Source organism: Solanum dulcamara, chromosome 11 (assembly GCF_947179165.1).
Source record: "Solanum dulcamara chromosome 11, daSolDulc1.2, whole genome shotgun sequence".
Taxonomy (NCBI): Eukaryota; Viridiplantae; Streptophyta; class Magnoliopsida; order Solanales; family Solanaceae; genus Solanum; species Solanum dulcamara.
Window position 1 is genome coordinate 36102023 of NC_077247.1, and position 72089 is coordinate 36174111.

The following is a 72089-nucleotide window of genomic DNA, read 5'->3' on the forward strand; positions in this document are numbered from 1 at the left end:
TGTAGCCATCAAATAAGTGTTATCTAAGGGACATTATTTCTCATTTTTTTTATGTCTACGTAGATTCATTGATCAAATCAATTTAATATATTATGAGCTTTTTTAGAATTTTTCTTTGTCATCGCTGTTCAACTTTTTAAAATTAATTTTCACACGACCCAACAACATGCTCATAATTTGAAATCAATGATATTCTACTTTCTTATGCTAGGTAATTTTCTTTTATCTCTCAAATCATTTCTATTACAACAACACTTCGTTTGGATGATTGTTATGTATTATATCGTCGTATATTATATTGTGTTGTATTGTATTATATTATTTTAATAAATACTGTTTGAATATATTAAATTATTCTTCGTCGTTACATAATGTCACATATCAATAATTTGAATGACCTACAAAAAAAATAAGGTATAAGGTAAAGTTACTATGAAAAATTAAGATAAAAAATGAAATATAATTATTAAATAATACACAAAAATAAAATAAAAAATATTATAATAACAATGTGATTATTAGACAAAATGAGACTTTTCATATAACAACCATCCAAACAAGGTGTTAGGGGGTCAATGGTTATTTAGAAAAAACCCGACTAAACCTACCAGCCCTTCTTCTTCTCAATTTTCTGAAATTCTAGAAAAGAAGACCTAAAAATTTTTGATAGACATACAGAGGAGAGCAAAAGAGAGATCGAAGAGAGGAAAAATATGGAGACTTAGCAATTTTCTTTACTTTATGGGACAGAGATAGAGAGCAAGGATAGGAGAGACACAGAGTTCACGTGCACGCCGGAGTTTGACGACGGCACCACCACAGCTCCGCTGCTGCTCTACCACGGTTCATCCATTAACGCCTGTGAACTCTTCACCTGAAAATCGAAAGACCAACCCCAAATACACCATCTCTCTCAATCTCATAATATCCCCTCCCAGTGCTTCACAGACCATCTTTTTTCATTGATTACTCTGTTTCATTGACAAAAACACGAGCTGGATTATTCTAGATCCGCAAGATTTTCAGTCAGAACAAGTGGGCTTTCGTTAAAAAAAATTCGGAATCTTGTCGAGGTCATTGGGGACGTTAAGGTCCCTGTTTTCAGCTCAAAAATTCATTTGTGAGGTTCATTTCTTTATATTACCGCTTATTTTGGCGCTGATTTTTCTTCTGATATGTTAAATGCAGTTTTTTTTGCGATTTGTATGTTTTTCTTGTTCAAGGGTTGATTAAGTTGAATGTTTCATATTACTACTGTTTGTGATACCACTTGCTTCTATACTTATGAATGTTCGAAGAAAATTAGTGAGCTACCCAGATTAAAGATTATAGACATGAATTCCTGACTAGATCGTGGATTCTGGTTTTAGACTAAAAATTAATTGGAATACATGTTAATCAATAAAAAGACTGCATAATTTTGTTATTTCCTTACTGTTTATGAGCTAACATAGAAGTTAAGTTTATCTACAATTTAGTAATATAAGGATAAAATAATGGGTCTAAGACTTCAAGATTTTAGAAGCTTTAAAAGCTAACGTTGGAGGTCTTTTTGTGCTTTCGGTATTCAATGAGTATGGTTAGCAATTGAGCAGATTACATGTTATTTGGAAATAAGTTTGAGTAAATAGTTGTGTAAAAACATTGAGTATTTAAATTATCTTTGTAATTATTCTTGTTGAATGTTTAATTATGGGAAATTGTGAAATATTGGATCGCCTCCGGGGGCTTTATCCTCCAAGTATGACATGGTGAAGGCTCTATTAACTGCGAGCTTGATGAGTTGCGGATTAATCCAAGGCTTGTTCTGAATAAAAAATGAAAGAGTGAAAAAATGGATAAGTTTAGTTGTCTCAAATTACAAGAGACGAACAAATGCCTCAAAAACTAGATGAGCGTTAGGCACGTTTTAAAATGTTTGTTTCGATTAAGAATGCGGTTACACATTTTTTTTGAGATACTTAAAAGAAATTCAAGGATGCGGTGACACACCTTGGCCAAAATTGTTCTAATAATTAACTTCATTAACTCTAACCAAGACGTGTAGACAAAGGTTATTAGGTCCGATGTACTCGAGCGAAGAAAACAATTATGCTTCTAAGTTGGTGTATGTCAAGACTATGAATGCGGTTACGCATCTATGTTGAGACCAATAAAAGTGCGACCACATCATGGCTTGTAAAACAATTTATCCAAAATTCTTGTAAGCAAGTATAAGTCCATAAAAGCGATCGTGCTAAAACCACGAGACTCGGGGATTCCTCATACCTTCCCCGGGTCAACAAAATTCCTTATTTGGTCTTTTGTTTTCGCAGACAAAAAATAAAGAGTTATTTCCTTTTGATTAGGGATTCAATAAGACTTGGAGCACTACAACTCAATTTCAAGTGATTGAATCTGTTAAATAAAAAATCTCTATTCAAAACCATCACTTCGGTTGGACATTGCTTGTGGTTTTTTAATGGTTTCTCTTTGTTTTGTGGTCTCTTCTCTATTCAAGTCCACTCAGCTCCCAGGAACTTCTTAACCTTGTCAGCTCTTCTTTGTTTTATTTTTGTATCCAAGCAGCTAGGAGATCTATCTTATTCTTAAGCAGGAAGGATTTCAATTCCTTCTGCTTATAGGGCTGGTTCAGCCCTCTTATATTCCAGGAACAAAAGATCATGGTGGAGGCTCTGAGGGCTGATCAGGACCCTTTTCTTCTGCATACTCACCCACAAACCCCAGTAAGCTGAGGTCAGTATGTTCATCAGTCCTGGAGGTCATCTCCCCCCTGTGAAGTCTCAGCTACCAGTTCTCCTTGCTTCTGTCTTGTATCTGTGCTCAGGACCTTATCCTGTAGTATAGCTGGTGATTCAGCTTTCCCAAAGGTATGACTGTCTCTGGCTGGACTAATGACTATAGTTTTGCTTGCCACTGAGTAGGTGCCTGTATCTTCTCCTTTCCATTGTCTTGTATAACTACTTTGGGAGGTGGAACTTTAGTGTTCAGAGGGCAATACTCAGTTTCATGGCCTATGATCATATACTCATTGCAATATTCAGTCCACCAGTCACAGTCCGCCTCTTTTTTTTTTTTTTTTTTGAAACTGACAGTCCACCTTTTGTTCTCTAGTAGTTCCATTAGACTTCTCAATAAACATTACTTCAGGCAGGGGTTGGGTCACATCCAATTCAATCAGTATTTGAGCATATGAGATCCTTCCTTCTTCAGCATTCAACCTATCAATACACACTGGTTTCCCCAAATAGCTTGCAATTCTACTTAGGCTTTCAGTGGACTAGTCATGAATTGGTAGGTTGGGGAAGGTAACTCACAATGACATTTGTCGAATTGACTCCTTACCCATATCCATACGAAAGTCGGGCTTCCACTGTTTAAGAACTACCAGTTGAGAATCAAAAGTGTATGGGCCATTTTGAAGGACCTTTTGCTTATAATGTTCATCCTCAAACCTGAATATGTAGTATCCTTTGTCATGGAGGACCCTAGGTGCTGTGACAAAATTCCAGATAGCATACATAAATTTGAGCATTTGTTTAAATGGGGTGTTCTTCCCTACTACATACCCTTCATTGCACAGTCCCATTTCTTAGTTTGTTGTTCCAATGCTTCTGGATTTAGCTTTACGAACTTAACCCCCTCTTTTAAAACTGGAGGAAAGTAGCTAACTTGTGTACCTTTGTTCGGAGCTCGATTGGCAGTAGCAAACGTTGTAGGTATGCTCCACGTAGAAAGCGTGAGTTCCCCTGCCGCATGTATACCCCCAACGCCTTCTTGAGCTGGGTCTGGTGTTGTAGCCACACTGGAAGCTTCATTTTCAACAGTAATCCCTTTGTCGGAGCTTGATGTGCCTTAGATCCACTACTTGCACCTTCCACCCATTGAGAGAGTTGGATGGGTGGTAGTGGTTTATTAATCCCATTCTCCGGTGTAACTATCTTCTCTGTATCTACTGGTGTTGCTGCCGTTGGGCCAGGTTGGCAGCCTTTGCCGGTGGAAAAGTACGTTTACGGGCCATAGGTGTACGTGTGCCTATGGAGCCTCTTCGGTGTGAGAGAGCTTGCCACTGTTTCATAGAAGATTCAAATACATTCATATTGTGATAGTAAAGAGAAATTTGTTGATTCCTAGTGCTTATTTGAAATAGTTGTCTCGTGTATGTGTTGTTTTACTATTATCAATTTAATTATAGTTAGTCATCAGCTGAAAACTTGAACCAAACCGATGGTTTTTATTTTATTTTATTTTTAAATTTTTAAAACCAATCAAATTAATTTGATTTTGGTTTAATCAAAAACCAAACCTTGGACACCCCGAGCTGTAGTATTCTCACGAAAAAGAAGAAAAAGTCATACTAACAAAATGATTTAAAGAAAATATAAGTAAAACTAATGGCAACGAGGCAGAAATTCTGAGTTAACTTCGTTTCAGGCAAGAAGCCAAAAGTAACAAAGAAGACAGAAAAGGGGGAAAGACAGATAAATCCCACATGCCTCCACACCCTCACTAGACTAACCCGCACCCACCAAACCACCATTTTCAAGTCTTCTTCTTCTTTTCCTGTATCTATTTACGTATTCTGCCATTTCAATCAACTTTATTTTCCCCTACTTCTCATGTCTATATCGATGTATTCAATTGGGAACTGAGGTAATTATCCTTATTTTAAAGTTTCTTTTTATTATGTTATTTATTTATATGGCTTTTGGAGTTCTGTTTCGTTTCTGCCATTTTCTTTGATTTTTGTTTTGTTTTATTTTAACTATGGGGAAATACATGAGTCAAAATTGTAGCTGTCATGGTTTATTACACCATTTTCTGATAGAGATTGGGATTTTTATGCCTCTTTTGAATTTTCTTGTAGTAAAGCAGACAATTGTTGGAAGGTTGAAGGCAGAGAGCTGAGGGAGCAGAGAGAGAGGGGGGGAGATGGAAAATGGAGGGGATAGTTTGGTGCCTAAACTTGCGGGATGGAATTTGAATGATTCAAATAATCCCAAGAACAATGATGGATTGTATCAGGTTCTGAAAGCAGTTGAAGCCGCTGAAGCCACCATTAAGCAACAGGTTTGCTAATCCTTCCCCACGTGGATGTCTGTATGTGTTCATAGAATGGTTGTAGTGACTGTGATGATCAGTCTATTGGGAACAATTTCTATTTTTGTTTCATCTGTTCACAGAATGGTTTTACTGACTGTGATGATGAGTCTACTTTCTTTTTTGTTTCAAGTAGAAGCTATGGAAACTGCAAATGGACTTCAAACCAATAGGATCAATGTTGAATGTCTCTTGGTCATATGTTAGATAAAACTGTTGCCGTGGACCTATATCTTTGTCCTGTCCAAGATGGATTATTCTACGCCTTCCTTTTAACAAGCTGTTGTGAAAACTGAATTGCAAATGGTAGTCTAGAGATAGATAAATGATACATCAGTCACTGTCCGGTCCAAGAGTCAAAGATTGCATATAGGCCTTTTCTGCAAAGATAATTAAATAGAAGCTAAAACTGTAAATTGACTTCAATCATTCCAATAGGATCAATGTTGAATCATATGTTAGATAAAACTGTTGCGCTGGACCTATATCTTTGTCCTGTCCAAGATGGATTACTTTAGGCCTTCCTTTTAACAAGCTATGCCATGTTGTGCAAACTGAATTGTAAAACGTAGTTGAGAGATAGATAAATGATACATCAGTCACTGTCCGGTCCAATAGTCAAAGATAATTTGCATGTAGGCCTTTTCTTTCACCAGCAATGCCCGCTCAAATTGTATCAAAGTAGAACCCATTGGGTTTCATGTAGCAGTCCTTTTATTGACTGAAAAAGGAAAAAAGTTGAAAGAAGAAAGAAGGTATGAGAACTAATCTCTTCTTTACCTGTTTGAATTGCTCTTGCTTTTTTCAATCATCTTCTCAAGGCTCCTTCTCCTGTTGGCAACATGAATACATTGTTAATGACTCGAATAGCCAAAGGTTCTCTTGGGAACCGGAAGTCTAGAATCAGTCTTCCTTAGTTGCATTTATTTACAACAATCTTTGTTAAGTGTGAAAAAGGCCATGGTTGTGTCGAGCAATGCATTATTATGGTTGTAATGATAGTTTTTTGGTTTCTGGTCTTGCTCAAGGTAGGTCTCTTAGTAGGTGTTTGTCCATAGGATTTGAGACCCTAATTTCAAATTTTGATTTGAAATCAGCGTGCACAAAATTTTAACTTCAGTTTCAAATCTCAAATTCTCCAAAAAAGGTAGAACTTCAAATTTCAAATCTTTTAAAATGTAAAACTTGATCCATAACTTCTTATTTTGTAAAAAAAGACCCATGCTCGCTGTGGATAGATTGTTCGTACCATGTGGAAGGATTATATTAAAGAAAAGCTAGTTACGATTATTGGTGATTTTTTGGACCAGTGAATCTTGTAAAATTATTTATATTTGAAAGCTTGTAATAGTAAGTAATCATAAACATTTATTTATTAAAAGAACATGGAGATGCGCGATTTATTTAGAGTCTGTTTGGATAGGCTTGTTGCTTTTGACAAAAAAGCCAAAAGTCATAAGTTAGAATTACTAACTTATGGCTTTTGGCTTTTTTGTCCTTTAGGCTTAAAAACAAGTACTTATAAACACCTTTTAATTTATCCTTAAAAGATATTTTGGCTTAAAAGCACTTCAAATAAGCCAATCCAAACAGGCTCTTAATGCATCGCCTTAGGATGTTTCGATATCCTACTCAATTTTATTTTTAAAACGGAAAAAATGCTCGACAAATGAAGGTGGAGTACAATGGTTCCTTTGTACAAGAACAAGGGTGATATTCAAAACTGTAATAATTACATGGGTATCAAATTGCTAAGCCACACTAAGAAGGTTTGGGAGAAAGTGGTGGAGATGAGGGTGAGAGGGGTGTCCATTTCCGAGAATCAATTTGGGTTCATGTCGGGACAATCGACTACTGAAGCCATCCATCTTGTGCGGAGACGGGTGGAGAAATATAGGGAAAGGAAGAGGGAACTACATGTGGTGTTCATTGACCTTTAAAAAGGCCTCTTATGAACATTTGCCATTTTATGAAAGACTAAGTATTCTTATCACCAACTTTAAGCCATAAACTCAATCTCTTTATTCTCGACAAGTTCCTCCTGCTCCATATAAAATAGCAGTCTTTGTTATTATTTCCTTCTCTGTCAAAGCTCTATGATCAAGTACTGAGTCCATATCTTCCATCTGCCCCAATAATTTCTTCCTTTGAGACTTCAAATTCCCTTTCTCACTCTTGCTCCATTCCTTCAGCTTTATTTTAAGAGATTTCAGTTTAATGTAGTCAGGTCTCCCCATAAATTAAAAGAGTTCCACCATTCACTAATTCTACCAATAAATCCTTCACTACCCAACCACCAATTTTCGAACTTGAAATAATGTTTATTCTGAGACAAGTACCACATGTAAAGCTACTTGGAAGTGGTCAGAAGTTAATCTCTGAAGAAGGAGCTGTTTGATGTTGCTGAAGCTATCATCCCATTTGTTAAAAATAAGGATCCTATCGATTCTTGAAGCTATCTTATGATTATCCCCTTTGAACCATGTGAAATTACCACCCTCAAGCTGGTTGTCTATTAGGCTCATATCTTCTATGAAATTAGAGAACGCCACCATACCCCTATTTCTCCTATTACAATTCCTCTTCTCTGAGCTAAATCTAGTGGCATTAAGGCCTCATTTGTTTGCACTTAATGGAGGTCTGAATCTGAATGGTTCAAACATTAGACCATTAAGTGCATTTGTTTTCATTAAGATTTGAAGCACTTAATTGATCTAAATAAGTCTACATCATTAAGATTTAGAACAAAGTTTTAATATCACTAAGAGGTATTCTTGTGTGGATAATATTAACCATCAATCTATCCACAGCCACAGGCCACCAACACTACCTCCCTCTGCCATCACAACCACCACCCCCACCATTACTGTCGTCAACCACCAACTACCTCTGCCATCACAACCACCACCGTTGGTAACCACTACTGTCAGTTGCTACCGCACTAATATCCTTCATCATTATAATTATATATCCATTACCACCCCCACCCCTATCTCTGTAGCTGACGCCACCTCCACCACTACTATCACCACTACAGTAAATTACCACTACTAACATACTCAACCATCACAATTAGCATCGCCTCCAGCTACCACCACACATTCTTCGATCGCCACCACCATTGCAGCCATCTCCACCACTATTATCAGTCACTACTCACTACCATCACTGCGGTCAATTTCTACTACCACCACTTCCATCATCATAACTAGCACCGTCGCCAACTACCACAATAACATCATTAGCCACCACACATTTTTTCAATCACCACCAACTACTAACAACAACCAACTTCACCATTACAACCACCAACACCACTACCAATCGCCACCATTATGACAGTCATCACAACACCAATCACCTCCATCCTCACAACTATCACCATCATCATTACTAGGCACTAACAACAACTATTACCATCACCACCACCATTACAAACTATCTCCACCATCACTAGCAAGCACCAATGTTTCATTTTTCTTTGTCAAATGATGATTTTTTAAAAATATTTAACTAATTTTTATTCGAATTGTATATTTATTATGTACATATAAATAAAATATGTACATTCAGATGTTGAAAAACAAACAGTTTTAATCATTTAATGTTCATATCTTGAGACAACATTTTAATCATTTAGATGTCTAAATCTTTATTAAAACAAATGAGGCCTATGAAATCTAGTGAAAAAAAGTACAACTTAAGAAATTCAAATGTATGTCAAAACAAAATTTCAACTTCATATCAATTTGATTTCAAATCACTGGTTTAAAATCATGTCCAAACAGGCCCTTGGTATATTTTTCTTTTTCTCAGAGTTTATAGTAATTGGTCTTCTTAGAAATTATCAGCATGTGTATCAATCAAAAAACTGACAATTTCTGAAAGGTTCTTCCAATTTTCAAAAACTGGAAAAAATTCCAGATCCCCCCCCCCCCCCCCCCCCCCCGGCATTCTGTCATCTCAAGTTAAGCTTGTGTGCATAAGAAAGTAGTACTCAAGGCTGACTGCTGAACTATTTACCAATTACTGTTATTAGTACACACATGTATCCTTCCAGGATGTTTGGAAGGAGCTGGAGCTGACCATGAATCAGACAGAACAGTGCTTTACTATTTTGAAAATTTATATGAGAATGTTTTAATCCTCTTGTTTTCTCCTTTGTTCTTCTCTTGGTTGGTTAGCTGAATTTTTAGTAACTTGCAGTGTGGATAAACGGAGATCTTTCATTCTTATGTTCCTAATAACTTGGTCATATGTGGATCCTTTATGCCTTGTGACCCCCCCCCCCCCCCCAAATTTTTCTTGAGACTGCTTCAGTTATGAGATCAGGTCTCTTTATAAGATTTAAGGCTGTTTATTTGGAGGCAGAAATCTAGGGCGTTGTGGTTAAAAGAAGGGGATGCTAATACTAAATTTTTCCACATGGTAGGCAGTAGCGAATAAGAGGAGGAGTTGTTTTGAGTCAATAGAAGTATGCAGTTGTGTCTGACGGGGTGTTACAAGAATCGAGTTACTTGAAAGGAAAACAAGAAAATAATGCGGAAGCGAAAATACGAAGATTAAAGACAAGAAATTATTGATAGACAAAATTCGAGAACAAAATTCCCAAACTTTGAATATAAAGTGCTAGGAATCCTAATTGAATTTAGTAATTAAAATTAGTGGGTTTAGACTAATTATGTTACTACTAGTAGAATCAATTCAAGAACTTAGATACGAATTGATCTGGACCCCTAATTGAATAATGAAAAACAATAATCGTATAAGACTAGTTACATTCTCCAATTAGTTCGAATAAGAACCGTAGATATCAAACACAAAATTAATCTTACCTCTTAAAAGAAATCATTCTGTTAAGCTTGTATGATAAATTTCAAGTAGCCAACATGCAAAGGTGTAAAGAAGAGAAACTCGCAAATAATATTAATAATAATGTTGCCTAAAAAGAACAAAATCCAACCTTATATATAGGGGAAGTTTCGAACACCCTGTCCCAAATAGCATGGGATTCAAATTCTACTCTTATGAAAATAGTAAATAGTAAAACTTAACTAGGAAACTTTAAACTAGGAAAACAAGTAAAAATTTATGTCGCACTTCTTCTCTAAACTACATAACAGTATAAGGAAAAAAGTATCTAAAATTTGCACCAAAACACAAGCCTAAAGTAACACTTTTGGGCGTGCAATTCAACCCTACTTTGGGTGTGATGTTCTGCCCATCTTGGGCTTGATTTCAGCCATTTTAATCATGCAAATCAACCCTTGTCTTTAATGCAAATAAGCTCCTTTGGGCGCTCCATGTGGCCCCAGACTTTCTCCTCTTGGGCTCGGACTTGGACCATGAAATATGCGTTGCACTTAGCCCACTCGTTGCTGCAATTATTGGGATCATTCTTGGGCTTTTCTTCCACGATAAGTACCTTCTTGATCTCCTTAGTATCTAATGCTTCACCCAAGTCCATTAATGAAAGTATGCCACCATGGATGCTATCAGGGAGGAGGAAGTGAACGAAACTATTGTGGGGTTTTATTTACATTTTTTTAGAGAAGATGTTAGTTAGAGACCTAAGTGTGGGGATGGTGTTTAACCAGATAGGATAGAAAATGAGGGAGATATAGCCGAATTTATTTTAGCTTTCTTTCAACAGTGTTGGAGGACCATTAAAGGAGATTTTATGGAGACCATTGAGGCATTCCAAGAAGTTGGAGAGTTTGATAGAAGCCTTAATGCTTCCTTTATTACTATTGTGCCAAAGAAAGAGGACCAACGAGCCAGATACTACATGCCCACTAATCTGGTGGGAAGCATCCATAAAGTTATATCTAAGGGGCTTTCTAAGAGATTAAAGAAAGTTTTGGACGAGGTAGTGTTTACCCCTCAGAATGCATTTATGGAAGGGAGATAGATTCTGGATTCAGAGTTAGTGGCCAATAGAGTGGTTGACTTTAGAAAGAACAAGGGAGAACCGGGAATGTTATGAAAGCTGGATCTCTAGAAGACTTATGATCATGTGAACTGAGAATTTTTGGATTTCATTATGATGAGGATGGGCTTTGGGGAAATGGCGGAGGTGGATCAAATTTTTAATTTCTACTACTGGATTCTCTATTATAGTAAACGGGAGTACATATGGTTTCTTTGACAATTCGAGGGGGTTGAGATGGGGGATCCATTATCTCACTTGTTATTTATCTTGGTAATGAGAACTTTGAGTAAGATGATGAGCATGGCTGTTGCAGGAGTTCTATTAAGGGGTTTCACTGCCTTATTTGAGGGAAAATCGACGTAGGAGTCTCCCATTTCTTGCTCGCTGATGATTCATTGGTTTTATTTGATGAGATGTCTCTCTGCAAACCCTTATTTGGTTTAAGATTGTTTCAGACCTCAAGGTCAATTTCAGTAAATGTGAGATCATATCACTGGTGAGGTGTGGAACATTGAAGAGCTAGCGTAGGGATTGAGTCATAGAGTAGGTGCTCTACCTACTACCTAATTGGGGTTGCTGCTAGGTGCTTCAAACAAGGATCTTACAGTGTGGAATCCGGTTGTTAAGATAGTTGAGAAACAGCTAGCAGGATGGCAAAAGAAATACCTCTCGAAATGAGGGAAGGAACTGTTGATAAAAAACTCTTTGTCTAGCATTTCTATGTACTTCATGTGATTATTACAAGTCCAGCCACCATGACTGATAAGTTGAAAAATCATCTGTGGAATTTTTGATGGAAAGCATCTGACGGCACAAGCAAGTTTCATTTAGTGAATTAGAAAATTGTCACATTCACAAAGAAATGGGAAGATCTTAAGGTATTCGACAAGGCTCTACTTGGAAAATAGATATGGAGGTTTGGAGTGGAGGAAAATGCTATATGGAGGGAAGTGGTAGTGAAGAAATATGGAACTATGGAAAGGGGTGGAGGACTAGAAACATAACATCTCCGTTGGATGTGGTCTTTGGAGGGGAATTATGAAGGGTGGGAAGAATTCATTGGTCATATTCTATTCAAGGTGGGGATGGACGTTGGATCAGTTTTTGGGGGTACAAGTGGCGTGGGAAAGTAAGTTGAAGCTTGTTTTCCCCAACATATATAGTATCTCGTGCCAAAAAGAACAAATTGCACAACAAATGCGTGGGATACATGTTGGGGAAGGTCACTGGATTTGAGATTTAGGAGGAACCTCCAGGATTGGGAGATGGAAAAATTTCAAAGTTTGGTTGATCTATTATATAGGCAAAATGCACCGTATGACATTTCTGACTTGTGGAGATAGCGTGAAAGTAGGAATGGCATATTTACTGTCAAATCATATTATCAGAGCCTGCTAGTGAGAGGGGAATCAGATTTTGCACACCGGTCTATTTGGATTCCTAAGGCGCCTAGGAAGGTTCGTTTCTTCACGTGGTTGGCTCCAAGGGGAATGATCTTGACAACAGTGACCTGGAGGAAGGGGAGGATTACCTATGTTAGATGGTGCTGCATGTGTAGATGTTTGGGAGAAGATCATGTCTTGTTGCATTGCCACCTCGCTACGTGGTTATGGTCGCTGGTCCTAAATTGGTTCCGGGATAATATGGGTGGTGCCGTGTATGTTGAAGGAGGTGTTGTATGGTTAGGCCTTCAGGAGGAGGAAGAGAAGATGGCGGTTTGGATGTTGCTCTGTCAACCATTATGTGGGTTCTTTGGAGATAGAAGCATGAGAGCATTTGAAGAAGTTGCTAGTGTCTTTTTAGTTGCAAAATAGTCTCTTATTTCTAATTTCTTTTTGGTGCACCTATGAGGTGCAATGTGAATAGAGGATTGGTGTTCTTGTGTAGAGAAACATATTTTGTTGTAGGTTCTCTGTTTTGGTAGATGACTTGGCTTGTATATGTGATTTTCCCATCATTTATAAAATAATTTACCTTATAAAAAAAAAGAAAAAAAAGAAGAAGAGATTGTCTGCTGATTCTATATGTATTTTTTCTTTTACAGGTTGATGAGAATAATCGATTAAGAACAGAACTTCAAAAGAAGATTCTGGAAGTTGAAAAATATGTAAGTAAAATTCAGATTTGTTGTTACTTCATGGTCCAGAGTTGTCTTATACGTTACATCTTATGGTTCCGAAACATGGTACATTCTGAATATCATTGTTTTGACTATCTATTATCTTCTATTGCCCTTTTGCTTGTAGCCTTCACCAGAATCCATTTTTTTGTTTGTTGCTAATGCAAGTCATTTCTTTTGTATCACTTCTACATTATTATATATGTAGGTCTGATGGTTGAAAAATATATACCCTTTTCTAGACTCGCACATGTTTAATGACATTATCTATGTTCCATACCTAAATTTGATCGTTGGTGGATAGCAGCTGATATAGAGGTGCCAGCTATTGCTAGCTACTCTGTACTTTTACTTTAAGGTAGCAGTTCATTAAGTGGACTGATATGAATCTTTAGGGGAGGATTGATTCACAAGGCGATAGATAAGTTCAGCTCGTTAAAGGGAGGCTGAAACATTAGAGTTCAATGGAAGAGAGAACTCCGATCTCTTCAACTCATTAAAGGGAGACTGAAACCTAGAGTTCAATGGAAAAAAGAACTCTAATCTCTTGTTTTCTTGTTGAAATATGACTTTCTTTTTTATTCATCAAAACCCCCTTTAAATAGGAGTCTTATTACATCAATAGAAAGTCTAATTCTTATGAAAGTAGGAAACCTAAATCCTATTCCAAACTAATAACTATAGCTTAACCTAATCCTTATGGCTATGAAACATAAAACCTATTCTAGAATAACAAAGAAAGCTATTAAAATATAATTAACTAATTATAATTAAATACTTAATTAATTTGACTAACTCGCGTCCACAACATGGACCATCTAGCTTTACTTTAAGTTGAATAATTCTTCAACTGTGAAAATGTAGAAGGTAGTATGATTATATAGTCAGGCATACATGGTTGTACCAACAATTTGGAGACTATAAATTGAAGCTTGTGACCTCAGCTTTTGCTTGAGCTTGAGGCATAGTGGTTGTGATGTTGTAAAATTGACGTTAATAGCATATTGTGTGTACCGATTAGGTTTCCGCTGCCACTTAAATATGCTCAGTTTACCCTTAGGAATTGTTAAAAGTGAAAATGGTCAAACTTACCCCTCAATTACTGAAAATAGAACTATACCCTCTGTTTGGTTTTGGTCTAAAAAATCCTTCACTATGAGTTTATTGGCTCGCTCATTTATGCCCCAAAAAACTAACAAACGTCCATGTGATTTTAATCCAGTAAAAAATATTTCAATGCTTCCAAAATGAATGGGGAAGAATATTTTTTATTTTAGCAAAAGCCACATGGAAACCAAATAAAAAGATTGTTGTTGAAGCTGGTTCTTCCTTCACCAGTTCCGTCGTTGCTGGTGTCTCAGCCGGTGCAGCTGAAACTTTGCTAACAATTTTTTGACATAACTTGAGCACAAACACCAAACTGCTTTCTTAGATCTATGCCAACACATAAAACAAATTCATATACAAGCTTGACAGAATTTTCTAAATATAATATTAATTAACTTTAGATGGTACTGGAAACACAGAACAATAAACAATTTCACATTGGCACAACTTTCACCATTTTATTCAGTGTTTTGGACGGCAAAAGGCGACAAGGGTCTGCTACAAGGCGAGGCGCTCACCTTTTTGAAGTGCGGCACCAATTAATACCAAAAAATTGAAATATTTAATTTCATATATAAATAATCAAAATCTCAATAGCAATAACATATTAGCAAATATTTCAATTCAAAAACTGATAATAGATAATACATACTAAAAGTCTAGAACCTGAATGAGAAAAAAAAGTACAAAAGTCAACAGTGAGAAAAAAAACAGAGGTAGAAGTAACTCTGAACTGAAGTATGAAGAAGAAGAAGGAAAAAGAAACAGAGGAAGAAACGAAGAAATATGTATTTGTGGGACTTTGGAGTCATTGGAAAAGTCTAGCTGGTCGCCGGAGAAGTCTAGTTGAGTCGACTGGTTGGAGTCGAAGTCTAAGAGTGCAACTGTGCAAATTTGGAAAGAAAACCCTAAAATTGCCTTTAAACTTTAAAACCCTAAATTGATCGCCTTTTTTTAAGAAAATACAAAAGGCAACGCCTTTCTTTCCTTTGTCGCCATTGTCGTCATTGTAGCCATGGCGTCGCCTTTTGAAGATTGCCTCGTCACAAAGCTAATTGTCGCGGGTCGCCTCGCCTCTCGCCATTGGCGACGAGGCGATCGCCTTTCACAACACTGATTTTATCAACAACTTAATCTTCATTCTTCAAATAAGACATTGTCAACATTAAAATTTGGATTCTTAAAAGAAGATTGAGCCTTAGTTCACATAACTAGTCAGCACTTGCAAGTACATCTTGAGGAAACCACTCTTCTTTGAACTACTGGAATGTCAATTCATCAATTTATTTCTCATAAATTTTCCAGCATTACTTAGTCAACTGCCAATAGCTCCAAGACCTGTTCCAATTATCCCTATATCGGCACCTAACCTGGTTCCAACAAGCCTTACTCCTGTCCCAAACCAAGTTCCCGCTGCAACCTTAGCCATCTATTCTGAGATCTTCTTATTTGGTTCCATGTGGCATTTTGCTAAAATATAAATATTCCTCCCCATTAATTTTGGGTGTCCACGTCAGCATGGAAAGTTTTTTCATTGGATTAAAATCACACATGGAAGTTTGTTAGGTTTTAGGAGCATAACTGAGCCAATAAATTAACTGCTAGGGTATTTTTGTTACCAAAGCCAAACGGAGGGCATAATAGTTCTATTTTCAATAGTTGAGGGTATGTTCGACCCTTTTCCCTTGTTAAAATTTAACTACCATGCATTGAAGTACATGCTGCTAGTCCATTATTAATTTGTTTAAGGTTTTAAGCAGCGTCCTTTAGAATAATTTTGTTGACTTGGATAATTACCACATAAAAAGTACGGTGACGGAAAGGATCCACTGAAGTGAAAAAAAAGTATCCTATATTTCCTCAGAACTGAAGCAGATAATGGTTAAGACTAAATGGATGTAGTGTTTCAGTATCTTTTTGCAGTTATGCTTTTATTAATTTAGTACCCAGCATAAAGGCAATGCTAGCTGGGGAAATTACCAAGACCAAGAGAGCACATTACAAGCTATGCGATGACTGAATGAAGTGAATCATGGCAGGTGACACTATTTTCAGTCACATTTACAACAGCAATGTTACACCAAAAATTAAGCAAAAAAATGCAACATAACAGCGTGCTTCTTGTCCTTGAACAGCCATCCATTTCTTTCTTTCCAGATGCACCACCACACTCTGGCTGTAAAATTCTTCCATATGTTGTTCGACGACTTATGTATACATTTTCTTCGCCATTCTTGCAATAGCTGTAGTGTTATTCTTGGCATACATACACCAATAAATGCCCAAAAGGTTAGAAATTCTTTCCCCAAATCTTTGCTGTAAATTTACAATATAGGAAGAGATGGTTGTTTTCCTCAATATGGTCTTTACGAGGCTGCAGGTTGTCAATATTTTGGTGGATGGATCATCAAAGTTCTTTGATTTAGAAATGAGGAGATTGGGGGAGGAAAGCAAAACAGAATGCAAATATAGTTACAAATTTACCATTCTTAGAAAAATGATGCAGATATAGTTACAATACATTGCCTGGATTAAGTTAGAAAGGATAAGTATGAACAGAGAGAGATCTCAGTTACAGCTCTTGACAAGTGTTTGCTGCAGATTGCTTCCGTAGACAGATGATGATTATCTCATGTGATAACAGATTTATAACTAGGAGACCAGACTAAATTTTAGTTGCGAAGGGAACCCTATTTGCTACTTCTTGTGAAGATTACGTCTATACAGGAGATGCAGGAAGTCTGCAGCAGTCTCAAGCTGCCAATTTGGAAAAGTTAATGTCCCAACAGTGCTTTGCTATTATTGTGAACAAATATGCAATTGATGCTCTTAGAGAAGTGCACCGTTAATTTTCAGTGAACTAAGTACAAGTAGTAAATGCACCAATATCTATTTTTCTTTTTAATAAGGGATTAAGTTTTGATTCTTTTATACAATTGCCATAATCTTTTTAAACAGATGAGCACAAAAGTTATTTTGTATTGCTGACATTACTGGTAATAAGTTTCCATCTCATTCTCACTGAATAAGTTTGCACATAGGAGATCAAGAGATAGCAGCTGTTACTGAAATTTGTTTCTTCTATTGACCGATTTTTCATTACACACGCAAAAAGAAATGAAATAATTCACAGAATATTATTCAAAATATTGCCCACAATTTAACCAATTAGTAACCGAGATTTTAGACATTTATCGAACAAGAAAGAGAATTTAACTGTAAAAGAAAAGGAGGATGACAGAATAACTTTTAGCTTCATTTAAGATGAATAAAATATGTAATTACTGACCCTTTGGGGTGGCCAAGTGATTTGGTCTTGGGACTTCCATGTTGGAGGTCACAAGTTCGAAACCTCTTGCCAGCGAAAGCAAGAGGTTTGCCTTCTGTGTCGAGCTTGTCGCACCGGGCTTGCCCTAGTGCGGGTTACCTCTCCTTTGTGATTTGCGAGCTATTGCATAGGAGCAGGGGTTTTACCCCGTGCGCACCCAAAGGGTAGCGGCTGTAGGTTTCCCTTGTCATCAAAAATATGTGTAATTACTGTTTGTTGAGCTACAGTGCTTAAGTTGATGTTTTTTCACTTCACAAGAATTACGTAGGTTTGGGTGTATGCTAATCCTAGAAAAAAGGAACTACAGTCAAACAGCATGTTGCTTGCATTTAACTAGAATTGAACTCTCTGTCGTTACTATTTAGAGCAATTTATAACTTGCTATGTCTTATGTACTGCCCAACATTTTGGTAATTATCTGTACTATTATTATCCCTTGGACTGACATGATCATCAAGGAGTTCAATGGATTAGTTTTATGTGCCAGTTCTAGCTTGTCATTGAAGTTTTCTACTGTCTGTCATGGTTCTGTTTGATAGATATTTAACCAAGCCATTTTCATGATGTTCTACTTTTATGATTGTTGAAGACATTATTAAATAATTTGAGATGGTCATACATAGGCAATGGTCCTGAGTTCGAGTTTCACCACCACCCACTATCCAAAAGAATTTCCATGTGCTTGACTCATCATAAAGAATCTAGCCTCGCACTTGAGGAGGCCTGTTGAAGACATTATGAAATAAATAAAATTGTGCTTTCTCTAGAAACTTTACTTTTTGATTCTTTTCGATGAGATGGTCACACAATTCAACAAAGACTTTACTTCGGAGACGCCTCATCCTTTCTAATAGAATTATACCATTTGTGCTGCCCGCACCTCTTTGAAATAATGTATTGTGAATTTTGTGATAAGAAATTCAGTTTCACTCTACTCACATTTCCAAGGTTCTTACAATATTTAGGATTTCAACGTTTTGCAGAGATCAGGAGAGCTAAAAGGTCAAACTCCTCATTCAGTTGGTCAATTGGATCATCTAAATGAGGCTGATGGAGCACATCCATCAAATTTGAGTTTGGGAAGTCAACTTCCTGAACTTAGAAACATGGATAGTATAGGACGTAATTTGTCTAGTAATATGTTACTTGCAAAAGATCCCAGGCAAAATGATTTAGACTCTACTCTGCAAAATCAGGGAGAGAGCCAAAGCGAATATAGCAAGGTGAATGGTACACTCAGAGCACTTCCTGGTGGTCTGACAACAACTGATAATTCTGGTGTTTCTCATTTCTCATCACCTTCGGCATCATTTTCACCCAACAGGTATTTACATAAATACAATTCATCATCTAAACATCAGTTTACCAGGTGGAGACATTACAACTTAGGTGTTACCAATGCAGTATTAATAATGTTTGTGTAAAGAGTTTTTAGCCAGCAGTTTTCTTCATAGATACAAACAGAAACAGTGACATTAGATTGGCTTAGGTAGGTATCAAATAGAAGGAGAATATGACAGACAGCTCAATTTATCTGGACAAGGTTTGATGCCAGTGGACGAAGTTAACAGCAGTATGAAGAAGGTCCCTCTCTGTTTCTATTAGTAAATGTCATGTTATAACACATCATACCAATCTTTCCCCTAATTTTAGTGATGTATCATTTTAGGATCTTGTTTTGAAGATCCAGGAGCATGAACAGGAGGTCGTACAAATGAGGAAACATCTTTCTGAATATTCCATCAAGGTAATGAAGAGCCTGTATTTTTAATACATCACTTTTGTTTTGATATGTTATTGTTGAAGTGAATGGTTTTTGTTTTTCGTAGGAAGCACAAATTCGCAACGAGAAATATGTTCTGGAAAAGAGAATTGCTTATATGCGCATGGTAGGCCAGAGTGACTGTTATGTCAATTTCACTCATCTCTACTTGGGCTTGAACTTATTGATGTCTTTGCTCTTAACATCTGTGTAGGCATTTGATCAGCAGCAACAAGATCTTGTTGATGCTGCATCTAAAGCGATATCGTACAGACAAGACATAATTGAGGAAAATATACGCCTGACATATGCACTGCAGGTATGCCTGCACCTTCACGTGGACTCATATTTTCCTCCCTCCATCTATTAGTGTGTTAATGTTAATGATTAGATCCATATGGAGAAGAACATGCTGTGTATTCTAATTTTCGGATTATTGTGTTTGTTGAATATGCCTTTCTTGTTCATTCTATTTGGATCTCCCAGATTCCCACCCATGCGACTATTTGCCTCTCTCCATCTGGTTTTTGTTTTAGTTATACGATGTGTCTGTTTGCAATCAACTTATGTTGTGTGGCTTTAATTCTTTATACTGAAAAGAGTTAGTTTTTAAGGATTAGCCTGATGTTTTCTTGGGATGGTGCATATTTGCCATCAATTTCTGTTGTGTGGCTTTGATTCTTCATACTGAAAAGATTTAACGTTTAAGGATTAGCCCGATGTTTTCTTGGGATGGTGCATGCGCACTTTTTATAAGTATTCAGCAGTAGCTGCTATCTGATTTTTTTATTGCAAAATTTCCCCCCTTCTGCGATAGTATTTTTGAGGTTAATGTGTTCTTTCAGGCTGCACAGCAAGAAAGATCAACATTTGTATCATCTTTGCTGCCACTTCTTGCAGAGTACTCACTTCAGCCACCTGTAGCTGATGCACAGTCAATTGTCAGCAATGTCAAGGTTAGCATGGCGCTATCTATTGACCTGCCTACTTACTAAAGGCACAGATGCTATGCCACTTCCTGTCCAGATGCAACAGAAAAATAGGAAAAATAATTTATGCAAGGCACCAAGGGTTGCATCCTACAGATGCCATATGTAAAAGCAAATTCTACCTTACCACTGTAAACTGATTAATTCTTCCAGAGCTCAGCAGAAGTTACTCCCTCTATTCCATATTAGTTGAATTTCTAAGGGATTTTTCATTGTTCAAAATAATTGTATTGTTCAAAGTTCAAGATGGATGTTTGAAACTTTTTTCATATTTTCCCTTTCATTTGTTGAAGTTTTATATTTTCTAGGAGATAAATCACACTACTTGAAAAGTTATATTTATGATTTTACAATGGGCAATAGTGGAAAGTATGGTTCAAATTTTGTCCTTGAATGTTTTTCTTAATATGTATGCATTACCTTAGAAATTCAACTAATATGGAATAGAGGGAGTATATGATTAGCTGGAATTGCTGTAGTGCCACGTTACAGCAACAAATATGCCTCAATATCCAGTTAGTCGGAATCGGCTATATGAATCTTCTATATTCATTCAGCTCTTGTTGGGTCTGTTCATTGTAATACCCAACAATTAGTCTTTCTGGACAAATTAAGGGTTCTCTAAAACTAGAGATAGTGTCAGATTCTATAGTTTTAATCCTCTAGGACTCATCCTTCCAGTGCAAAATACCCAGTATAAGCTGTTAGCTGTTTTTCTTCTTACATAAGACAGGGAACCACTAGATAGTCTCATTTGATGGGTAAAACATATCATCATTTCTGAGGTATCGAGTTTTGTATTTGTTTGTCCTCTTTCTCAGTAAGTCTTCCATAATGTTTTGTCATCATATTATCTCCATTTCCATTAATTGGGCTGAAGTAAAGAAAAGTGAGAGAAGTTCAAGATTTATCATGTGAACAATGTAAGAGCGAACGAGTGAAGGATAATGTATGAAATTGATTGTGAGGATTGTTTAAATCGTAAATAAATAAAAACTTGATTCCCAAATTTGTGAAGTGTAGATGGAATGTAAGCAGGGTTTATTTTAAGTCAACTATTCTAAAATGCCAATATAGTTTTTCTAGCTCAATAAGCAACGCATTGCAGGTTTTGTTTAGACATTTACAAGAGAAGCTTTTTGTTACTGAGGTATGTTTGCTTGAAGTACAAATTCTATTAACTCTTACCCACTAGTCATGTGGAGATAAACTTCCCTTCTTTAATTGAACATCTTGAAGATATATAGGTACTCGTTTTGTAGGCAAAGTTGAAGGAATCTCAGTACCAAATGGCACCTTGGCGATCAGATATGAACCTGTCAAATTTTGCTCACTCACCTCCTCAGTCTGCTGGTGTAAGTTAGTTTAGTGACATAATATGTTGGAAGGAATTTCTTCTCAAATTCACGATGGATTTCTTATTTCTCATGTTCTCTTATAGATTAAAGAAGGTCTTGAACTAGTACCACAACAAGCCTATTCCAGTGAAAAGGCTCCTCTTTCGTCAGATCCTCGGACTACAACAGACTGGGATCCCTTGAGGAATCCTCAGAGTAGTCTAAACCGTGATGCAGAAAGAAATCTGGAGACTGATGACGTGGGGAGGTATTCACCTCTTACAAGCAGGTGAGCCTGATCAAATGGAGACTGCTACTGTGAACTGAATGTACAATTCCAACCATCTGCTTTCGGTGGTGGGTTCTGTTATCATTGACTTCTCCAAATGTTTGGTCATTTTTGGATGAAATTGATGGCCAAATCATGTCTCCATCTTTCCACAAAATTGTATTTTCCAACTACCATTTCTGGTTCCTCAGAAAATGATGAAAAATAATGATTCATATCATGTGGCCTTGAATGGATTATGTGAAATAAATTTAATCCCTGAGAAAAGATTAAGAAGCTCAAATGCTCAGAATTTTGTTAAGGATGAACAACTGTTGTATGTTCCCTTATCAAGGAAAAGAATAATTATTTTTTTGCAGTTGTGATGCTAGTATAGGTTGATTCTGTCTGTGTTTGTTTTTGTTGGTTAATTGTGTTTAATGGTTCTAGTTGATTCCCTTCATCCCAATTTAGTCAAAATTGTATGATCTTCTTGAGCATTAAAAAGGAATGTTTTGACTGCATTGTTGCTTTGGAATTGGTCTGAAGATATGGATTTTGAAAAGTAATAATTTTATCTTACAATATAATATGCTGTTTAGAGTAGCCCAGAAAACCCTACTTTCATATCTCCCACGGGCATCGACCCCTCCAACAAATGGTCAATATCTAACCATTTTCTGCTATGTCAAGTGATGGAAATGATTATCTTAATTTACATCAGTGGTAATAAAAACATTTAGGCAAATGCCTTTTGGAGCTTTTTATGTTTCTCTCTCACTTTAGCAAATACCACTTGACCTTCATCATTAAATAGGTTGTCATCTCAACAGCTAGTTTACCACTTGAGCTTCAACTTATTGTAGATTATTTCCTTCTAAGCTTAAGTTCAAAGACTGCTTATTTTTTTTTCTTTTTTCTTTTTTACTTTTAAACAATTGATGCTTGACAATGATAAAGTAGGTCCTGATGTGGACTACTTGTGAATAGTTGGTTAGATAACTTGCATGTTTAACCCGTCAGACTTTCAAGGCTTTATTGTGATGACTTGTTAAATTGTCCTTGTCTGCTGTCCTCATTGTGTCTGTCGGCTCTTTGTGCATTATTTTTTATATCCTTTTTATTCTTATTTGTAGATTTAATCAAGGTTGCCCATTTGAACTTATGGAATTATAATGTGTGAATGTGCGTTGTCGTCTTGATTATACTCTTGCAAGCAGCGGTTCTTGGACTATCAGTTATATCTTATAGCTTTTATGGTTGAATCGTTGAGTGTCAATATGGATATTTGATTTAGCTGTTGTTTTTAAGGCATTTCCTTGTCAATTTATATTTAAGTATCCATTGTTTCTCCTCTCCTGGGGTTTGACGTTAACCTTTTCTGTTTTAACTATTTTATTTGCAATAATGTGCGACTATGTCTGGATTAATTTGCTGACATCATTAACTTTACGAGAGTCTTTGCCAGTCAAGCTATATGGGATGGTCCTCTGCCCTTTTACTGCAGTTGCAAGACCACTATAAAGATTTCAACATTGTTGTGAACTAGAAATTTGCAGTCAAATCATAACTGTTAAGAGCATCATAGCACACTTGATCACCTATGCATAGACTAATTTCTGGACTGAAGCAGTTGTAAACATAAATTCATAGTCAAGATTATAGGACCCCATCTTGCTTCTTTCTCCCTCATACATGGTAATCTGGTTTGTGTTAATCTGCTGATTTCTCAGGTTAAACATTTGTTTTCGTGGGTACAAACTTGGTTCTTTTTGCAAGAGGATTTATGTCACACCTTCTATAGTGTGCTCTTATATCATGGTTCATTTTGGTTGCTTTTAAGACTTCTATTTATTTTCATGGTTTGTAAGATTTGCTTGTTTTCACTTTGTTTATTGATTAAGTTCCAATTTTGAGTAACTTTGTTCTTTGGGTCTTTACATCACCTGATTCTACAGGAACACTACAGCGCAAGTCATACCAGCACAACTGGCAGTAAGCCATGGTTATACACATTCCAAGCCTAAAAGTGAAGAAACATCCAGTAAGCAAGTTACTTTTAGTGATCTCATCAGCAGCAATGAGATGGATGATTCTGACATGGAAAGACATCAAAATGATAGAGAGCCTTCAGTTAATTGGACTAATAAAAGCTCACCATACACATCACAGCTAGATGATCCAGGCTCATCATACTCTCCGTACCTGCCACCAGTTCTCGAGGAACCTTCATCGTCCTATTCAGAAGGTGAATTTAGTGTCTTTGCTTGATTGCCGTTGTAGCATAATTTAAACTGCAAGAAGATTAAGTGAAATGTGAAATCGAAGAAGTTTCACCGTGGGGTAGTGTCCACATCTGACCAGGAATTACGCAAACAATTGGAGAACTGTGTTGTTCCCTGATAGTTTTTTTTGTTTGTATAAGGCAAACCTTATGCTGGTTAGTGGTTACTGTGCCTTAATCTTGAGAATTGTTCAGCCGCAGATGAAGAGGCACTACCTGCAATAGAGGGTCTCCAAATTTCTGGTGAAGCTTATCCTGGACAGGGACTCCAAGCTTGTGGCTACTCTATTAATGGAACAACCAGTTGCAATTTTGAGGTGTTCCTTGCTTTGATCTTTCTCGCTTTCTTCCTTATTCGTTTCCGTTACTGCCGCTTCTGATTCTCTGGTTCCACTTGTATCATGATCACTTGATCTTTCATGCTTTGTGTTGTCCTGTTGGAACTTAACATTTTTATTCTTTTTGGTTCTTCTTGAACTTGCAGTGGGTTCGCCATTTGGAAGATGGATCTTTTAACTATATAGAGGGTATCCCGCTAAACAAGTCACATATCTTTTCTGCTTTATTTCTCCTTTGAGGTCACATGACACTGTTGTGACAGGGGCAAAACAACCAACTTACCTTGTCACTGCTGACGATGTTGATACTTACCTTGCTATTGAAGTGCAACCATTGGACAACCGAAAACGGAAGGTAGTGCTTCTATCCCCTGCTGCCTCTTTATATCAGCCTCCATGCTTCCCCCGAAAAATTAAAGCACTCTACTCCATCCTTCTTAATCCAACGAGAGAAAGCTTTAAGTATCTTGGGTCTTTGATCATAGGAAATGGGGAGATCGACGATGATAACACACATCGTATTGGTGTGGTGTGGTTGAAATGGAGGTTTGCATTCGGATTCTTGTGTGATAAAAAGGTATCACAAAATCTTAAAGTTAAGTACTATAGAGTGGTTGTTAGATTGTCTTTGTTATATGGGGTGGAGTGTTGGCCAGTCAGTAATTCTCATATCCAGAAGATGCAAGTGTTAGAAATGAGGATGTTAAGATGGATGCGTGAGCATACTAGGAGCGATAGGATTAGGAATGAGGATATCCGGGACAAAGTGGGAGTGGCCTCTGTGATGGACAAGATGAGAGAAAGGAGGTTGAGATTGTTTGGGCATGTGAAGAGGAAATGTGCAGATGCCCCAGTGAGGAGGTGTGGGACATTGGATATAGTGGGTACAAGGAGAGGTAGAGGTAGACTCATGAATTATTGGAAGAGGTGGTTAGACAAGGATATGTCACATCTTAAGCTTACCGAAGACATGAACTTATCTAGGGGTGTTTTAATGCCTTTTCCCTTAAAATTTCAAGGCTTTTGTCAACAGAAATAGACGAATAGTTCATTTATGTCTGTTTTGTATTTCTTTATGAGGAGGGGAGGTCCCGTGAATAGGGAGAAGAAGGCGGCCATACACCTAAGTGGTGTAAGGTGAAATTTCAACCATTCAACTCCATTCTCACTGTTTATAAACATCCTTTGGTGTTTATTCTAGTATAAAAAGGGAAGACTACAAAAATAATATGGTTTATTTTATCTATTATAATAAAAGCTGTTCTATTTTATTAGGTTTATCTTGATGAGAAACACTGCAATGACTTTTTGGTTTTTGATTTCCAGGGTGAACTCGTGAAGGTCTTTGCAAATGAGCATAGGAAGATAACTTGTGGTACTTTAAGTCTATTCCCGTATAATTTTTGAAACTTGACTGTTATGATTGCAAGTTATAGAAGTCAATATTCTCTCCATCAATATTAGGAGACTATGAGAAATCCCTAATAGTTGTTGCTATTATTCTCCATGTTGGAACAAACAAGTTACTTCATGAAAGATGGATTTGTCAGTTTGAAAGCTCACTATATCAAATAAACGTTTATGAATGGAAACCTTAAATTAGTGCTTAATCCGTTATTTTTTTTTCCTTTGGTAATATTTTTGAGAACAATAATCTGATCTAGAAAGACAGCTTTTTCTGTTTGACAAGATGGCGGGAGAATTGTGAAAATATGAAATTTGTTACTCCCCTCCCCCAACTCCCCCAACCCCAAATTTATGTGATGCATTTTCTTTTTTTGTTTGTGTCAAATGATATCTTTCTATATTTAGAAACAATATAACTTTAAACTACTTATTTTGCTACACAAATATTTGTGACTTCTTTTAGACCACAAGTTTCAAAAGTCAGTTTTTTTTTTTTGATCAAGTAAAAGTATGTTCATTCACAAACATGGCCACAACGGCCTTATACAAGAGATCTACTAAAAAGTAGAGAATTTACAAAACGATATGATTCTCTATAAACAAACTCCACCCAATCATCTATACAAGAAGGAGCTTTCTGAGTGCACCCAAAGAAAAAAAGGGAATGGAGACTACTTCCCAACTGAAAGAAACTTGACTCTACACTTTTGAAAGCTCTCCTGTTTTTCTCACTCCAAACAATCCACATTAGCGCTAGTGGAACCATGCCCTTCATCTTCTCCTTCTTCTCACACTCTTCCAACTGAACATCAACTCTCTCACAGTGTTTGACATTGCCCAAAGAAGTGCCAAACCACCCAAGCATATCCCACCATAACCTCATAGTCAACCCTCAGTCTTTCTTTCTTAAACTCCATGTGCATCACATAAATTTGGACGGGCAAAGTACATGGTTAGCATAGGTTCAGTCGTTTTTTAGCTACTTTGTCAGGTTCTGAAGTGTTCAACGTTCTATTTGCTTGATCTGGTTTTCCTTACTGATTAGAGAAAAGTGTAAAGAAGCCTATTTAGGGTTTGCTTGATCATGTTCTTCTTCTTCCCATGTGATGCTACAACCCAGAGGGTTGTACTGGGATATTTTTCTAGATATGTTATTGTCTGATTTGTATTTTTTTTCGCCCTTTATATTTTTATCTGGGAATGGTTTTGGTTACTAAGTACTGAGTTCTGTGCAGTGGGAAAATCCACTAACCTTCCGTCATCGCTCGCTTCTCTCTATTCTAATAGTCAGATAGCAATATTTTACCCACTTCTTTGGGGAGTTTTCTGTACTCTCTTTCATCTGAAGTGATGCCCGTGGATTGTCATGAGCTCAGAAGCTAAATACGTTTCCTGTCTTGTATTTGCATGAAGATCTCTTTGCAAGCTAAAATCTCAGAGATCCTTGTTCTTGCTTGTGTTTTGTTACTCCACGTACTTTCAGCTCATCTTATGTGAACTCTCTTTCTATGTTTGCAGATCCTGTAATGCATAGTTGCATCGAGAAAACCCTTTATAGTGGTCATGCTTTATATAAAGTTTCATTGTCGGTAAGGACATTTATGAGTTTCTAGGTGTGGAGAAATCATAATGACCTTATTCAATTTCTTATGATCATGTAATAAAATATTTTGGTTTGTCTATGCTTTCTTTTGCTCTTATCGTTTTTGGTTGTACAGACACGATATCTTGATATATGGGAGCCTGCTACCTTCGCTATCAAGAGGGATGGTTATAGCATCAAGGCTAATGGGCCTGGTGGTGTTCTCGTCAATGAAAAGTTTTCTCAATCTACAATTGTACGTCTTCTTTCTTTTGCATTTTTGTATTCATGAACAGTTTGCAACATGTTTATATACCTTAAATTATGTAGACAAGACTAACAAATGATTGGTGTTTTAGCATATACTATTGTACACCCCTTCAGCCTTGTGTGTATGAGCCCTCTGGTGAGAGGCACTGAAGATGCAAATGAGTCCTTTGAATAGCCTTCACATACCTTTTCCTGATGAATCCGTGTGGCGTACACTCTTCTGCCTGTACTTCCCACCACTAAAATTACTGTGAAAACTCTGTAAATAACAAGGATGATAAGTGCTACGACAATCCGACAAAAGATATGGATTTCTACCGTAAAATACTATCCGCGGCTTACCAAAGCTAAAACCAACGAAAGGAGAGTCTTACCTTGCTTTCAAGCTTAGAGTGCTTCCCAGAATCCCATCACACAGTCAAAACCCCTGCTGCCACAACACTCATGAAGCTGCACCATGAAATCGACTGGGCAAACTAGGCTCGCGATGTAGAGCAACTTCCGTCAAGAACTTAGGCCAAGAACACCAACATCTAAGGACGATTTCAGGTCTTGAGCTATGAGTTTTCTGGTTTTCAACAAAAAAATGAGATGAAAAAACGAAAAAAAGATGATATTTTATAAACCTCCACCGATCACCTCATGTGCCTGTTTGACGGTCTCGCAAAAACGCGAATATCTCTCTATTTTGAAGTCGTGTTGGCGAACGATTTAATGTGTTGGAAATTAGACTTATTGACCTTCGATTTGATTGGTAGTGGGCCCTCCAACTCTATAGATTGGGAGAAAAGCTCCGAGACATTTGATCCAAATTTTAAATAATTTATGAAAGTAACTTGCGATAACTTTTGTTTCACAACTTGCCTGACTTCAAAACTTAGCATTCAACCACTGTACAATTTGAATACCTCATAACACATCTTTTTTAGAATATTAAGCACTTGTAGTCTTACCCCGAGTTAATTTAAACATTCCGAATGGGCAGGGTGTTATCTTTGCCTTGTCCATTTAAATTCTTGAAGGCATGCATTATAAACTCTCCTCCTTTTTAGAGTATCCACTAATTCCATCGATTTCCTAGTCGAATTGCCTATGTTCCAGCTAAATGTAAATATAAGAGAGCAAATTTATCCATGTACTTCGAGAAACTGGCCAAAGTTTCCCCTATATTTTGTCCATACCCTTGGCTCCGTTAGAGAAAGGTATATATTTGAACACAGGTCTACAGTTAGGGCAATTTTGTTTTTGAATAGTCTAACGAAGGTCAAATGTGAACTATTTCTTAAATTAGAGGGGTAAATTTCAGTATTGTCAAAGCCGCACTTAAGCCCGGAAGTGAGGCTCAAAACATGTTGAGCGTTTTGCCTCGCTTTATGTGCACTTTAGTGTCATCATCAAGGTTCTAAGGCATACTTTCTCTTGCCAATGAGCACAATAAACAATTGATATTTCACTTTATCATAATGTTTTTTTCAATTTCTTTGCTCATATATTTATTATTCATGCTTATAATTATTAGTCTTGGACTAAACATATATATGTATTTTTTCTTCCTTTGCGCCTTTTTTCATTAAAGCCCACATTTTGTTTGCGCTTAGAGCCCCAACGGACCTTAGAGCTTTTTTGCTTTTGATGACACCGGTAAATTTAACCCTTTTCCTTTTTCTCATTTGATAAGTCTTGGTGGAAATATTTGTAGAGGACAGAAAGCTAAAGTTTTTTTTGGGTCTTCATAAAGTAGAGGATGATAAACTGTTTGGGAACTTCCAACTCTCTAAAAAACTTGAGAAGCATTGGTAAAGGATGATAGCTCTTGTTTCCAACGTAAAAACACTTTTTAATTTTTTTTTTAATTGTAAAGACACTAGAAAGAGAGACAAACTTTTTCTTGATTAATGGGTACTTTTTGTGTACTGTTTCTCCTATGACTTCTAGTTTAGAAACAATAGTTTTAAGCTCATGTTGCTGTAACTTATATTGTTTCCTACGTCTCCATTCGTCTCTCACCACTTTATGCTTCTTCTAGGTTTCTATTCCATATGGAAGTCCTACAGAATTTTCAATCTTTGATAGTCGGGGACTTGAGCATCTTTTGAAGGCTGAGAATGATCAAGGAGACATTAGCTGGTAAACCCCCCCAACCCCACCCCAAAGAGAGCAAAAGAATGGGGAATAAATTAAGAAAAAAACTAATATTTTTGTTTTTCATAGTTATGATCAAACTTAAGCATTTTACCTTTTCATGTCATGTCATTATTTCATCTTTGACCTTTTACCTTTTCTATGTTTCGCCCTCTTCTTCTGCATGTGACCATCTGACAATGTGGTTCAAGTGATCATACAATACAATTTCTCTATTTAAGTGACACGTGACTCTATTTTGCAGTTCAAGGGATACGATTGTCCTCACCATGAGATTATTTATTATAAGGGTATGATTTCTACAATCTGAAAGTTATTGTTGTGATATGAATGATACATAGTAATTTCTATTCTATGAGGTTCAAATGAAGTTTACAGGCTCCCTGAACAAAACATAGTGCATTTGTGGTCTAGATCTGTTTTTAGTCATGATTCAGATCATGTAATTTTTATTTCAGTTTCTCGGCTTGCGTCTGAAACATGCACTCCTGCATGTAAATTTGTATGTCTAGTAAACACACTGGATTTTTCTGCACGAAGAGCTCTTTCATCTGGATCTGTGCTGTACTCTTTCTTTTTTTTCCATTTTCGTGATGGTTCTGATCGTGTAATTTTATCTATTTGCCTCGGCATGAAAATCGGCTAGCATCTGATATATGCATTTCCACACATGAATTAGTATTCTTTGGTTGGTAAACTGTGTATTTCTCGATGATTACCAGCTTAGTGCTGAAATTATATTTTAAGTAATAATACCTTGTCAAAAAGAAACTTGGTATTTTTCTGCACAAAAGGCTCTCTCTCTAATACAGGAGTTTTCTTGATCAATCGTCCAGTATCTGATGCTATATCATTCCTGTGTTAGATTCTTTTAAGAACTAATGTTAGTTTTTATGGATCGAGGAATCTGTTGCTGTTCTTCATTGCCTTGCAGCTATCTTACTTGTACATCATTACAATCTGTATACATACATTGCAGGAGAGTTGAGATATGTCAGTCCTTGAGGGGTGACCATATGCTTATTATGAATGTCATTTAAAATTATACGGATATAGACCAATGATTTTGGCAATTTGTGATGAAATTTCTACAGCTTTTTGTCTTTTTCTTGTGGCTGAGTCAGAAAAGGCCTTAAATTGCTTGTTAATTTTCAAGGTGGCCAATTGGTGTTTAAGATTTTGATGTAAATGGGATCAGATAGCTGTTTTGAAACTCCTATTCTCCTTTGTTGCAGGCTGGTGAGAAGAAAAAAGGAAGGAGGAGGGGTTTGTTTTTCAACAAGTGAAAAGACTAGTCAGCCTTCCAAACCATATTTATTAGACTTGTATTCTTTTGTGAGTAGTTGAGCTTCTAGATCTGTATTTCTTTTGTTTTTTTTGGTTACCAGTTCTGTTATATATTGTAAGTTCGTTAAGGTTACCATTGGCCTCAATTTCTTTTTTCTTTTAATTTATTTATTTCCTTTTTTCTTTTACAAGAAAAGAAAGGGAGGGGATTCTCATCAGAATTAATATTTTGAGGAGAAAAATTGCATTTTCAAAAAAAGGGTACTCAAAGTGAAGGGAATCATTTAAATAGTATCATGTTAATCACAAACATAAGAATGTGATAAAAAGAACTGTAAAGAAAACCATTGCAAGAATGCTTTGCTCGAGTCAACAATAATTATTTAGAGGAAATGAGAAGGATAAAAAAAAGTGGATGTCTTGTAATATTTTTACGTATCTCTGTTTTTTTTTCTTTCACAAATATGGTTTCATATTAAAATGCAGTATAGTCTGTCTATTCAATTAGTAATTGCAATTTGTATAAAATTTTAGTAATTGCCAATTTGTCAAATGGTTCATGGTGACCAGAAATGTTATTTTATGTATGAGTTACATAGAATCAACATGGAAATTTCGTTAATCCTTCTGTGAAATATGACAATTTGAGATAGGATAATGAAAACATTAAAATATGTTAGGAAAAAAGATAAATATACCTTGAACTATTAGTACAACAACAACAACCTAGTGAAATTCACAACATGGGGTTAGAGAGGCTAAAATGTACGCAGACTTACTCTATCAAAGTAGGACGGCTGTTTCTGAGAGATCCTCGGCTCAATAGAAGCATAAGAAGAGGTTAGATAAGGCTAAGAAGTTTAAAGCGATATGAAAAAGCAAATAACGAAAGCGATACAGATAAAATAGAGTAATCAAAGTACAGAAAGTAATAGATAATAATAGAAATCAGAGCACAAGAAATTATAGTGCGCTAATATGCCTACTAATATGTAGGAATAACGAGATCATGTACTAGCCTTCTACCCTAATATGAGTCCTCCACACCCTCCTATCTAAGGTCATGTCCTCGGTAAGCTGTAACTGCGTCATGTCCTGTCTAATCACCTTTCCCCAATATTTTTTCGGCCTATCCCTACTTCTTCTGAAATCATCCATGGCCAATCTCTCACACCTTCGCACTGGGGCATCTGTGTCTCTCCTCTTCACATGCCCAAACCATCTCAGTCGCATTTTCCGCATCTTGTCTTCCACCGAGACCACTCCTACTTTGTCCCGAATAGACTCGTTCTTAATCCTGTCGCTCCTGGTATGCCCACACATCCATCTCAACATTCTCATCTCGACAACTTTCATCTTTTGAACGTGAGAGATCTTAAGTGGCCAACACTCCGCCCTATATAACATAGCAGGTCTAACCATCACTTTGTAGAACTTGTCCTTAAGTTGTGGTGGCACCTTCTTGTCACATAGCACACCGGAAGCGAGCCTCCATTTCATCCATCCTGCCCCAATACAATGTGTGACATCATCGTCAATCTCCCCGCTGCCTTGCATGATAGACCCAAGGTACTTGAAACTATTTTTCTTTTGGATGACCTAGTCACCAAGCCTAACTTCCGCGCCAACCTCATGAGGTGTCTCATTGAACTTGCACTCTAGGTACTCTGTCTTCGTCCTACTCAGCTTAAACCCTTTAGACTTCAAGGTATGTCTCCAATCCTCTAGCTTAGCGTTAACTCCGCTATGGGTCTCATCGATCAGGACTATGTCGTCCGCGAAAAATATAAACCATGGCACCTCACCTTGAATTTATCGCGTCAATCCATCCATCACCATGGCAAATAAAAATGGACTAAGAGTTGATCCTTGATGCAACCCCATCACAACTGGGAAGTGCTCTGAGTCCCCTCCTACTGTCCTTACCCTGGTTTTGGCACCCTCATACATGTCCTTGATCACTCTAATGTACGCCACAGGTACACCTTTAGCCTCCAAACATCTCCATAGTATCTCTCATGGAATTTTATTGTAAGCCTTTTCTAGGTCGATGAATACCATATGCAAGTCTCTCTTCCTCTCCCTATACTGCTTCACCATTCTCCTTATAAGATGGATGACTTCTGTAGTTTAGCGTTCCAGCATAAATCCGAACTGGTTCTCTGAAATAGACACGCCTCTCCTCACCCTCATCTCCACCACTCTTTCCCACACTTTCATAGTATGACTTAAAAGTTTGATACCTCTATCGTTGTTGCAAATCTAGATATCCCCCTTGTTTTTGTATAGAGGGATCATTACGCTCGACCTCCATTCTTCGGGCATCGTTGCCCTCTTAAAGATCACATTAAATAACCTAGTCAGCCACTCCAAACCTATCGAGCTCGCGCTATTTCAAAATTCTCCGGAAATCTCATCAGGTCCGGTCACTCTTCCCCAGCGCATCCTACGCACAACACCCTTAACCTCTTCGACCGTAATACTCCTGCAACACCCAAAATCGGGACGCCTCCCTGTATGTTCCAAATCTCCCAATACAATCTCTCTGCCCCCTTCTTCATTCAATAGTTTAATGGTATCTAAATATCCTCTGTTATATTTTAGGCCTATAATGAATGGTTAGGTCATTTCGAGAACAAGTCCTCCTTCTTTTATAAAAGATTCTTTTCGTAAATTTAAATTGGGAAAATTGTGAACTTTTTGGTAACTTCGATTAATTAGTTGATGAGTGATTTGAATAATTAAGTTAATTGGTGTGGTAAAGTATTAATTTATTTAATATTCTACACACTTTATTTATTAAAATAAAAAGTAGGGTTAGTTACTTTAGGTTCACAATTATCAGTAGAAAAAAATTGGGTTAAGAAGACTTCAGGTTGCGGCGTGAAACTACAGAAAGTGTGAGAACTCTTCAGGTAACCAAACTTAAAATTCATTGTTTTATATATGTGGGTAGGGACTATATTATTATTATTTATGTGGGTTGTGACAGAGAAAGAAGAGAATTTGGAGTTGTAAGTTAAATTCTATTGCAATCTGTTCACGTAGCATCCTTCTCGAACTTGGGGAAAAAATTTGGATTTTGGTGGTTGCACATTCAGTAATGGCCGTGATAATTGCAAGTTATTATACCCACTTGTTGTGAATTGTTTTGCTATTTATTCATACACTTGTTATTTACTTCTTTATGAAACAGTACCACTTATTCTATTTAATATCCATAATTAGAAGAACTTACTAGCTTATTTGTATAATAATAACACAAAAAGATTTCTAGTAGCTAGAGAGATAACAAATACAATTGGAGATCACGAAAATTATGAATGGTGTACAAATGAAGTTTTGACATAGTAAGACGGGTAATTAAGTATTAGGTATATGCTATTACATGAATATCGTTAAATTTATGATATTGGAGAAATTTGAACTTAACCTTAGTCTTGAAATTTGAAAAATATGAAGGTTGACATGTTAAGTGGCATCAAGATTAGGAACTTGAGTATAGATTTGTGTGAGTTCTTGGGTCTAGGCTAGACATATAGTAATATGAGTGTTGTTAGTTTTGAAATCTTATTGTGATTATTTATTTGAATAGATTGCATTAATTTGGAAGCCCAACAAAAGGGAAAGGCTCAAATCCCAGAGCGATTGTTCGATTAATTAAGGTAAGTAAACTTCTAAAACTCTGTAAATCTTTAGAATACTCGAATTTCCTTTCTTGTATGCATTGGGGAGTAATGCGAATGAGGTGATTGGTTGTTTATTCACATGAATTGCCTTTAATAAATGAACGGGATTAATAAAAATGCAATAATTTGCTTGATTGTAATTGAAAAGTGTGAAATGCCTTGATCTTGATCTTGATGACCATTTTTATGATATGCTTTGATAGATGCAGTGTGATTGTGAATTGCTTAGATTTGTCATTTCCTCATTATTGTGTGAAAAAGTTGAATTCCATTTTATTCTTGAACACTGTGATGAGATGGATATATGTGATGTCGAGGTCATTGCAGGTGAGAATGTGGTGTCAAGGTCTTTTCTGACGAGAGTGTGATGCCGAGGTCATTTCCGGCGATAGTGTGATGTCGAGGTCATTTCCAGCGAGAGAGTGATGCCGAGGTCTTTTCCGGCGAGAGCGTGATGCCGAGGTCTTTTTCGGCGAGAGCATTATGCCGAAGTCTTTTTTGGTGAGAGTGTGATGCCGAGGTCATTTCCGGCGAGAGTGTGATGCCAAGGACATTTCCGGCGAGAGTGTGATATCGAGGTCATTGCCAGCGAATGTGACCGATACTCGATTATTGATTATGAATGAGCATCCTTACATGCTTATTTGTGGTATATTGACTCTTGTTGTTGATTCGTGTGCTACTTGTGATTTATGTCTTGTGATGACTTAAATGTGATTGTGGAACATATTAGACCGTGTATTGTGAAATCTATGTGGGGCTGATTTTCTGTGCAGGTTGTAGTTATGGAGGTTCGATTGGGAGGAAATGAGTTCTTGTATTTCTTAGATTTGCTTGGTTTTGTTAGTTGACTTGCTGGGTATCATATTGGTTGGTACTGACTCCTTGCTTTTACACTTGTGTAGGTTCTGAGCCCGGACACTAAGTTTGGGAGATCCATTATCCTTCGAGGCTTCGAGGTGACTTAGAGAGATAGCTGATTGACGTCCGACGATCTCCCTTGTCCCTTTTTACTTTATGCTTTGTTCTATTTGAGATATAAAGACATTTGAGACTTGTATTATCTTTCATTTCACATTTATTAGTGGCTTGTACACGTGACTATCAGATTTTTGGGGGTTATTTGAGACTATTTAAGACTTCCGCTTTTGTTTGTTTGATATAAGTAGTATTTTCGCAGTATCTCCTACAATTATTGAGTTTAGGCTGACTTGTTCTGATGAGATAAGACAAGTGCCATCATACCCAGTTTTGGATCGTGACAAGGCCACCGTGATCTTATCATCTAACTCTTGGGATGTGAATACCCTCATGAGAGACATATGGCATCATTTAAATGGCCTATTAGAAATTATTTTAGTTTTCACCTACAAATTATAACACCTGGGGATAATTTATAACACCGGATATTTTAAACACATATACCCTAATTATAACCCAAAAGACTTTCACAATTCATTCGTCTTCTCACTTACACTACAAAACCTAGATCTGATTCGATTCGATCTTCTCCTTTGCCCACAGAGAATCGGGTAGAGATCTTTGTAGGTATACTTATTCTCCATCTACGACCATTCTCTTAGTTGTTTTCTTGTCTCATTTTATGCAGATTTTAGGTGATATTTTTTTTATTGTAGTGTTATATTGAATGTGTTTCTTATTTATTGTAGATTTTTCAATTTTTAGAGATATGTTAGGGTTTGTGCATGTTTAAATTTTTTTAAAACTAATCTCTTTTTTAGTATTTTAGTTTGATGTCGTTTTCAGAGATTTGTTAGGGGTTTGTGCACGTTTATGTTAAAGAAATATTTTGTTTTTCTCGGGCTTAATTTGCTTATCCGATTTGCTTTTGTAGATATTACTTTATCGCTTTTTCAGATATTTGATAGTGCGTTTAATAATTTGATGCATGCATTACAGATATGGTAAATATTATTGGGTTGCAGATTAATTTTGAAAAAATTACTTAATTGAGTGTTTTTTAAAAATTAATTATTGATTTTAGCGATATTTTTTATTTATTATAATTTATAGCAATACGTAGCAATATTATGATAAATCTACACTTGTATTAAAAGTGAATTATACATACAATATAAATGTAATATAAGTGTTTTAAAATATATATTATGTTTGTGTAGTAAGAAACTGACATAATGTATTATAAGTCTATTAAAGTATGTGATAAATGTATTATCCATCTATAAAACTTGTATTATATATATTTGATAAATAGTTCTCTGCAATATGTATTAAAACTATATTATAAATATATTATAAGTGTTCAGTAAAAAAAAATTATTGATTTTTTTTTAATATTATATATTTATGTAAGTACTTTATTGGCTTTACTTGTCTGTTTGTTATCTACTTGTTTTTATTTGTTGTCTACAATAGGGGTTTCTGTGCACCGTTAAGTATTATTGTATGGACAAAATGTTTATTATCGGAAAAGGGATAATTATGTTCTTAAATTATGTAAAATGAATATAAATATTTTTTATTTATAGTTTGGTTTAAAAATGTTTTTGCCGTTAATATTTTGGTCCAAAAATATATTTACTATTAATAATTTCGTCTAAAAATGTCCCTATTATTACTAAATGGGTCAAAAATGTCTTTTCCGAATAAATATATATTTTTTAAAAAATAAATATTGTTCCTTATAAAAACATATTTTTTAAAGAACTCTATTGATCTTGTTTTCTTTCTTTTAAAGTCACTTTAAGTAATAAAAATGTAGGAAATAATATTTTTCTTCTTAATCTCATTTTATCAATTAAAATAGAATTATTTCATGTACCCTTTTAAGTTTTAAAGATAATATATGTCATATATATATAAGATTATAGTAAGTCCATCATTAATTTTTATTTAAATAACGATAAAAACATTTATAATAAAGTAAGTAATATTTTAATTTTAATTTTTTAAATTAAAGTAGGATAAATATTTGCTAATAAAAGAATATTATTAGGAAAAGAATGTATTCAAAAAGAAAATAAATAATATGTTTATTGGGAAAAAGGGTATTTTTGATCCATTAAATAACAATAAAGACATTTTTAGACCAAAGTATTGAAGCCAAGGGCATTTTTGAATCAAATTATAAAATGAGGATATTTTTGTTCATTTCACATAATTTAAAGACATTTTGACCCTTTTTTAATTTATTATTTGTCTTTTTTTTGGTCATGCATAAAATTCTGCAAAAAATGATGGAAAAATTACATATCTACACATTCTTATTTATCATATTTTCTATTATTCCCTATCATTCTAAAATATTTCAAAAATCTCTCTTTTTCCTCCAAAACCTTACAGATCCGGATACATCACTTCTTACTTTATTCATTACAATTTTGAATTTAATATTTATTCTCTCTCCAGTCAATCGATTTCAACTTTCTGAATAGGTAATTTTTCGTCTTCTCTATCTGAAAATTAATACATCTGTGTTCTTTTTTTTTTTTTTTGCATATTCAAAGTCTTGATCCATATGGATGATGCTCCTTCTTTTAGAATTGGGAGTACCCAGTTAAACTTACCTAATATTAATCGTGTTTATGATTGATCTAACGATGAAGATTGGGCTGAAAACAGATAAAATAATTGCACAATTCATTATCAATGACGAATCAGAAAGTTGAGAAGGCGAAGCTGAACAAGGATGTATCTTCGTCCTTTAAAGTGACTGTGGAAAAGACCCCCCACCCCCACCACAAAAAAAGGATAGAAAAATTGAGTTTCTTTTTTTGCCTTCAGTAGATCAGTTTTTTTTTTTGAATTTTGTTGTTCATCTTTTTATGATACATATAAATTCAATTTTTAATGTATCTAGTTGTTTTTGTTTCTTAAATTAATGTGTAATGCTTTCGTTTCAACATTATGATACATTAAATCTGAATTGTATTTTTGAGATGAGTATCTTTATCATGATACATTACTATTTATGTATCTTGTTTAAATTGATAAGTATTATATCTCTACTAGATATATTAAATAAGTAATTATTGTCTATAAAATGTTAGATTTGAGATAAATACATTACTGTATGGTAGTCGCTATGTATCAAATATATTTATTATAAATTTAAATTTACGTATCATGTCCAAAAAAATAGTGCATGATACATTACTATTTATGTGCATTATTTTTTTTGAAAAATACTGTATTTTATAAAAGATACATTATAAATGTAATTGTTGCCAATAACATGTTTTTGTGTGTGATATATAACACAGTTGTGAGTTGATATGTATATGATACATGAAATAAAATTTGAAACTGTTGAATTTTAATATATATTATGTATCATGTACATATCAATTAATTTGATACGCAGTGCTTTAACTATAGAACATTAGGGTCTATGTATCGAGTGCATTTTTTGGGTAATGTGCACGGACCCCTAACCTTCTAATTTGAATAAATATGAACAAAAATTAAAGACTGCAGATACATAACAACAACTGATACATGGTAGATTATACAATTTTTAATAATTATGTATCAGGTAAATAATTAAAGGCATGAATACATAAGTTTAAATATGAAAATAGACCCGAACTCATATGTATCACAAAAAAGATTAACAACAAAAATCACAAAAAAATCAATCAGTTGCTCAATAATATGGAAAAAGAAAAGGTACATTTTCATATTATCAAAAAATTATAGATGAAAAACTATAATTTTTTTTATATAAAATTGATAACTGATGACTAAAAAGAAAAAAATGGATGAAGAAGAAGATGAATAAGAAAATTTGTAACGATTTGGAATAAATTGAGGAGAAAACCATTTGTAATTTGAATTGTTTGAATTTGGAAGAGATTGATATCAATTTGTTTTGCATGCTTTGTGGAATTAACATTTAATTTTACCTTTAATTTTCTTTTTAAACATAACAATCAAGTTGTCTAATGTATCAGAATTAATGTATTCGGATGACACAAATTTAAAGGAATTTTTGTAAATTGAAAAAGAGTAGGGATATAATGTAATTTACTCCTTACACTATGAGATTTATGTAAGTTATAAAAAATAATATAACTTTTTCATGTGTTTGTGACTTCCCTTATTCACCTCAATTCTTTTTCCTAACTCTTTGTAGCTCAACAATTTATTTTCCTACTGTTTGTTTTCTTTCTAGCTTCTTGAGATGATATGATGTCAAGTTATCTTTATCTTTTTCCTAATTTTGACTTAAATTAATTGGACTTGTTTAATTCTTTCTAATTTTGACTTAGATTAATACTTAACTGTTTATAGCTTAATAGAACTTGTTTACTCTTTCTAATTTTGACTTAGCTTAGTACTTAAATATATCCTTCTTGACTTTTTGTAGCGTAACTAATTATTTTTTGTACTGTTTGTCTTCTTTGTAGCTTCTTAAGATGATATGATGTCAAGTTATTTTTTTATCTTTCTAATTTTCACTTAGTTTAATAGGACTTATTAAACTCTCTTCAAATTTTGACTTAGCTTTAATACTCAATTGTTTGTAGCTTAATAGGACTTGTTCAACACTTCTAATCTTCACTTAGCTTTAATACTTACTGTTTGTAGCTTAATAGGACTTGTTTAACTCTTACTAATTTTGACTTAGCTTTACTACTTAACTGTTTGACTTGGCTTAATAGGACTTGTTTAACTCTTCCAAATTTTGACTTAACTTTAATACATAAATGTTTGACTTAGCTTAATAGGACTTGTTTAACTCTTTCAAATTTTGACACAACTTTAATACTCAACTGTTTGTAGCTTAATAGGATTTGTCTGACACTTCCTAAGTTTGACTTAGCTTTAATACTTAACCGTTTGTAACTTAAGAAGACTTGTTTAACTCTTTCAAATTTTGACTTAGCTATTGCATCTTTTAGCTTCAAATGTCCTTCACCAACAGGTGCTATCAAATGAAACTCGACCTTCGAAAATCCAAATATTACCAGTACCCAACTTGAAATTGAAGCTCAAAAATTTCGTTAATGAAGGTCACCTTCAAGCTCCCTCAAAATAATAGATGAACCTCCACCACCAGAAGATTTTAAATCAAACATGGAATCAATAAATGAATCCTCCAAAGTTGTTAAAGTATTATATAATTTAGAAAATTCGAAATGAGTGCGGCTATATTTTTAAAGAGTCTAAACATAGGTGCTAACTCCCCTTTATCAAATAGGAGAATTTTTATATGTCTTAAACTAACACACGTCAATTGCATTCAGTACGCATTAATTTTCTTTTCATTTTTAATTAAGAGAAGAAAACTTTTAACTGTGAACATAATAAGTTCACATTATAATAAATTTGTCATACCTATTGTAACAGTAAAATCAAAAGTTTACTTTTTTTTCTTTATTAGGTAATCTGAGGGACAGACATTTACTCATTAGGTTATCAAATTACATTCACGTAATATCAAAACCTACATATTATCCGTTGTAGAAATCTCAATTGCTATAGCATGGATATCTTTTCCATCCCTAGCACCAATTTGTTTTGTGAAAAAGAAAAATCATTTTTTAGAATGGCAAAAGCTATAGGAAAGCCCTTACATGTAGATATGGCGATAAAAAATCGATGTAAAAGATGAAGTTGACCTATTGAAAGAATTTCCTCAGAGAATCGATGTTGGGATCACAATATGGTTGATAGTAGGGATGTTATTGCTACATGGATTAATATCAAATACGATTACATGCCCAAATGTTGTAATCTTACAAATTACAAGGACAACGAGAGGAATTGCTTTGTTTATATCTTTTTTTTAATAAGTCCCACGAGGGGAGTATTTTGATAAGTCAAAAGGAGATCGAAAGGGTGGCTGGAGCCTAACCTTTGCATACAAATAAGTTCAAATACAATTTGACCTAAGCAATATACAAGATGGAGATAAAACTCCTCAGCAAGAGCTCACAAAAATACCAAGTGTAAAGACACTTAGTAGATCCAAAAGAGATAATCAGCCATGATCAAAGATGGTGTTTTTTCTCACTCTTATTCAAAAATTTGGGCCTCCTTTTTCTTCATTCTTCAAAGTGGATACAATCTGCATAGGTAATTAGTTGATAGCAGTTGTGAAAAAAGAAATATACTTTTGAGAAATTCAACAAATATAATAGCAGCTGCATAGGTAAGTTGATAACAACAAATTTTCTCTTTCTAGTTTTCAGAAATTCAAAGAAATGCTAGAAGCTACTATAAATATTGTTTTTTAATCAATTGACTTCTAATACTTTCTGTAATACCCCAAAGGTTGGCAGGTTAAGAAAAAGGAAAATCTCAGAAAAATTTCAGCTTTTTGGCCTTCACAGGGATAAGAAAATGCTCATAAAATAATTATATGACTTCTCCAATAATTTGGCGCGATATGACAATAATATAGCTTTACAAAATGCTCATAAAATAGAAACAATAGTGACTAACATGAAAAGAACTCTACAAGTGCAACACAAATAAAAGAATTAGAAAAATAATGTGAATTGAAGGCTAAAGGGCAAAGGTAGTAATCAATATGTATTTATATTAATATTTAATATTTATTTAAGGGTAAAGTAGTAAATTACTATTAAAAACCAATATCGAACCAATAACCCAATAATCTTTTTTATAAAACCATTAAAAATCCATTAACCCAATAATATTTTTTCGGTTTGATTTATTGATCGGTTTGATTTTTGCACACCCCTAGGCCGTAGCACTCACCACGGGTCGTGGAAGGCGCCGTGAAAGTGAACTGGAGAAATGGGAGAGAAGGGAAAATGTTTTACATAGGGGTTTACGGGTTGTGGGAAGCTTCACAGATCGTGTAATGGTTTGTGAACCCGACTCCTAAGAGACCAAGACAAGGTTGGATCTTACGAGCCGTTATACAAGCTATAAAGAAGAACACGGACTGTAGAAAGGTCCGTGTAGGAAAAGTTGCAGGACCCTAGGGAAGGGTCCACTTCACGAACGGGACTACGACCCGTGATTCTCATGACGGCCCGTATGGGCATCTATAGAAGCCAACCCATCGGAGGACAAAGTCCCTCCAAGTTTACGAGTCCATTTCACGGACCGTGAAGGGTTACACGATCTATGGAAAGTGTCCGTATATGGGGTCGTCCTGTTTTATTTTTAAGGGTAGATTGGACTTTTCCTCCACTCTTTTGTAACTATACTTGGATGTTTTTGCACCAGATTCCTAAACTATAACTAACTCTCAACCCTCCAAAACCCTCATTCTCCCAAATTTTAATTTCATTCTCACAAAGTTCCTCCCAAATTCTCTCCAAGGTAAGAACTAGGGCTCAAGTATTCAAGCTTCCATTGAAGGGATTCATGCAAGATTTTAATCCATGTATGTGAGAATTCACCAATGGATTTCATTCATCCATTGGGTCCCAAAAGAACTTAATTCTCCTAAATTGATTTCACCCAATTCTAAGGATTTCAAGTCAATTATTCATGGGTCATCTCATTATTGATTAAATTGATGATGTTTCATTCGATCAAGCATGCTTTTATCTTACTACATGATTTTACATGGACCCATGCATAATATTATGATTTCTAACTATGAACTATAAATTTGTGATCAAGGAATTATGAATGATTTATGTAAAGCTATGGATTATGTTTTCAAGCATGTTTCAAGTATAAATGAATGAATTGTGAAAGATTTTCTCACAATATGAAGAAATCATGATTTAGATGCTTAAAAAATTAAGTGTCTATACGAATATATTAAGATCATGATTTTGAAGGAGCTATTCTTATGATGTATTTTATGAATGTGGATTGATACTTGTTTTCCTTTTCGAATGTTAATGATTTACTTATTCCGTTGGGATTAACTTAGCACCGAGAGGACTTTGTGATTGAGACTTGGTAAAGGAGTCTCTAGTAGCAACCCCTAGTCCCAAACTACGTTTTCTCTGTAGGTTTGCCTCAATTGTCCTAACTAGTGGATCCACATATAACACATGTTATGTTTATGATACAGAGTCTACCTTGACAAGTAGCCTTTCTCTTCTCGATGTGGAATTTACATCAAATTTCATGTCATAGCTCATATGATTTTAAATATCGATTAATGTTGATATCCACATGTCTATATTTTTCTTATAAGCTCTTAAATGATATTTTTACGATGCATTGGCTTTATTAAATGTTTTCAGGTTTTATTTTATGCTTTTCAAGATAAATGGCCATGCATCACTGTTCATATTGATTATGTCTGATTATTTATGTTCATATTTCTCACATACTTAGTCCATGGATAGTTTTGCCTATATTTACTCATAATGTAGGTCACGACGTTCTCACTCCTTCATGTGGCTAGTTGACAATCATTTTGCTTAGCTTTAATTGGTGAGTCCTCATGTTTCGAGGGCGATCCCCTTAGGAATTTTCTTTATGTTCAGACTATATCTCTTTCTTTATGTTTGTTGAGCTAGAAACTTGCCATACGCCCCATTTATAGTAGTAGAGTCATGGCTAGACTATTATGAGTAGGTAGTTCCTAATTATTCAGATATTTTGTTTGATTCTCTTTCTATCAAGATTCTACTTTTGAGACTTACTTTCCGCATTTATGATGTCATTTAAGTATTTCTTATTTAGCTTATGAATCTATGTATGCTAAGAGGCTTGGTTGGGGTCCTTTGGGATTCTAATCATTGTGTTACGTCTAGGGCCTAGCCTAGGTGGTGACAAACTTGGTATCAAAGCACAGGGTTTAAGTGTCCTAAGGTGTCTGGCATGCCGTGTCAAATAGAGTCTTGCCCATGGGTGTGAAGTGCGCCAAATATTTGAATAAGAGGCTATAAGGAGTTTAGGAAAATTCACTTCTTTCATTATTCTTGAGTCGTTCGATAGAGTTGTACTCTAAGGTTTTTCCATCTAATGATCTTTCTTTGTGATTATAGAATCATGCCTCCACGAAGAGCTTACGTCCGAAGGAATGCCAATGCTAATGTGAATGAGGAGAAACAAGCTCCCTAAGTTCCTAATGATCCTCTAGCTTAACAAGTTTCACATGCCGAGTTCCAAACGGCTTTCCAAGTGCTTACCCAAGCTATTGTGGTATAAGCTAATAGGGAAGTGGTTGCTCCTGTGAACCCAATTTTGGGTACGACAACTAGCCAAATGTTTTACTTCACTCGTATGAACCCTTCCAAGTTCTATGGTTCTAAGGTGGATGAGGATCCATAAGAGTTTGTTGAGGGTATTTGCAAAATTATGGACATCATGGGAATTGGTTCGATGGAAAAGGCGGACTTGACTGCATATCAACTTAAGGGAGTTTCTCAAATTTGGTATGAATAGTGGAAGGATGAAAGGGCTAGAGATATGGGCCCGGTTGATTGAGAGGAGTTTAAGGGTGCTTTCCTTGACCGTTTCTTTCCATTGGAGTTGAGGAAATCTAAGGTGAAAGAGTTTATTAAATTGAGGCATGGAACATGAGCGTAAAGGAATATGCACTAAAGTTTACTCAATTGTCAAAAATATGCTCCGTTCATGATTGGCGATTCTAGAGTTCGTTTGAGAAATTTTATCTCAGTTGTGTTGGACTTAGTGGTCAAGGAATGTGGAACTGCTATTTTGATCAAGGAAATTTACATTTCAAGTCTTATGATGCATGACGAACAAATTGAGGAGGAAAAGCTAAATGATCGGTCTTGGGAGCCTAAGAGGGCTCAGACCGATGATGGTGATTATTCTTATGGTAAATCAAGTAATGATGGTCGTTCTTAATTTTGCCCAAAGTTTTTTGATCAAAATTCTTCCAACACTCCGGCTCCAAAGTTCAACAAAGATAGGGTGTCTAACCCTAAGCCTCAAAAAGGAGTGTCACGACCCAAGTTAGACCCTAGGTGTGACACGATGATTAGATCCTGAGGGACCCCAACCAAGACTCTTAGCATATCATTCATGAGCATACATAAGATAAGTAAAGCAATACAACTAAGACATAGACGTGGAGATAAATTCTCAACATGAAAAGCCTCATTAAAAAGAATAAGTCTCAAACTAGAATGAAAAGACAACATAGACTACATGACATCCAACATGCCTCTACTAACTAGATAGGGCATAATACAAGCTCCTAGATCACCTAATATAAATCATATAAAGTCATAAAGACATAAGGAAAGTAAAATATCGCATCCTGAAAACATAAGGAATCACCACAATGAAAGTACAAGCTCAACTCTACACACGAATATGAGGTGCATGATGATCATACGATCCTACATTATGGTGCAATGTAGGCAAAAATTTGTGTTAGTACATGAAATGCACTAAGTATGTGAGAAACATGCATGAACAATGAATATAGAACATAATCAATATGAATCGTGAGATGCAAGACCATTATCTTAAAACGTGAGTATAACCATGAGAACCTTAAAATAACATATTCATATGGTCAATGCATCGAAGGGGAGCCTTGGAGTAACTGGTAAAGTTGCTGCCATGTGACCAGGAGGTCACGGGTTCAAGCCTTGGAAACAGCCTCTAGCAGAAATACAAGGTAAGGCTGCGTACAATAGACCCTTGTGGTCAGGCCCTTCCCTGGACCCTACGCATAGCGGGAACTTAAGTGCACCAGGCTGCCCTTTTTTATATGGTCAATGCATCAAAACATCATCATGAGAACTTTATACCTTTTTCATATACCTTGATGTGGGATAGAACCTTTAATCGACATATAAAACCATGAGAGTTATAACATGGAATCTGATATGCCTCACATTGAGAAGGGGGAGACTACTTTGCCAAGGTAGACCCCATAATGATACTTTTTCTAACTTTGTGCTATATGTGAATCCACTAGCTATGCCAAATTGACACTTTAAACATACGCGGGCAACATAGGTATGGATTAAAGTTACTACTAGGATTCCTTTAGGTAGATACAATGGCTACCAGACTAAACCCCACTTTAAAGTTATCACGATCCAACCCCGTAGGCTGTAACTAGTGCCCGAGTTGGGCACTCGTATACATATCTGTTAGACATTGTCAAACTAAAATCAAACACAATATGGAGGCTTTGTGAAAACAGGACGTCATTTCAAGCGTTACATACATGTATTAGGTTAACCTGTCTCCTGAGGAATAACAATTAATTAGAACCTCATAATACATGAGCCGATAAGGCTGTCACTACATACAACATCCCAAAATACAAGTCATATATGCATAACCAAAAACTTATACACACAACCTACACATATGTCTACATACCTCTAAGAGTATCAACAGTATCATATGGCGGGACAGAGCCCCATCGTACCCTTGAATTAAACATATATATACATAAAAAAAAAGATCTATACCAAAAGTCTAGGCTCCGAAATAGAGGAGCACTCCAAGATAGCTAAATAGGAATCCTACGCTGGTGGATCACTGAAGCTAGTACTTGTACCTGCGGGCATGAAACGCAGCCCCCCGAGGAAGAGGGTCAGTATAAGATATGTACTAAGTATGTAAAGCATGAAATACAATAGAAAAGATCATAACTAAAGTAGAGAGTCCAGGAGACAAGTATGATAATCAATAGCTTACTATACCTGTGCCTCATGAAATAAAATCATGCATATCATTATCATATACCATACTCGGCCAATTATGGGACTCGGTGTCATAATCGTATCATCATATTATTATATCATCATATTATCATATACATATACTATACCATACCCAGCTCTCTAATAAGGGACTCGGTGAATAAAGTCATACATACGTATATCATACCTGGCTCATCGTAGGACTCGGTAAAGATATAATAAAGTTATGCACAATAACATATCCGACCCGGAACTCAGTGAAAAAGGTAATAATAGTATTCACGAGTAGAATATCATGAGCAATCATATACAATTAGATCATCGTCTGAGACTTAATAGAATAATCAAAATAAACCATTATTTGAAAATCAAGACAGTAGTCATCTCAAGTACCTTTTGAATGTCACTATGGACCATGTCAAATGGAGCCTCAGGAATCATAGACATGTATCAAGATAATGTGAAACAACTTATAGAATTAGAGACATTTATCATCGTAGAGTCTTTAGGAATAAGAGCTTATACATCCAACTACTATTCAACATATAGAAGGATCGAGGACAGTAGCTCAACTACTTTAAGAGTTTTAACATCCAGAAGTGAATAGGGATCATGAATCATGTTCAGAATTTATGAATGGAATTACCCCAAAGCTCATATCATTCATCACTTACGTCTAAGACATGCCAAAAGAAAGAAGAGATAGGCTTTACATACCTTCAATTCTTATTTGCAACACAACACGCATACGCTGTCCAATAGTGTCTCAACCTATATTAAGATGTCAAGAACTATGGTTAAGCTACGGGAATGTTTTAAAATGCACTCCAATGTTAGCAGCTCATTTCTAGGAAATTAGGCGACATTTACCTTATATTCAAACCAACTACATAACAACCAAGTCAACATCAACAACCACACGTTCAAGTGCTATATTAAAGTTAGCCAAGGCAAGATTCAAGAATGTTTTGAAACAACCCGCACACTATTCTAAATTAGCCCACACATTACGATGTTCCATAATTTTTAACATAACGACTACGACGTAATCAAGTTACTCTTAATAATCTCAGCCACAACACTTCACCGGATGACCTTACAACAGTCTAACAATTACAACAATACTATAGCTTTAACTACTCTTAGTCCTTCAATTCAACAATAACAACAACACAACCAACCCAGATCGTTCTCAATACAATATAATTATAACTTTAAATATCAAATTCCTTCACTTTCATCATATAACCAATGGAAAAAACAACTCCAACATTAATCGAAATTAATCCATCATTTTTAGATTAGAACAACCCCAATAATTATAACCATACAATGTATAATCAGAATCACACTTAATTTTTCAATTCAACACAAACAACCACACGTTATGATTACAACTCCAACTTGAAATATCAATTTCTTCCATTTTTATTATATAACTCATGACAACAACAACCAAAACGTTAAATTAAAACTGATTCACCTTTTCCAAATGAAACAGCCCCTACACATCTTTAACAACATTCCAATGCCAACATACATAATTTCATACCTCCAATTCACATTTACACATTCATAACACGTCCAAATTCATCCTAAAACATATAGAAAATGATTAATTCTTACCTTAACAACTTGAACCCGTGACCTCCTAGTCAAATGACATCACCTCCTTAATTCCTGCCATAAATTCATAAGTAGTTGCATCACCTCCTTAATTCCTGCCACAAGTTTGTAAGTAGTTACATCACCTACTTGCCTTTTTTTTATTTAAATGCAGTCCATACATTCTAAGTAGCTGCATCATCTACTTGAAGTAGGTGCATCACCTACTTGTTATTTTTAGTAGGTTAGCAATTAGTCTTACCTTAATAACATGTGTGACCCTTGCTACTTAAGCTAGACGTGTACTCAAGTAGCTTAATTATGTAAGACATCCAAATCAGTAGCTTAAGCAAGTAGGTCGATTACTGTGACAAATTATTTGGCCTCGAACCCCTTTCAAATCCTTCCAAACCTATTTCAAACCATCACTACTTCACATAAAACTAGTCTATGCAAGATATGGAGCATTACATTCTTCTTTCCTTAGGATCATTTGATAACTTCATGGATAACATGGATCACATGAAAGCTTTAGAGAAGCTTAAAAATGTTTCGATGTACAAAACATATGGGATATAAAAAAAGTCCTCTCGGTGCTTAGTCATTATCCCAATGGAATTTCATGAAGACATAGTCATTAACATTATAAGGAAATGTTATAATAGATACCAATCCAATATTATAAAATAAATATAAGAGTAGCTCATTCATCATCTTCATCATGAGTGTGTAAGGAAAACACATCACAACTTTTATACTTTTCTTGAAACATCATATTTAATTTTCATGGGACATTCATATGCCTTAATAATCATTCATAATACATTCATTGAAATTCTTTATAGTTCATGATCATAAATACTTGAAAATAGTATATAGCATGAGTCATTGAAATTCAACATGAAATCATGCAGTATGATGTGAATTATGCATCATTAGACTAATAACTATGAAATATATCATAATTAAGAGAACCCAATGCAAATTCATGAAACTAAGGCTTTTAAAAGAAGAATTCATAAGAGATCTTGAGAGAAACTTATGATTTCATGGGTGAAAGGGCCCATGGATAAATTACCACATACCTTAGTTCTTAGAAGCCCTAATCTTGCTCTTGATTGGAGTCTTGACTTGATTTCTCTTGAAATTAGCTAGAGGAAGAGAAATCTCTTGAGAGAAGACTTTAGAGAGAGGATTTTGTGTTTTGCATGTTTGGGTGAGAATGAGAGGGTTATGAGGACTTTGGGTAGTTAATAGGATAGAATAAACTCCCAAAACTGTCCACATTTATTAATGAAAATATAGGGAAAGAACAAAACACCCCTAACTTAAACTGAGTCAGGCACCTGGATGGAGGGCCCACCACATTCCATGAAGCTCAATACGAGCTATAGTTATGGTCGTCGCCTAGTGGAAACCTCTGCTTTTCGGTCGTAATCCCGTGCTTTACCAACTGAAGAGGGAAATTGGACTTGGGTGAGGTAGCCACCACGGTCCGTATATGGCTTGATGAATGTGGACCCGATCGTGGTCCTCACTATAGTTCAAGGGTCTTAGTGGCTAGCTATAGGGAAGGAACTATGATCCGTGGTGCTCACCATAAGCCATGGCCCTTTTAGTGAACCTGTCCCCTGCATCCTTAAAATCCAAGGATCTATCATGAAGCCTATTATGACCCGTGGTTATATTCATGGCTAGTGAACTAGGCCCGTGAAGGGCATTTGGTGTAAAAGCAGAAATATTTCAAGAAAACTCAAATAAACTCCATTTTTTGACTTTGCAACATCTGGGGTCTTACAAGGAACTACTAGTTGTTAGACTATCCCCGCATTTAAGAAGTGTGGGAAGAGTCATCGAGGAGAGTGTTTGGCAGGGTCGGGTGCATGTTTTGGGTATGGAAAGATGGCTCACCCAGTAAAGGATTTTATTTCAGTTGCTCTTAAAGGTGGAGGTGGCCGTCCTCAGGCTCAGACTACTATTTCCGGCCGTCCGACTCAACATGGTACCGCTTCAGGTTCTGGTGGTGGTCAATGCCAAAATAGATTCTATGCTCTTTAGACTCATCAGGATGTAGAGGATTTCCCCGATAGATTGGTATGTTACGAGGTTTTGAATTTGATGTTTATGCATTGCTAGATCTAGTTGTTACTTTATCTTTTGTTACTCCTTATCTTATCATGAAATTTGATGTCAGTACCGAGGTCTTGTTAGAGCCTTTTTCAATCTATACTTTGATTGGTGGTTCAATTTTGGTTAAAATAGTTTATAGAAATTGTCCAGTCTTAGTTTTCCAAAACGTCACCTCAGTCGACCTAGTAGTGCTTGATATGACTGATACACGGTCGGTGGAAAGCGCCCTTACAGGGGGTCGTCTAACCTTTTTTAAGGGTATATTGGACATTCCCCCCACCTTTTTGTAACTATACTCAGACGTTTTTGAGCCAAATTCCTAAACTATAACTAACTCACAACCCTCCAAAACCTCATTCTCCCAAATTTTAATTTTATTCTCTCAAAGTTCCTCCCAAATTCTCTCCAAGGCAAGAAATAGGGCTCAAGTCTTCAAGCTTATATTGAAGGCATTGATTCAAGCTTTACTCCATGTATGCGTGAATTCACCATTGGGTCCCAAAAGAACTCAATTCTCCTAAATTGATTTCACCCAATTCTAAAGGTTTCAAGTCAATTATTCATGGGTCCTCTCATTATTGATTCAATTGATAATGTTTCATTTGATCAAGCATGATTTTACCTTCGGTATAAATATCAATCGCCAGAACCATTTCCTTTCGGTATATTCCTCAAATCAATTTCATCTCAATATATCAGAACCAATGCAAATAGACAATGTTTATGTAAATCACAATAATGGAATGACATCAATAACAAGTCATTACTTATATCACAATAATCTATTCACATACCCACAATTAGTCAAAGACTTAATCATATCGAACACATCATTATAACTCATCAAATTTACCATTTATTACCATATTTCTTCATTATCAAGCTCAATCACACAAGAAAATAGTCTCAAATCGCTTCTCATCATTTTCCAACATACAAAACAAGAATACGTGATCATACAAGCTTAAACAAAGGTTTAGAAATTCACTTGCCTCGAATTCAACCTCGAACTACTCCAAAATATGAGCTTTACCCTTATGCTGATGTTCCAAATCAAGATAATCTATTCAAATATGCAATCTCATTAAGAGCATGAGTCTAACGATATGCAAATCCACATTTTTAAAAATCGGGCCGAATCTGATTCGAAACACTTGAAAAACCCAATTTCGTAAACAAATGGAAAATCCAATTTTTTTTACATAAAAATGATCCTTGAAGTATTTAGAAACTAATGTTGAAAACCAATTTGAATTTGGAGTCGAAATCAGTCCTCAAACACCAATTTTACTAAAATTCATGTTCTTGAGAAAACCCCCAATATCCGAATTCAAAATCTCGACTCAAATATAAAATATTTTTTGAAAAATATATTACCCATGTTTAGGAAAGTTCAAACATGAAATTTCATAAAAAATGGAGTTAAAATCGACCTTGAAATCCTTAATTTAGAAAACTTTAACTTTATCGGAAAAATCCAAATTATACGCGGTTAATATGATGAAAATAATTGATGAATCAACAAGTTTATGCCAAAATAAGTTTACCCAAAATACAAGTATCCTAAATATATCTTTTTCAACAAAAATATAGTCCAAATTGATAAAACTCTATTTTCCCCCAAGAATTTATGGATAAGGAAAGAAAACCAGATGAAGAAATCATGAGAAAATGTCGAATTGAGGATTGTATACTAACCCTCATATTACATCGAGAAGAAATCCAAAAAAACCACTCCATTCCGATCTGTAAAACTCCCAATATGCTCAAAGTACCAAATGAACACAATTTGAAATTTATATACCTATACAACTCTATTTGCACCAGAAAATTTGCAACTTATATTCTCACTAAAAGAGCCGTAAATCCATCATACGATAGCAAAATGACCTGATTATTTTTAATAAATGTCTGATACGGACCTTCTCCTTCAATCGAAATTCTATTTTGAACTCGTTTGCCCAGTCAAATATCATTTCTGCTCGATAAATAATTATTTCTTATTTTGCGATAAAAGTCCAATCTCGACTTAACGAAAATGCATCAAACTTTGCATATAAGTCCTATAATTCATGCTCAAAATTTTAGAAGTTTTGGAATAATTTTTCGATCTCTAAAATTAATAATGAATCTTTTAGTTGCTACAATTTGCTGAAATAGCGCCAAAGCACCCAAGAAGCTTAAAAACCCACCAAAAACTCATCCAGAACTTCTCAAACATAACCCAAATATTCTACCAACTTGGAAATGATATTTCAGACTCAATGGAATTGATAAAATTTGAAAAATCGCAATTAAACTAAATTAAGCCTCCAAAATACCAAAACGAGCTCGCAATTTCCAAAAATTACAAAGAATCCCTTTCTAGCATTAGAATCAGCTCTCAAAACTATTGAAACCATCAAAAATCCAATTGGAGCACCCGAACCCCAAATGTTGACCAAAGTCAAACTTGGATCAAACTTTAACTCAATTTACAAATTCGAAGCTTAATTCAACGTTTCAACTCCAAATCTAATTCCGATAACTCTTCTAGAACAATTTCCACATTCCGGAACTGATGAAATCGATGGAATTCTATTTCGAGATTCAAAACTTCAAATGACTCCGAAACTTAGAATTTGACAGCTTAAGTCTTTAAAACTTATTTCTCTAGCAAAATCTCAACTTTTCACAAGATTTCCAAAAATCAACTTTCAATTCCAATCTAAAATGACTCAAGGCAACTAATGGAAGGGGTAAAATGGTAATTTTGTTGAAAATATAATAAATGACCTTTAGGGTCATTACATGTTGTTAGGGGTGTTCAAAAATTGAACCGACCGATAAATCTAACTGGAAAAAGAATTATTGATTTATTTCTATTGGATTATTGTGTTAATAGTTATTTAATAATTTATAAAAATAATTATTAGGTTATCGATTCAGTATTGGTCTTTCAATATTGAGTTATTGGATAAATCAATAACCCATTAAGAATATAATAGTTTAAATTTTAATTTTTACTTATACACAAATATCAAATAAAAAATTAATATAAATATATAATCACTTTATCATACTATCACTGTCCTACACAATTTACACTTTACACTATATTTACTCTTTAGGCTTTGCTACTTTAGGTTCATAATGTCAAAACTCAAAATCTAAAGAACTAAGAACAACTGCAACTACGGTTTATAAGTTGCAACGATGATGACAAGGGTTAGGCGACATCTAATGTTGTGAATTATGAGTTTGATTTCTCTCTTTTTTTTGTTTCTCTTCTTCTCCCTTTTCTAACTTCTTCTATTCTCCGAACCCACTTTCTAAAAAAAATTGACTTCTCTGGTAAACAATTAAGAGATTATTTCATTCTAATTAGGGTTAAATCTGATGTGCATTTGAATATTTTTCTTAAGAAATTCTTTTTCCCTTTTCAGTATTGTTCAATATTTTTGAAAATTATGGGAGAAGTCATATATTTGTTTTAAAAATATTTTCTTATTGGTTAAATTAAAAATAGAACCATTAAAAATCAAAAATCGATAAATCAAAAATCGATAACAAATATCTTATTGATTTGACTGTCGGTTTAGTGTATTTAAAAATCAATAACTAAATTGATAATCAAACTAATAAGATATTTGTTATTGATTTTTGATTTATCAATTTTAGCATTTAAAGGGTTGGATTTTTGATTTAACCAATAAAATATGCTTTAAAAAAATATACGACTTGTCCAATAATTTTCAGAAATCTTGAACATTATTGAAAAAAGAAAAAAAAGTTTATTAAGGAAATATTCAAATACTCATCAGATTTAACCTAAATTACGATGAAATAATCTCCTAATTGTTTAAGTTAAGTCGAATATTTTGAGAAAGTGGGTATGGAGAAGAGGAGAAATCAGAAAGAGAGAAGAAGAGAAACAAAAAAAGAGAGAAAATAAACTCACAATTCACAACCCTAACTGTCGCCTAACCCTTGTCATCTTCGTTGCAACTTGCAAACCGTAGCTGCCGCCATTCTTAGGTCTTTAGGTTTTGAGTTATGACGTTGTGAACCTAAAGCAGCAAAACCTAAAGGGTAAATATAGTGTGAAGTAGTGTGAAGTGTTTATTGTGTAGGTCACTGATAGTATGATATAGTGATTATATATTTATATTAATATTTTTTGTTTGATATTTATGTATGAGTAAAAATTAAAATATTAAATTATTATAGTCTTAATGGGTTATCGATTTACCAATATTAAAAAATAAATACCAAATCGATAACCCAATAATTTATTTTATAAAACTATCAAATAACAGTTAACCCAATAATTCAATAACAATAAATCAATAACACTTTTTTCGATCGTTATCAGTCGGTTCGATTTTTGCACACCCTAAAATAAATAGATCTCTAATATAAAAATTCATAGATTTAACATGATATCATGATATAAAATAGATAAAAATTAATAAAATTGAATAACGTTCCCTTTGAAGCCATATCAAACAATAGAGCGAACTAGATGTTCTGATCTAGTATCCTCCCTCGAGATGGTTGTGCCTATTGGGATAGCCGCTACACTGCTACTAGTCCTCTCTTCATATTGTCAAACGAGAAGACAAATTTATCTTATATAGGGTTAAATTGGCATTCACTTTCTGCCCTCTCAGTATGAGCCTTATGAGGTTAAGTGTGATCCGACACATTATCATGTCATTTATGTGTCATTTAACACACATTTTTCTCATATTGACTGCTATAAAAGGAAAAGGCTGACACTTGTAGAAATTCTAAAAAAATATAGAAATGTTTCTTGAAAGACCTTATGTAGAAATCTATGAATTCATTGGTAAAGTTCTTAGAATTCTCTAGCTGTGTAAAGACTTCTAGAGATAGGACTTGCTTGTAATTATTGAAAAATTTGAGAAATAATTGATATTTACACCTTAGTCTTTAGGTGACTAATATAAATAAGAGGGGCAGGCGGCTCCAATTTGAACATATGTTAGTGCGTGGCAGATCAAAATACAATAACAATAATAATAACTCAATGAAATCCCATAACGTGGGGTCTGGGGAGGATAAAGTGTACGCAGACCTTACTTCTATCAAGGTAGGACAACTGTTTTCGAGAGACCCTCGGCTCAATAAAGCATAAAAAGAGGTTAAATAAGGCTAAGAAGTTAATAAGTTTAAAACGATATGGTAAAGCAAATAATGGGAGCAATACAAATAAAATAGAGTAATCAAAGTACGGAAAGTAATATATAATAACAGACATCCGAGAACAAGAAATTATAGTGCGATAATGCGCCTACTAATAAGGTAGACTAACGTGACTATGTACTATCTTTCTACCCTAATATGGTCCTCCACACCCTCCTATCTAAGGTAATGTCCTCGGTAAGCTGCAGCTGCACCATGTCTTGTCTAATCACATTTCCCCAATATTTCTTTGGCCTACCCCTACCTCTTCTGAAACTATCCATGGCCAACCTCTCACACCTCCGCACAGGGGTATCTGGGTCTCTCCTCTTCACATGCCCAAACCATCTTAGTCGCATTTATCGTATCTTGTCTTCCATCGAGGCCACTCCTACCTTGTCCCGAATAGCCTCGTTCCTAATCCTGTCGCTCCTGGTATGCCCACACATTCATCTCAACATTCTCATCTCGGCAACTTTCATCTCTTGAATGTGAGATACCTTAACTGGCTAACACTCCACTCCATATAACATAGCCGGTCTAACCACCACTTTTTAGAACTTGCCCTGAAGTTGTGGTGTCACCCTCTTATCACATAGCACACTGGAAGCGAGCCTCCATTTCATCCACCCTGCCCCAATACGGTGTGTGATATCCTCGTCAATATTCCCGCTTCCTTGTATGATAGACCCAAGGTACTTGAAACTACTTTTCTTTTGGATGGCCTGGCCACCAAGCCTAACTTCCGCGCCAACCTCCTGAGGTGTCTCACTGAACTTTCACTCTAAGTACTCTGTCTTGGTCCTACTCAGCTTAAACCCTTTAGACTTCAAGGTATGTCTCCAATCCTCCAGCTTAGCGTTAACTCCACTACGAGTTTCATCGATCAATACTATGTCATCCGCGAAAAGCATACACCATGGAACCTCACCTTGAATGTTTCGCATCAATCCATCCATCACCAAGGCAAATAAAAATGGACTGAGAGTTGATCCTTGATGCAACCCCATCACAACTGGGAAGTGCTCTGAGTCCCCTCCTACTGTCCTTACCCTGGTTTTGACACCCTCATACATGTCCTTGATCACCCTAATGTACACCACAGGTATATCTTTAGCCTCCAGACATCTCCACAGTATTTCTTGTAGAACTTTATCGTAAGCCTTTTCTAGGTCGATGAATACCATATGCAAGTCCCTCTTCCTCTCCCTATACTGCTCCACCAGCCTCCTCATAAGATGGATGGCTTCTGTAGTTGAGCGTTCCGGCATAGATCCGAACTGGTTCTCTGAAATAGACACTCCTCTCCTCACCCTCATCTCCACCACTCTTTTCCACACTTTTATAATATGGCTTAGAAGCTTGATACCTCTATAGTTGTCGTAGTTTTGGATATCCCCCTTTTTTTTTGTATAGGGGGGTCATTACGCTGGACCTCCATTCTTCGAACATCGTTGCCGTCTTAAGGATGACATTAAACTTGGTCAGCCACTCCAAACCTACCGAGCTCGCGCTCTTCCAAAATTCCCCAGGAATCTCGTCAGGTTCGGTCGCTCTTCCATAGCGCATCCTACTAACAACACCCTTAACCTCCTTGAACGTAATACTCCTACAACCCCCAAAATCATGACGCCTCCATGTATGTTCCAAATCTCCCAACACAAATTCTCTGTCCCCTTCTTCATTCAAGAGTTTATGGAAGTATGACTGCCAGCTTTGTCTAATGAAGGTCTCCTCTACCAATACTTTTCCATGCTCGTCCTTAATGCACTTCACTTGGTCCACATCGCGTGTCCTTCTCTCCCGCGCCCTGGCTAGCCCGAACAATTTCCTATCCCGCCTTTCTCTTCTAGTTCAGTTAAAATATGTATGGGTGCAGTGCAGGTGTAGTGCAGTGTAGGTGCGGATGCGATTTATAATTTAACATGATCTAAAAAAAATTATTTAGCAGTTCATCTATGTTCAGAAATTATTATATTCTAATATTTTTAAGAGCAATTTGAAATATATCATTTACACAAAAAATAAAAATGAAAATAAATCTAAAACATTCTACAAATTAGAAAACTGTAACATATATTTTAAAGAGTCATTTTTATGCGTTGGCAAAAATCTTTGAAAATTTATTAGTTGCTTCAATCTTAAAGAGTCATTTTATTCGTTAACTTGTAATTTTTTTTTTTTTTATGAATTTCACATTTCAGTAGTAAATTTAGTCAAAAAAATTTCCGCGGGATGAATTTGTATGGACAGATCTATGCAGAACAGGGTGGGGCCAGTTGAAAATTAAAATTTTTGCTACGCTGTTAAACGGCGCTAGTTAAAGTGTTCGCAGGTTCATGCAAATTTGTCCCACAATCGCTCTGCCCTGCTCCGTTTTTCATTCCTATTTGGATATCAGTTAGTTGTAGGAATAGCAGTGAGGCGGTGCGAATTTAGGACGGGTGGATTTTGACGTTATGGGGGACGAAACGAGACGGGACGAGACGGGTTCAACTTTATATGGGGCACGATGGAACGAACTAAAATGATTTTTTTAAAAATTTATGTCGGACGGAGCGGATCGTGAATTTACTCCAAACTAATTTTATGAAAATCATTATATATAGTTCTTTGATAATCTAGTGACCTTTTTTTGGGGTTTGGTTTTATAAAAAATTGCTAGTTGAATCAATGGACAACTTTAATCACCAACTCCTATTTATGCCCCGCAGTAAATGATCAATTTAAAAAAGTCATTAATATTCAGTGATGATCACCATCTCTGTAAATTAGAATAATAAAATATTAGAGATCTGATCATTCTAATGCATCTAAGTTATAATATTGTGTAGAATTTGTTTTTTAAAAAAACAAATTTTAGAACTTTTGTGGAACGAGGCGGGTCTTTGCGGGGCGGATTAAAAATGAAAAAGAATGCTATGAGAGGCGGGACGGGACAGATTGAAATTTTTGCAAGTTAAGCTTCAACCCACTCCGCCCTCGCCCAATTGCCATTTCTAATTAGTTGATATATGAAAAAAATAGTGTTTGAAAATAGAGTTAAAAAAAAGTAGAAATTATATTTGAACATGAATAAACGGTTGTAATTTTGTGAGTGAAGATTTAATTTTTTAAAATAATAAAGTTATTTTTTAAACTTTATATCATCAAGTTAGATGTTGAAATAACTGATCATCTTGATAAACAAACTCATATGTAAAATAATCTACATATACATCGATCTAGGATCAAATATGTAGATCCCTAATATAAAATTTCATAGATCTAACATGATATCAAGACACAAAATAGATAATAATTAATAAATCAAATGACGTACCTTTTGGAGCCATAACGAACAAAACAACAGACTAGATCTTTAATCTAGTATCTTCCCTCAAGATGATTGTGCCTAATAGGATAGTCTCTACACCACTATCACTCTCTCTCTTGATATTATTAAAAGAAACGATAAAAATATCTTATATATGGTTAGATAGACACCCATTTATAAATGGTGAAACTCTAATGGATTCTTTTGTTATGGGCCTTATTAGGTTACGTGTCATGACCCGCCATGTTATTATATCATTTAACACACATTTTTATCATATTAAATGCTACACAAGGAAAACGTTGACATTGTAGAAAATTCTAGGGAAATATAGAGATTTTCCTTGGAACACCTTTAGCTAGAATTCTATGAATTTATTGATAAAGTCCTTAGAACTCTATAACCGTGTAAATTTTTTTTAGAGATAGGACTTACTAGTAAATATTGAGGAACTTGAGTAATAATTAGTATTTACACAAACTAAGTGATTAGTATAAATAGGAGGGTCATTTCATTTGTAAATCATCAAACAAGTTCTCTAACAATTTTTTTATTGTCTTTCATATCGCATTCCTTTAGTGATATTGGGTGTAGTAAGATTTATTAGGATTTTGCCCTGATTTACTTATCATATTTGAGTTTTATTTTTCTTTTGAAAGAAAGACAAAGTATTAAAATAGTTTTTTTAAAAAGAAAAAAATATAATTTTCTTACATATTTGAGTTTTATTTTTCTTTTGAAAGAAAGACAAAGTATTAAAATAGTTTTTTTAAAAAGAAAAAAATATAATTTTCTTACATATTTGGCTATTATTTTTTTGAAAGAAAAGTTTGGACCTCTATAAATTAAAAACTATTCTTTTTATATCATAACACAATGACATTCACAATATAGTCATTAAAAGAGTCTTATTTAGGGAGTGATTTTTTCTCATAGTTTTTATGCCTTTTTGTTCGTTTTTAAAGAGGAAAAGAAATTATAAAAATGCTTTTTTACTATTACTTATTAGTTAAGTTTGTCCTTCCTATACTATCACTCTAATTTTATCCTTGTCATTATAAAACTTAACAGATATGCCCCTATTAACCGGACTCTTCTAAGTCGATCAAAATTATCTGATTTCACTTAATTATCTAATTTCCTTTTGAAATCTGATCCCGACCCACCTAGTTAATTAAACCAACACCAAAATAATACTCAAATCTATTTCCTAAAACAAATCATCAGTAAATTGCTTTGTTGCAACAACTTTCTCCATAGTTAAGCTCTACCAAGAACTTCTTCTTTATTGTGTTGTTCTTCGTTCATTTGTTCTTTCTCTAAACTACCTTATCTGTTTCTCTATTTGCGTGCATGTATTTTGGGGGAAGTGGATTTTGGATGTTATTTTGATATTGATTTAATTAATTAGGTGGATCCAAATGCGGTTAAAAGAGAAAATCAGTAACTTAAGTGAAATCGATTAACTTTGATCCATTTAGGGGAGTCCGTCCAATTGGAGGGCATATCAATTAAATTTCTTATGGGTAAAATTGGCTTGATAGTATAACGAAGGACAATCTTAACTAATAAATGAAAAGGGGAATTTTTTTGATCCTTTTTCCTTTTAAATATGTAGGTCAAATAGTCAAATCATATAATTATATTATGTTTCTTTTAGTATAATATTCTTTATAGTCTGTCTTTCGTAAGCTTGCATTATAATTACTTACTTCTATATGACGCTCTGATTTTTTAGATGCCAACAAGTAGTATTATGGAAAATAGGTTCAAGCCGGTTCAAATCAAGTTGCAATCAGTTTGAAAAGTTGTTTGAAGTACTACACGTGGAGGAAAAAATTTCAATCATATTTTTAATAATCATGTTGTTCCATCTTTATAAATAAAATCAATTTTCAACTCTTGCTTACTTTAATGCATGAGTTCCAACTTTCTACTCCTGCTAATTTTTAACGTTTGGGCTCCAATTTTAACTCATGCTTACTTTTAATGCATGAGCTTCACTTTCAATCATGCTTACCTTAAACATACAGTTCCATTAATATTATAAACTCGTACTTATTTTTAACGCAGAGAGCTCTAATTTTTAACTCATATCAACTTTAATTATGGTGCTAAGAAACAATGATAAATGGGTATTATGTGAAGAACGAAGATCATACATGTGAAAAGGTGATTCAAGTTTCGTAAAAAAAAATTGGCCAAAAGGGGAGAATTATTAGAATTTTATTCTCATTTTCTTACCATGTTTGAGTTTTACGTCATTCGATACTGCATCTTTTATTGATGTAGATTTAAGTATTCAGAATTGACAAGAGACGCATCATTACGATCATTTTCATCCAGCTTTGATGAGATCATGTTACTTTCAGAGGGTTATAGTTTATCTCGAGTATTAGTAGTTAGTAAATATTGTTAGTAGAGTACTTGGTTAGCCTGTAATTTTATCCAGATAACCCATCTTCAGTATGTTTATAGACTTCATAGACGAGTTAGTTGAGTTATAGTTTTCTCCGTAACAAACATATGCATGTTATATAGATTTCATATATTTTTTAAATAAAATTGTTGAGTTTGTTTTCTAAATTTGATGTCATGCTCATCGTTTTAAAAGCTTTCGCATAGTATTTAGTTAATTAGTAATGATTTCGAATGCCGATTATGTTCATGGTGTAGACTTGGATCGTAATACAATGAGTTATTAACTCTTAATGAATTCATAATTCTTAAGAATGGTGTATTTAAAGCAATAAAAACTTGATGAATTCACATGTATGATAAGTGGAGTGAGACCACTCCTATGAGATTTGGCCAAGTCTCTAGAGTTCTCATGAATAATCAGGCACACGCATGGCTTATAGCGAAAAACTGCATTGAACAATAAAATTATGGAGGTCAACATGTGATTGATAAAGTTACTGACTTACTACAAGAATTATTGATTCATAAAAATATTTTATTTTTTTCAGTAATTTAATAAGTTAAATTTTATCGATCTAAGTTTGATTCATAATTCAAAAGAGACTAAATCTATTGCATTTTGTTCATATAAATCCAGAAAGTTACAAAAACAATTCTATAATTTTTTTTTGAAATATGTAGAGGACTCTGGACTATAAGTAAAATATTTATTTAGAAGTGTATATGAAAAGTCAAAACACAAGTGTATTTGAGAAGCCATAAATAGTGTTACTTGGAGAAGATAACAAATGAAAATACTTTGCAGCATGCGTGCCATTTCTTGACACTTACACACTGGTCATGCTTTAAGCCATTACCTTCCCCTGTAAATTTCAACTTTGCTTCATCCGTAGATGAAACCCATTTTTCTTATTCTTCTTCTCCTCTACAAAATCATTAGCAATTATTATTACTTTATTTTTTCTTATTTCTTTGAAAATGCTAAGAGATAATTTTCTTGATTTAACTTGCTGATATTATTTAATTAGAAAATTTGTCCGCGCTTTGTAAAGTTATTAAAGTAATTGCATTCGAATTAATTTTCTTTTGGATCAATTTTATATTCACTTTATTGTACAACGTTATCATTATATCACTTGTTTTAATTGTATTATGAAGATTGTTTTGAAATGATGATAGAAAATAAGACTACTCAAATTTAACATCTATTAAATGAGGGATAATACATTCTTAATCAATAATACGGAATATATTCTCTAGTAACAATTTTTATTTCATTTTCATTACACTAAACATTCATTTGATAGTAGGTTTTGTTGTCACGTGGTACTATGCAGAACGTGTAATTAAATATATAAAATATTGATTATATATGGCGAGATCGAGAAAGTTATTTCATCTACAACTATAAAAACGAAGGTTTGTTGAATAAGTTTAAGAAAATTACTCTAATTTATTATTTGGTCATGAAAATTTTAAAAATAATTTCAAAGTTATATTTGAAATTCGAAAAACACCTAAAATCTTTCCCTGCTTCTACTTACCCAAGTGGCTAATAAAATAGCCAAATGCAACCATTTATGTTGGCCTTCAGAGCTAGAAACTCCATCATTTCTTTTTTTTTCCAGTTCATTCAATTTTTACTCGATATAGACTCATTTTAGATTAACTCAATGCACATCCAGTAGTAACAAGTTCATTATAATAATATCATGCTACTATTAAATGGAGTTCAATAAGAATATCAAAGCTAAGAGACAACTGCAGTTCAATGTTCAATGTTCTAGAAAGTTTCAACCAAAAGGTAGCATATTGAAATGTAAATGTAATCTTCTTTCCATCCTCCACACTCTTCTGAAAGAAAGTCAAAAAGGAAGTGCTCCATGCACCGTTCTTTTGTTTTCAGAAAAATGATAAAGTCAAAAAGGAGGTGCTTTCTTTTGTTTTCAGAAGAAAAGATGATAGAAACAAAATGCGTTTTTTTGTTCCTTTAATGTGTTTTTGTTTCTTATAAATAAAGAGCCTTTCTACCCTCATTTGAATCATCCCACAAAACTATAATCAGAGAGAGTAAAAACACAAAGAGAGTTATACACCAAAATAAATATTGTAGTCTTGAGTGTCCTCTTTAGTGAGTTGTTCCTTTTACAAGAGAGTAGTGTTAATTGTTGTTTTCTTCTTGTATTTGAGAGCAGTGTACTCCATATTATAATAGTAAGATCCTTCTACCCCGTATTTTTTCCCCTCTATCTATTTGAGGGGTTTTCACGTAAAATTCTCGTGTCCAATTTATTTTCATTATTTATTATCATATCAAACTTTAGTTGTGGTGCTTACTCCCCCCAACAGTGGTATCAGAGCCCTCAGTTATTTTGTCTGTTTTATGCGAAGGTACTATTTGTGAATAGTAAATTTTTATGAATAGTAAAATTTGGTGAAAAGTATTATTTATATGAATAGTAAATTTTGGTGACGGTACGGTTTGTCATGATTGTTCGCAAAAATATTTAGAAATAATTTAGAAGGGTGTGAAGCAAATAACAATGTCGAGTATAACAACGTTTGACATTGAGAAATTCAATGGGACTAATTTATCAATGTGAAAAATGAAAATGAGAGCGATATTGAGAAAGGACAATTGCCTAGCTGAAATTGAAGGCAGACCCACAGACTTTACTGATGACAGCAAGTGGAACGACTTAGACAGCAACGCAGTTGCTGATCTATACCTAGTACTAGCTGATCAAGTGTTGTTTAGTGTGGCTGAAAAATGGAGGAGATATGAGATACTTTTACGAGATTATATGAGGCCAAGTTTTTGCATAATAAAATCTTCTTAAAAAGAAGATTGTATACTCTCCGAATGGCAGATTTCATGTCGGTTACTGAACACATCAATACTTTGAATACTTTATTTTCGTAACTTACAACAATGGGTTGCAAAATAGAGGGGACTGAACGTGCGGAGCTTCTACTTTAAAGTCTGCCTGACTCGTATGATCAACTCATCATCAACCTAACGAAAAATACAAACAGTCTAGTTTTCGATAAAATTACAGCCGCCGTCTTAGAAGAAGAAAATCGGCGCAAAAATAAGGAAGACAGACAAGCAAGTTCACAGCAAGATGAAGCTTTGATAATGGTGAGAGGAAGACTAACATAACGCGGACCAAGTGGGAGTCACAATCATGGTAGATCTCAATCAAAAAGTAAGAAGAATATCAAGTGTTACAACTGTGGCAAGAAAGGGCACTTCAAGAAAGATTGTCGGTTCAAGAAGAAGAGTGAACACCCTGAGTCATCAAATGCTTAAGGGAATGTTGCAAGTACCTCGAATGATGGCGATATTTTATGTAGTGAAGCAATATCAAATAATGAAGGCAGAAAATGTTTTACTGATGTTTGGATCATGGACACAGGAGCAACATGACATATGACTTCCCGGAGAGAATGGTTCCATCAATATAATCCTATCTTAGGAGGGTCTGTGTTCATGGGAGACGATCATGCTTTGGATGTTATTGGTATTGAGTCCATCAAAATAAAGATGTATGATGGCACGATACGCACCATCCAGGAGGTACGACATATAAAAGACTTGAGAAAGAATCTATTGTCTTTGAGACAATTAGATGATAATGGATGTTCATATAAGACTCATGGTGGAGTCACAAAAATATCCAAAGGAGCGCTTGTAGTGATGAAAGCAGAAAAACTTGCTGCAAATCTATATGTACTTAAATGTGAAACACACCAAGAAGGAGAAACATCAATCGCTTCAGCAAGTTCATTTGAAGAATCAACGATGATATGGCATCATAAACTTGGCCATATGTCGGAATGAGGTTTGAAGATTCTTACTGAGCAAAAGCTTCTTTCAGGGTTCAAAAAGATTTCACTACTCTTTTGTGAGCATTGTGTTACCAGTAAGCAAAATAGACTGAAGCAAAAACAGTCAAAATCGCATGTTATGTGATCAATCGATCACCATCAACCGCAATTGATCTGAAAATGCCAATAGAGATGTGGATAGGAAAATCAGCTGATTATTCTCACTTACATATATTCGAAAGTCCTATTTATGTTATGTACAACACCCAAGAAAAATCAAAGTTGGATCTAAAATCCAGGGAATGCAGTTTCTTATGATATGCTAATGGAGTCAAGGGGTATCACTTGTGGGATCCCACTGTCTGCAAGGTGGTAATCAGCAGGGATGTTGTATTTGTTGAAAACAAGATACAAGCAAAAGAAGGTAACACTTAAAAGAAAAATCAGAGACTACTACAGTTGAAGTTGAAGAAATAAAAGAAGTTCCAGTTTCTTCTGAAGCAGCACCAGAGCACGAAGAACAAGAGCAAGCTGAGATCGAAACTCCACAAGTTCGATGGTCAACTAGGGAGAGAAGAGAATCATCTTGGCACTCAAATTATTCTATAGAGAGCAATGTTGCATACTGTCTATTAACAGAAGATGGAAAGCCTTCAACTTTTCATGAGGTTATGAAAGGCCAAGAATCATCTCTGTGGATAACATCAATGCAAGAAGAAATTGAAGCTCTTCATAAAAATAAAATATGGAATCTTGTTCAATTACCACAAGGAAAGAAGGCCATTGGAAATAAATGGGTCTACAAGATCAAACGCAATAGTAATGATCAAGGAGAGAAGTATAGTGCAAGATTGGTGGTGAAAGGATTCTCTCAGAAAGAAGGTATAGACTTTAATGAGATATTTTCTCCAGTGGTTCGACTCACAACAATTCGAGTGGTTCTGGCGATGTGTGCTACATTCGACTTGTACTTGGAGTAGTTAGATGTCAAAATTGCATTTCTTCATGGAGAACTTGAAGAAGAAATTTACATGCTCCAACCAGAAGGTTTTGAAGAACAAGGAAAAGAGAACTTGGTTTGCAGGTTGAAAAAATCTTTATACGGTCTCAAACAGGCGCCGAGGTATTGGTATAAAAGATTTGATTCCTTCATTATAGGCCTTGGATACAACAGACATAGTTCAGATCCTTTGTTTATTACAAGAGATTTGGTGGTGAAAATTTTGTTATTTTGCTATTGTATGTTGATGACATAATGGTAGCCGACCCCAACAAAGATTGTCTCACAAATTTAAAGGCGCAGTTGGCTAGAGAGTTTGAAATGAAGGACTTGGGACCAGTAAATAAGATTCTAGGGATGCAAATTCACCGAGACAGAAATAATAGGAAGATTTGTCTTTCTCAAAAGAACTACTTGAAGAAAATCTTGAGACGCTTAAAGATGCAAGACTGTAAGTCAATTTCTACACCACTTTCTATTAATTTCAAGTTATCCTCAAGAATGAGTCCTAGCAATGAAGCAAAGAGGATAGATATGTCTCAAGTACCGTATGCATCAGTAGTGGAAATTTTAATGTTCGTCATGGTATGTACAAGACCTGACATTGTACAAGTAGTTGGAGTGGTTAGTCGATACATCGATAATCCTGGTAGAGAGCATTGAAATACTGTTAAGAGGATCCTGAGATATATCAAGGGTACCTCAGATGTTGCAATGTGTTATAAAGGATCAGATTTTACTTTTAAAGGTTATGTTGATTCAGATTATGCAGGTGATCTTGATAAAAGAAAGTCCACCACAGGTTATGTGTTTACTCTTGCTGGAGGAGCTATAAGCTGGGTTTCAAAACTGCAATCTATCGTGGCTACATCTACGACGGAAGAAGAATATATAACAGCTACACAAGCTAGCAAAGAGGAAATATGGATGCAGATGTTACTGGAGGAGCTCGGGCACAAACAAGACAAGTTTGCTCTATTTTGTGACAGTCAGATCGCTTTGCATCTTGCAAAAATACAACATTTCATTCAAGGACAAAACACATATCAGTTCAGTATCACTTTGCTTGTGACAAGGTGGAAGAAAATAGTGTGGATATTCAAAAAATTCACACTAATGACAATCTAGCAGATATGTTTACAAAGCCGATCAATAGTAGCAAGTTCATATGGTGTCGATCTTTTATTAGCCTAGCAGAAATGTAATATTGCAGTAATTGGATAGAAAAGATGGTGTGAAGACTTAATTGATTCTCAATTAAATCTTCAAGTGGGAGAATAAAAGAAAGTGAAAAAGGAGGTGTTGCATGCACTGTCCTTTTGTTTTCAGAAAAATGGCCAAGTCAAAAAGAAGATGCTGCATGCACCATCCTTTTGTTTTCAGAAGAAAAGATAATAGAAACAAAACGTGTTTTTTGTTCCTTTAACGCGTTTTAATTTCTTATAAATAGAGCCTTTCTTCCCTTATTTGAATCATCCCACAAAACTATAATCAGAGAGAGTAAGAACAAAAAGAGAGTTATACACCAAGATAAATATTATAGTCTTGAGTGTCCTCTTTAGTAAGTTGTTCCTTTTACAAGAGAGAAGTGTTAATTGTTGTTTTCTTCTTGTATTTGAGAGTAGTGTATTCTATATTATAATAGTAAGATCCTTCTACCCCGTGGTTTTTTTTTCTCTATCTGTTTAAGGGGTTTTCACGTAAAATTCTCTTATTCAATTTATCTTCATTATTTATTATCATATCAAACTTTAGTTATGGTGCTTTCTCCCCCAACATCTTCTTTGTTTGGTATTGTGGATTTGCAAGATTAGTAAAAAGATGATTCATTAGACAAGCTGCTATCTATTACATTCATCCAAGGTAAAATCAGTAAGATCTTGAGGTGTAGCTTCATTCTCCTGAGATGGAAGTTTCTGCTGCACCTTGGGAGTTCTAACCTTCCTCTTGCCCTGCAAATGAACAATTGTGATGATTAGTAAAACCTCAGTTTATAACTAGGTCCACATCCTACTTATGCTAATTCCATGTGGGAACTCAGTCTTGGAAATCTCTATCACTTTAATGAAGCATAGTATTTACATTACCAACCTTAAAGAATTAATGTGCTTCTAAATGATTTCTTTCTCTTCAGCGTCAAAAGCAGACCATTTTTCATCTGATGCACCAGTTCCTACATCTGCATATGGAATAGGTATAAAGGTCATTTGAAATGCCAATAACCAAAAACAGAACAAACTGTCATATGCTTGAACCAACCTTGACATAAAATAATGGATTTGTCACCATAGCATTTTAGTGTCCAATACACTTTACCATCAGGGCCTGAAAAGAATGGCTCCGTCCTAACAACTTCAGATCTTTGATTATCTATAGACAAAAACATAGTCAGAACCTAAATATATCTCACACAGAAATCTTATTTAAGAATGATGTGAAAGGCAGGGTGGGGAAATAACAATCTACAGAAATATCTCATTATATTACAGAACCTACTCACTGTATCATCAAGGTAATCGCACAACACCAACATGAACAACTAAAAATCTAGCAATATCTCATTCTATGTTGGGCTTACTTTAGCATGACTGATTAGATATGCACATTTATATGAGCCATATGGAAAAATAAATTAACTTAAAACCTGCATGTAGAACTAAGCACTTACACTTGGAGTAAGTGTTTTTTGATTCCACCAAGAAGCATGAGCTTCTGCTACTTCACGTTTAATCTGAGAAATAGTTGCTTCATATTTTGATATTGAGAGTGGAGCACCATTCTTTGCAATAATGGATTGAGCTATCTCATTCGGCATTTTCTTCTTCAGGCGCTTCTCCTGTACAAGTAATAACATTTCATATATTAGCTTTCCTAACTTGAAGCACAATGAGGTTTGAGTTTATTTTTATTTTTATTATCTTCCACACCTCAGCTTTTGCAGCAACAACTTTTTCTTTTGCTTCCTTTTCCTTTACAGCAAAGTTTGAGTTTTGATCATCAATCCAGTCCCTTAACTTTCTGAAAAAGAAAAATATATAAATTCACTTTGATAAAAAGACAAAGAAAAAGAAGAAAATATAATGAGGAAAGGGGAAAATCTAGGAAAATTCTTACACAGTTTCAAGAACTGTATCGCAGATAAATTTAATAACTTCAGCTTTTCTTGAGGATTCAAGTTGTCAAATTCTTCAACATCATTACCAAAAGAATCTAATCTCATGGTTCTTAAAACACTGGGGGATTACTTGTGTGTACAAACAGAAAAGAGCCATAAGATACTTGTACAACCAAAGAGATGAAGTGACTCGATACTTGTACTGGCATAAGGTAACAATAACCGGTGAATTAATCGAAGGATGCATAAGTTTTTCCAGACACTACCATCATTCGAAAAATACTTCTTGGGTCATGTCCAATTAAAGAAAAAGACTGAATCATACATATTTGGTAAGGCCATAGAGGAGTAATTATCAGTATTTTACCCCATAGGTAAAAGTCTACAAATAAAAAAAATGAATTCTATTATTCCAACCTTCAACAAATGGCACAATAGTTTGAAACTGAGAAATATACTTTCTCAGTGCACACAAGAACAACTCAGGCAATTGCAACATCATGTAGCCTTGCGGCATTTCTGAATTTTTGAAAGTACTCATACCGAAAATATACCGATCACCCTAGACTACATTAGCTGAGGCAATGGATTCAAGTTTTGACATGTCTTCTGATGTTAACTTTAGGGACAGAGCTCCAATTTTCTGGTTGAAGTTTTCAATCTTAGTGGTGCCTGGGATAGGACACACGTCATTTCCTTGGTGATGTACCCAGGCCAATGCTAGTTGAGAGGGGGTGCATACTATCTTAGCTTCCATATGAAAAATCCTCTCATGTAACTTTTTGTTATGCTCAAGATTCTCGACCTGGAACCTTGGCAGATGTTGTAAAATTGAGGATTGATTTTAAGTCCAACGAATTGAAGACATGACTTAACTCTCCCCCAATATCGCTTAGCAAATAGAGGAAAACAAACAATAATGCTAAACATCACGAAGGAGAGCATTGGATACCAATTTAGTAAATGGCAATATATAAGGAACAACTGTAAAGTTCAAACTTCATGACTTTTGATATAAACTATTGAAAGCTTTTGTCCCTACTCCCTAGTAAAATCGTCCAGATCAAATAACTTAGTATTTGAAATGATTTCTTCCCTAAAACAAGTAAATATAGTCCCAACACAAAAGAGCCCTAGGATACAAATCAAGGCAGTAACACTTGATAAGAAAGAATTGAATACCTAAAAAACAAATTTTCAAAAACAAATACGAGAAAAAACTAATTTTCAGCTTAGCAGCTCAGGCATAAATAAAATAATGAACTATGGAAAAAAAAGTCACCTATGTGTAAGAAAGCATGAAAATCAGTAATGATTCTACAACTAGTGTTCGTCCACATGACAACATCAATGCATGTAAAATATTTTTAACAAGATGCCATAATAGAATTTTATGGGTATTAAGTTGCTTGCCTTTTCGAAAACCACACAACTGGCAAAGCAGTTCCGTGGGGCAATGGAGTCAAGGCAATTGGATAATTAGTTTTAATAGTACTGTTATCTTTCACAGAACCTTCTCTGAGAGATCTTTCCTTTTTGTTCTTTCTGAAATCTTAAGACTCTTCTGATAGAGTTTCTTTCACTGATGCAACATCGCCTCTCTTGCTATCAAATACTGATTCTGGCTGTCCTTGCATCAAATTTTTTGGTTTCTTTGTACCATTATATGGGCCATCAAGGTCATTCACTATATTATCTTTTGACAATGTGCCATCAGGCTTTTCATTAACCTTTTTCCTTTTACATCCCGCAGATTGCTTATCATTGGGAAATTTAGAAAAGGCAGAACTATTTTGTAAAGAAACTATGTTCTCCTCTTATCAATATTCAGTAACAAGGTATCTAAAATAAGGGTGATTTTTTTTCTCCTCAAAGTCACCACCGTCCGGCAATCAGCGTATCAGCCAATTTCGGCCTACCAACACATACGTTTGACACTTAATTTAATTTTGTATCAAACTCAATATAAACAAA

The 72089-nt window shown here is 34.9% G+C and overlaps 1 protein-coding gene and 1 pseudogene across 7 annotated transcripts; one reads left to right on the forward strand and one right to left on the reverse strand.

The window, feature by feature from the left end:
- Positions 1-576: 576 nt before the first annotated feature.
- On the forward strand, positions 577-31398 carry LOC129874467 (uncharacterized). 7 transcript variants are annotated; one of them, XM_055949751.1, is made up of 22 exons: positions 578-1125; positions 4868-5070; positions 13077-13139; positions 18570-18910; positions 19080-19170; positions 19256-19333; positions 19416-19475; positions 19563-19667; positions 20194-20304; positions 21446-21487; positions 21600-21692; positions 21779-21963; positions 23901-24190; positions 24422-24543; positions 24711-24753; positions 24828-24919; positions 25891-25939; positions 27490-27560; positions 27690-27809; positions 29850-29950; positions 30210-30255; positions 31201-31398. In XM_055949751.1, exons 2-22 carry the CDS (start codon positions 4933-4935, stop codon positions 31249-31251), a joined length of 2292 nt encoding a protein of 763 aa, XP_055805726.1. In that variant the 5' UTR covers positions 578-1125; positions 4868-4932; the 3' UTR covers positions 31252-31398. The 7 variants fall into 7 exon arrangements, with proteins under 7 accessions (XP_055805731.1, XP_055805726.1, XP_055805730.1 ...); XM_055949755.1 differs by having other exon boundaries at positions 24428-24543; XM_055949753.1 differs by having other exon boundaries at positions 4876-5070.
- Positions 31399-68841: 37443 nt separating this feature from the next.
- LOC129872540 (uncharacterized) lies at positions 68842-70632 on the reverse strand (annotated as a pseudogene).
- Positions 70633-72089: the final 1457 nt, after the last annotated feature.

What these genes read in the sequence shown, in the direction of transcription:
- LOC129874467 (XM_055949751.1), top strand. Translation starts at nt 4,933, where the DNA reads ATGGAAAATGGAGGGGATAGTTTGGTGCCTAAACTTGCGGGATGGAAT. An exon ending in AAGCCACCATTAAGCAACAG is followed by an intron (nt 5,071 to 13,076) that starts GTTTGCTAATCC and finishes TTTCTTTTACAG; the next exon opens with GTTGATGAGAATAATCGATT. An exon ending in TGAGATTATTTATTATAAGG is followed by an intron (nt 30,256 to 31,200) that starts GTATGATTTCTA and finishes CCTTTGTTGCAG; the next exon opens with GCTGGTGAGAAGAAAAAAGG.